General features: G+C 31.7%; 6 protein-coding genes and 1 long non-coding RNA gene across 9 annotated transcripts; 3 read left to right on the top strand and 4 right to left on the bottom strand.

Moving 5' to 3' along the window:
* Positions 1 to 14184: 14184 nt before the first annotated feature.
* Positions 14185 to 29750, bottom strand: LOC111001154 (NADP-dependent malic enzyme-like). The gene is made up of 13 exons (XM_022270881.2): positions 29664 to 29750; positions 29469 to 29598; positions 28763 to 28921; positions 27497 to 27678; positions 26673 to 26853; positions 24623 to 24751; positions 24138 to 24320; positions 22355 to 22577; positions 21394 to 21536; positions 20388 to 20558; positions 19919 to 20042; positions 18920 to 19080; positions 14185 to 14248 (listed from the first exon to the last, which is right to left on the bottom strand). The coding sequence occupies exons 1-13, from the start codon at positions 29684 to 29686 to the stop codon at positions 14228 to 14230; spliced, it is 1830 nt and encodes a 609-aa protein (XP_022126573.1). The 5' UTR covers positions 29687 to 29750; the 3' UTR covers positions 14185 to 14227.
* Positions 29751 to 32030: 2280 nt separating this feature from the next.
* LOC111001171 (NADP-dependent malic enzyme) lies at positions 32031 to 59182 on the bottom strand. The gene is made up of 12 exons (XM_022270921.2): positions 59010 to 59182; positions 56197 to 56374; positions 54935 to 55093; positions 54121 to 54302; positions 53549 to 53729; positions 52214 to 52342; positions 45568 to 45750; positions 45055 to 45277; positions 44638 to 44780; positions 43972 to 44142; positions 36785 to 36908; positions 32031 to 34540 (listed from the first exon to the last, which is right to left on the bottom strand). The coding sequence occupies exons 1-12, from the start codon at positions 59036 to 59038 to the stop codon at positions 34380 to 34382; spliced, it is 1863 nt and encodes a 620-aa protein (XP_022126613.2). The 5' UTR covers positions 59039 to 59182; the 3' UTR covers positions 32031 to 34379.
* A 679-nt stretch (positions 59183 to 59861) lies between these two features.
* On the top strand, positions 59862 to 63577 carry LOC111001149 (solute carrier family 25 member 40). Of its 3 annotated transcripts, XM_022270875.2 has the most exons (10): positions 59862 to 60119; positions 60200 to 60357; positions 60499 to 60661; positions 61085 to 61207; positions 61402 to 61500; positions 61637 to 61743; positions 62208 to 62289; positions 62441 to 62648; positions 62830 to 62909; positions 63145 to 63577. In XM_022270875.2, exons 1-9 carry the CDS (start codon positions 60029 to 60031, stop codon positions 62864 to 62866), a joined length of 1068 nt encoding a protein of 355 aa, XP_022126567.2. In that variant the 5' UTR covers positions 59862 to 60028; the 3' UTR covers positions 62867 to 62909; positions 63145 to 63577. The 3 variants fall into 3 exon arrangements, with proteins under 3 accessions (XP_022126567.2, XP_022126568.2, XP_022126566.2); XM_022270876.2 differs by lacking the exon at positions 62830 to 62909 and having other exon boundaries at positions 62208 to 62268; XM_022270874.2 differs by lacking the exon at positions 62830 to 62909 and having other exon boundaries at positions 59864 to 60119.
* Positions 63578 to 63688: 111 nt separating this feature from the next.
* Positions 63689 to 64655, bottom strand: LOC111001152 (U6 snRNA-associated Sm-like protein LSm8). The gene has a single exon (XM_022270879.2). It carries the CDS (start codon positions 64033 to 64035, stop codon positions 63745 to 63747), a length of 291 nt encoding a protein of 96 aa, XP_022126571.1. The 5' UTR covers positions 64036 to 64655; the 3' UTR covers positions 63689 to 63744.
* Positions 64656 to 64822: 167 nt separating this feature from the next.
* On the top strand, positions 64823 to 65786 carry LOC111001151 (putative peptidyl-tRNA hydrolase PTRHD1). The gene is made up of 3 exons (XM_022270877.2): positions 64823 to 64977; positions 65072 to 65301; positions 65558 to 65786. Exons 2-3 carry the CDS (start codon positions 65113 to 65115, stop codon positions 65741 to 65743), a joined length of 375 nt encoding a protein of 124 aa, XP_022126569.2. The 5' UTR covers positions 64823 to 64977; positions 65072 to 65112; the 3' UTR covers positions 65744 to 65786.
* Positions 65787 to 65935: 149 nt separating this feature from the next.
* On the bottom strand, positions 65936 to 67404 carry LOC123690004. The gene is made up of 2 exons (XR_006750848.1): positions 67048 to 67404; positions 65936 to 66979 (listed from the first exon to the last, which is right to left on the bottom strand). It is a non-coding gene; the product is annotated as an uncharacterized LOC123690004 (long non-coding RNA).
* Positions 67405 to 67669: 265 nt separating this feature from the next.
* On the top strand, positions 67670 to 70547 carry LOC111001147 (vacuolar protein sorting-associated protein 4). Its single transcript, XM_022270872.2, has 2 exons — positions 67670 to 67847; positions 68181 to 70547. Exon 2 carries the CDS (start codon positions 68200 to 68202, stop codon positions 69520 to 69522), a length of 1323 nt encoding a protein of 440 aa, XP_022126564.1. The 5' UTR covers positions 67670 to 67847; positions 68181 to 68199; the 3' UTR covers positions 69523 to 70547.
* Positions 70548 to 72089: the final 1542 nt, after the last annotated feature.

The raw sequence follows: 72089 nt of genomic DNA, 5'->3' as shown, positions 1-72089 counted from the left end.
TAAATTAATTAGTAGTTGTTGATTTTGGAATGTTTTACATTGGATCCGACAGACGGCGCTACCGTCGCACTGTCAAATTTTAAATAATATTCGAATTTTAATTTTAGTCTGTCCCGACAGTTAGCGCTGCGATCAAATTAAAAAAAAGTTTTGTTATCATTGTGTTATTGTAGACCATGTGCTGGATCGTTAGATATTGTCACAACATTTGAATAATAATTTTCATCAAAATGGCCCAGAATGTTTTAGCTTATTAAAAAAAGTTTGAAATTTTCAAATTAAAGACGTATAGACAGGACAACGTCTGTCGGATCCGCTAGTAATATATATATAATGATCTTATTTACATAGTATTTTAATGTTTACTGGTAAAAATTAATGTAGGTCACGGATGTGTGTTTACAAAAATCGAATCGCTTTTATAACTTGTCAGAACTCTCAACGGAGCTGTTCCACATTTGCCAACAGTTTTTCAAAGTTTGTAAAGAATCTTTACAGCATAAAGTGCTAGAGTATCAGGGGGCAACTTGGCCGAACAAAAGAACTAGTACACTCAAAAGTAATTGTATACTTCGCTTCGTAACTTAGTGGTGAGTGTTTAGTCCTTGGATCAGTTTCCGGTGAAACTATATTAATCTCGGTTTTCAATTGAGGCCTTCGTCATCACTAGAGCAGTGTTGGTTTCAAAGTGCATTTCAAATCTGGACTGAGGTTCGAACCTGGCTCTGCACTAATGGTCTTTCTATTTAAGTGCGCATTCAACATGTCTTATACCAAAAAATTCGATGGTATGTATCAGACACCAAGAGGTTGATCATCGACCTGCCTATGAAAAATAATCATGGAACAGATACAGTGAGAGTAAACTTAAACTATCGTACAGTATATATTAGAAATAACCCTTTTAGCTTAAATTATAAAGAGTTGCGGGTTAGAGGCACCAATCTCACTTTTAATCACAATCTACTCAACCAGTCACATAGACCTAACTAGGTCCAATGTTTTATCACCACAATTCTCCACTGAATACTCAATCAGACCCTGCGTTCCCTGAACGGATTGTCCATGTGTCCAGGTGTTGGAGGCAGCATTCAGTAGGCACAACGTCTTTGTTAATGGTGATCTATGCAACAGACTGGTTAAAACCAGGTTATAAACCATGGCCTTCGCCGTCGCACATATCCCCTAGGAAATAAGAAACATAGTTTTTGAAGAACACTTGCGTTGTTCACCACCTTCTATATAACTCAAATTTCCGAGAATATAAGGTAAATAATTTGTATAATATCTAAGTTCTTATATTATATTTTAATACAAAGATATAGTTCATTATATATAGCAGAATACATTTAACGTACCTACGTCATTAATAATTAGTATACTTAAAAGATTCAATAAAATAAAAGGTCTATAATACTCTTGGCACAGTTGATGGATTTTAAAACAATTAACAGAATAATAGAGCAAGAGATTAATGTCTATCTCCTAGCATAATGGCATAACTGTATTGTCAAAGAGCTAAATGCAATAAAATATGACCCCGCTTAGGCCCTCTGTGCCTGGATACACGCCAAGGATGGGTTAGAGGCTACGATTCCGACTTGATGTTCAAAAATAATCTTTATTGAACACTCAGAAATCATGTCTGTAAGCATACAAACAATTGGCGATCATGGTTAATGGAATTTTATGATGAAAAGTATGATTTCTGAGATAATAGAGAGATAATAGTTTTTTAAGAACGGACGGATACCAAAAGAGCCGGCTGTGCCCTCTGGCATTGAGAGTGTCTATTTCTTGACATTATGTAGCCCATATATTATATAAAACATTATAACACACTTCTCTATTTTTTACATATTTTTATCATTACGTCTATTCTTTTTAATTTTCTAAAAGTCCTTATTCAATTACAAAGCAATCTAAAAAACTCATCAAATAGGGGTAAGCAAGAAAAATTAATGCAAAGGTATACAAGACAGGGCTGAGATAAATTATGCGCGGACCAGCTGACCGCATATTGTTCTATAAGCTAATATCTCCGTTAATAAGTAACTTGGACCCTTGTCACAGTTAAATTGTATCAGTACAAACTACATTTTTTAGGAGACAAACAGAAGGAGAGTTCCTCGCCTGTATTATTGTTTTGGATTTTAATTTTTCGCAGACAGCTTTTTTATTATTTTATTGACAATTTTTGATCAAATATAGTTTTTACTATATTATAAACTCAAACTCAAAAACTTGGCGTTCGTTTACGTCAAAAGATCTATTGTGACGTCATCTTGTTTGATTATTTATGAATTAGAACTTTTAAAGTTTATAGATATACTTTATAGAATTTAAAATAACAAATTGTATGGGTGGAGACTAATAGATAGGTGACTAATAGAGTCACTCATAAACAATTTTAAATAATTGTTAAAATTTAATTTAATGAGCCTATTTAAAACTAACATACCATACACTAATATTTCGACGGAATATTTGCCTTATAATCCATATAAAAATTCATTATTTGTACCAATTATTATTATTTTCAATTAAGAATTCAAAAGTAAAAGGCTTTAAATTTCATTTACTACGATAGAAAGAGATAACCAAAAAAAATATATGTAAAAAAGGCTTACTATAAAGTTATTGATTATCTAGTTGATAAAAGGGCCTGGGACTAGTGCTGGGCAGGCTGCCTCTAATTAATTTGATATATTTGTTTTAAATATTGTTTGATGATTTGCTTTTTTAAAAGAGTACCGAGAGTTTTTTACGCCGGCTTTTTCTCTCGGCCTACACCCTCTGTCTTTGCCGATGAGTAGGGATGCCTACAAGTTCGAATTGATTGACGTGGAATAAGTGATACCTAGAAGATCTTATGTTCCAAAATAAACGTATTTTATTTTATTTTATTTTATTTTTATTTCAAAACTAGAAATGTTATATGTAAAATTAAAAGTCAGTTGGATCTTCTACCATCCTTAAATCATTCAAATTTTAATTATTATAATAATATTTTATTAAATGGCAAATTTTTAAATAAAATACTAGACCTACTGTTGTGTTTATGTCTGTTCTTGTACCTAAATTTACATCATGTAACGCCAGTGTCGGCTCTTGTTAGACTTGATGAAATACGTAAACCTTTGAGGCATAGAAATGAAATAATATTCATTTCGGCTTAATCATAGTTTATTCATTTATTTTCATAAATTAATAATCATTTTAGCTTTTAAAACAATAATTAATGTTAATATTTTTAAATCTATATAAGAGTGTACTTACATATATTACAAATCGAATATATAAATTTAAAAAGAATCAAATGACTTCATGTGATTCTTTTTTAATTTGTAATTTGCTTTTAAATTATATTTAAAGTTTTAAAGTACTTATTAAAAATATTAATATAATTTTTATGTTTACTTACTTACTTAGCTTTATGGAGATCGTTTAATGTCATGTTTAATATTAATTTACCTGCATTATACATGTTACATCTAAAAAACATGTTAATTTACTTTATAATAAAATTCAGGATGGATCAATTTCATATTAACACGTCCATCATTTAGCAAGTAATATTAATATATTACCAATTCCCAGCAATGATTCCAGTATACCCTAATCGTAAATTAAATATCATGATTCATGTGCACTTTTTACTTTTTACTTTTTTTATGTATCCTATATCAGTTTAGTTTTTTTTGTTTCTGTTAAGATTGTTTTTTTTTTGTATTGTAAAATTTTGTACTTATTGTATATGTAATATGTATTTTTGCACTTCTTACCTACCTTATGTAATGCAATACATGTTTTTTTTCCTTAACTCACAGTGGCGGCCTGGAAGAAATCAAAAAAGATAAGGCCACCAGTTTCTTTTCATTAAATTATGTTCATTTTTTTTGCTTTTATGTAATGCACCGAAGTGTTAATATATAAATAAATAAAAGATAAGCCATGTAAGATTAAAAATATTTCCGAACCAATTCGACTTAGGGTCCTTCAAGAAAAGAGCGTACAAATTCTTAAAAGGCCGGCAACGCACTCGCAAGCCCTCTAGCATTGTGAGTGTCCATGAGCGGCAGTATCACTTAACATCAGGTGAGCCTCCTGCCCGTTTGCCCCCTGTTCTATAAAAAAAATTACGAATAGTTCTAACCGTAAATTCACTTACCATAAGCATTTTTTATTATAATGGTCACTTTCATGCTGAAACCTCTTATGATAATAGTCGCGTGAGTCTGTTCATTATGTGTGGAAATTTACCTTTTTTCCGGCCTTTTATGAAACACGCCCTTTAAGACATGCGTGAGGTTATTCATCACCTTGATTGTTTCTTTTGTAACACTCACATAAAATTATATATTACGCAAAATAATGATTGCTTCATATAGCTGGTATATTAATTCAGAGTAGTGTTAGCCTTCAAGGAGGCTACTCATAATCTACCGTTTAAATACCGGCTATGCTATATATTTTTCTATATACAATTGGTAGTGAGGCTTTGCATGCAACCAGCATGGCCTAAACCTGCTTCAGGCTCAAAAAGCTGATCGCACTTGTCTCCAACTACTACTGGAACCAGTTGCCCACTGAAGTATTTCCGAACCAATTCGACTGAGGGCTTCAAGAAAAGACCGTACCAATTCTTAAAAAGCCGGCAACGCACTCACAAACCCTCTGGCATTGCGAGTGTCCATCAGGTGAGCCTCCTGCCCGTTTGCCGCCTGTGCGATTAAAAAAAACTCTAAACAGCAAGTTATCAAAAAATCTGAAGTAATTTCAGTTTCTGGAAGAATGTTCTAGTGCTGCCTATGGACACGTCTTATCAGAAGGCTCATAAGAGTGTTGCCGGCTCTTAATCATTGGTACGCTCTTAATCTACCAACTCCAAGGACTAGCTTCGTTATATTGTTACATGTTGTTCTTATTCTTTGCATAACACAAAACTAGCTACTAAAAAAATTAACAATATTTATTTTTATGTACGATTTATGTGCCCTATATTACTATATACTTACTAATAATGTGCCGATTGAACAGCCTTCAAAAGGTCTCATTTACGTATTTTCAGTTAAGTCGATAGCTTCAGTCACTTAAGTTGAGTGCATTGGGTGCTGTGAAGTGTATATAATTGCTAATCGATTGAAGCCGCAAAGCATTCACGAATGAATAGAACCTTAAGGTATTTCTAACACTAACTATAAATACGCCGGAAGGAGAACGTTTGCCTTTCTTGTGAAAGTTCTCCCGCTGAGTGGCCATACTTTAGCTGGTCAAATAAACATTGGAGTGGTTGAAATAATTCTAGATTTTTAGAGCACTTTGTTCCACTAAGATACGGTGAATCGAGAAATTATTAATTTAAAAGTTTGTTAGGTTTTAGTCGTTTATTAACATTTTTAAGGTTTTGAAGTTGTTCATTGTTCTTTTTGTTCCGTCTCAAATAAAATAAAATAAATAAATCAGTGGCACTGCAACCTGTTTAGATCCTGGCCTCAGATTTTTGAATCTGTTTCATGATCATTTTTAAATCTAATAGGCAAGTAGGTGATCAGCCTCCAGTGTCTGACACACGTCGTTGACTTTTTGGGTCTAAGACATGTCGGTTTCCTCACGATTTTTTCCTTCACCGTTAAATGCGCATATAGAGAGAAAGTCCATTGGTGCACAGCCCGGGATCCTACGACCTCGGGTATGAGAGTCGCACGCTGAAGCCATGAGGCCAACACTGCTGTCAAATATAGATAAATCGAAGTCGTGAAAGACGAGTTTTGTTTGTGAAAATCTGAAAAATTAATTCACGAATTTTTATGGGGTTATCTAATGACACCAATGTATTTAATGATTTTTTATAAGTTTTCGAAGTATACGGTATGCCTGACTAATAAGATTTCTTCTAAAAATACTTTCCAAATCGATTAAATAGTTGTCTCGATTGCTTACTTTCTTTAATATTATCATTATAAAAAAACTTAATATATTAACCTTACAACTACTTCCCGCAATTATTATGTTAACAAAATGAAGTATTCAAATTTTAATTTAATGAAATGCGGAAATCCGCTACAGCAATTGGTATATCATTAAAGCAGGAACTTGACATTTCATTTAGTTAGCATTTTCGTAGCCAGTTTCGCTTGATTATGCATTTCAATGGATTTATTTTAGCAATTAAATAATTCACATAATCATTAATTGTTTAACAATTTATTTATTCTAAGTAAAAGTCGTCATCTTTTGAATCAGTAATGTATCAAATCTTCTCCACACTTCCTTTTGGAAGGGGCAATTAGAATCACCTTTATTGAAATAGTTACGACTAATTAAAAAAATGGATTCTGCCAAGAGGATCTCCGTGCATACTCTTTAAAACAAGTATTAAAATTGAGTCAAAAGTTTATACTTTTTTAAATCCATTTTTGGACTGATAAATTAACCCAGAGCCTAGGTCATATGCCACTTCACATAGATTATATAAATACAATAAAAAATAAATCAAAGGCCTCTTTAGGTCTAGGCCTCAGGTTTCTGTATCTGTTTCTTGATCATTTGACAAACTAATAGGCAAGTACGTAGGCAAGGCGATCCTATGGTTGGCACGCCGCCGACTTTTCAAGTCTAAAACATGTCGGTTTTCTCACAATGTTTTCCTTCACCATTCGAGCGAATGTTAAATGTGGACATAGAAAAAAATTCCATTGGTAGACAGCCGAGGATCGAACCAAGAACTTCAGCTACAAGGCTAACACTGCTAGTATAATTATAACGTAACTTATGAATGACTGTTTTTTCTATACAGCTTAATTTTGCACGTAAAACAAGACGCGTCAAATTGGCATATCTTTTGAGCTATAATGGTAGTCTGTACACTTTTACATAAGTTAATGCCGTTAACCAGAGTTCAACAACCACGTCCACAAATAGATTAAAGAATAGATGCAAAATGACTATAGCGAAGATTAAAACCATTAGCTCGCCACAACTGCCGCCTCGAAATGAAACTTGAATAGAACAATGAAGATAATTGGCGAGCCAATCTTTGTACCGCACTATTAGCACTGCAGATAGCAATTATTGTAATAGATGCTTCTTTATAGAATTAAATCTTTGTAATAGGCTTAAATGTTAACTATTTGCTATTGTCTTTGCGGGCTTTTACCAATAGAAATGTTATTTTCTTTAGATTATTATGATTGCTGTATTAGTTAAATAATCCAGGATCTGGCAGTCAATTCGATTAGGTATTGTACGCGGATAACATGAATATAGATATATAGAACATGTTGTATATTTAAAATGTTAAATTTTTTGTGGAATGAAATATATTCCGTTGAAGCAAAAATGACCGATTGGCTAGCTTCGTGTCACCGTGCTCGATGGAAATGGGTTTTAAATTGCACCCTGGCTTAACTTTCGCTCACCTATATCACTTTAGGGCGAGATAAAATATTTTTTATTAGTAAAGCGACTTTTTAAAATTTCAAACATACGTTTTATACTAAGCGGTTTTGTATTTTATATGACTCATGATGGTAATTATTTTTTGTTTCCAATATTTAAGAACTTACGATCGTTCACTATACACTAACTTTAGTATGTATTAAGTAAACATTTATTAAAAGTTACCAGTATAATTGTGTTATTATATGTAATATAGATAGAATAATAGATAAATCTTTTTAGGTCTTGGCCTCAGATTTCGAATATAATAGGCAAGTAGGTGATCAGCCTTCTGTGGCTGACGCTCGCCCTCATTTTTGGGTGTAAGGCAAGTCGGTTTCCTCACGATGTTTTCCTTCACCGTTCGAGCGAATGTTAAATGCGCACATAGAAAGAAAGTCCATTGGTGCACAGCCGGGATCGATCCTACGACCTCAAGGATGAGAGCCGCACGCCATCACTGCTCTCGAATAAATTTACAAAGTTGTCATAATTTGTTTCTTTCTAAAATACATTATAATAAATATTTTAACTTCTTAACACAGAAGGTTTACAGAAACTTAACTCAAGATACTGAAAGGCAACTTTAAGTTGTATTATCCAACTATTTAATTTGTACTGTGCAATGTATTGTACTATGTAATTTGCCATATTCGCCCGCGTCACAATTGGAGCAGGCTTGAAGAATGCAACAAATTCTTATTTACTTTTCATTCAACAGTCACACGATTGAACAAACCCGCAATTATTACAAAAAGTGGCCAGCTCCGATTCCTTGGGGCTGACTACAATGAAATAAAAGAACTTCGCACAAATTATACGGCATCACAATGCGAGTCGCTATGAAAATTTACATGAAATTGTCGGCCGACTCCGAACAAAACTTGTTCCAATTTGCATATCACGTGCAAAATAGCAAATTTGTACTTTGTTAAAAATTCAAAGCCTTTTTGCCGTTAAGAAGTTACTGTATTTATTAAGTCATGTTTACCTTTGTAATTATTAAATAAAATTAATTAACAAATTATTTTAGTAGTGGGATATTAACGGATGATTCAGGGCAGGAAGAGATGAAAGTTTCTGAATAAGGGCGAATACAGCTTAAGTCGCAGAGTGTGTAAGTACATTAATTAAAAAAAAATAATAAACAAGAAATTAATTTACTTTACTAATTTCTTGGAAAATGGCGGCATAACAAATGCATATTTTATTAAACTATGAAATAATATATTATAATAAAGTATTCTGTTCATTTCCTATTAATAATATTGTTTGGAGAATCAATAAACCGCAGAATCTATTAAAGATAACAATAGCTATATTATTTATTATAAAGCTGTTTATAAATTACTAGCGACCCGTTCTGGCTTCGTATGGTAGGACTTTAATATTATAGAACATTATTTTGTAAAGTCCAATAGTTTGTGAATTAAGATATTTTATAGACATAATATGTAGTATGTATCCTATATTCAAAATCCATCCAGTACTTTTTTCAGCTAATTCGTTATAAACATACATACAAATCTTTCCTCTTTATAATATTAGTATAGATAAATTATATTAGATTAACAGTAATTAGTTAAAGTATGACCAAATATAATATAAAATATATTTTTGCAGTTGAATTTCGTCATTGCTAACGTATAATCTTAAAAATACGAATGCCGGTATAAACATTTATAGCGAGATAGAGCTAACAGCGCGCCTAAAAGAAAATAAGATTTCAAAGCTCCTAAATCCTAAATCCTAAATGATGGATGTTTTGCACTACCTCGTGACAAAATATGGGTTATGCAGGTTATATAAGAGCTAGTAAACTTCGTGTGGGGTGGCAAGTTATGAGTGGATTACTTTTTAGAGGATGTTTTATTCTTATTTATTTATTGACGCTTTCCTGCATTAATAAAACAGATCATCAGATAATTAAAATTACTAAATAGCAAAGGTGTAACCTTATCGCTAAAAAAGAATCGCTTCCAGGAAACCCTATGACGACATAAACGAATGGCGACAAAAAAAAAATAAAGGTAATATTCGAAAAGTGCAGTAAATTAAATGAATTATTAAAAACAATGAAAATCATTGATAGAATACGCTTGATTTTCTCGCATCAGCCTGCGATACTATATTCATATCGTGTATTTTAGTGGTATTCTAGGGACTCAGGGTTCGATTCTCGGCGAAATAAAATTGATTGGCTTTATTTTAAAAGTCTTTAAAAATATGAATATAAAAACCACGACGTTGAAAACACGTCTGTTCTATTTTGGGTTAAGGTATGTCTTTATATAGTATATATACTTGTAGTGATGAAACTTGGCATTTTGATATAGTCTTGTTTAAAATCCATTAACGAATCTGCTTTTAGTAATTCAGGTCAACTAAACGCTGTCGTGTTGAGGACAACAATTAAATTTTATAGCGTTTGGTAAAAGGTTTCATATTAAATTTTAAAATTAAGTTGTTAAAGTATTAATTGTATAAAGTACATTGAACAAGAGAAAATATTTATTTCGTAATCTGTAATAAGATAAAAATCTATTGAACAAATTAACTTTCGCTTTATTCTACATTTCTAAAAAAACTAATTTAAGAATACAAAAAAATACTCTCATCTTTTTCCCTAACGCGCCTTAAACAAAAGGTTAAACCATTACAAATAAGAAAAAACATTTACCTATATTTATTCGTCACAAAGATTTACCTATATTGATTTACCATCTCAACGTTTTGCGGGTTTTATTTATGTGATAATTTTTTTTTTACTCACATTATTTACTAGAACAGACATACAAATGTTTCAAAAGCCCAGACATTATGATTTACTATAATACTAATCAAGATTTTTTTTTAAATATCCAACTGCTTCTTTGATGGCGTTTTATGTCTATGTTTTCTGTTAATTATCATACTAGGTTGATAATTGAAGAGTTGAGTTTGTTTTCATCACGATGTTTTTCTTTACTGAGCGAGTGTAACTAGGCAATTAGAAAAAAAAAGTCCATTGGTTCAGAACCTAATTTAGAATCTATGACGCTCAGAGATGACGATCGAACATTGCTCACTGGCCACAAACAGCAGAAATTACTTTCTGAATTCACTGACTACATTCGTAGTTTGGATTAACATATAAATTTCCTTTCACGTTCTGTTTTTCAGTGTTATAATCAGAATGTATAATGAGAATAGTTAATGTATTCTATTCTGTCCTTGCATGAATCAGATGAAATATTAAAAGAGTTTTAAAAGTAATTCAGGCTGTTCGATGTCTATTACGCGAAGTGAAATACAGGTCTGTTAAGAGACTAAGAACTAAAATAATTAGTATATATGTACGGATGATTGTTCTTAATAGAGCCTCAAATCAAGCTTGAAACTTGAAGCACGACACGCAAACCAAAGAAACACGGGCAACGCACAACAGACCAATTGAGCGTCTAAGTACGAAAATTGAGTCCATCCTACAACACGCCTACGCGTATCTACGCATGCTACGAAACATATTTACAATGCTACGAAATATTATTCATAATGCCCCAGCTTATATTTTATTAGTTAAGTCGCGTTTTCGTTTTTAAAAGTATACTGTTTTGTATGGGTCAACAACGTAATTCAATAATCCCACAACAAAGTGACACAAGATACAATTAAATCCTACTTCGTGACAGCACGCGGTACTCAGCGGTCCGTGGTTACTTATGTAACACACTTATCTCCCCAAAAGGCTGTGTTGCTTTGTATTCAGACTGATTGTGAAGGTAGTGAGACAGGTGCAGGCTGATGTATGACTTTTACATGCTCTTTGTACCGGAATCGCGGAAATTCCGGATTCAATTTTCCAACTAGCATTCCTCTTGTGAATTCATAACGCGGAGGTGAATTTTGTTATCCTGCCAATGTAAAGAACACTTACTATGTATTTTTAGGATGGATTTAGGTGAGTCAATAAATTTTTCTCAGAACATTATTTTGTTACTTTAACAACATTGCCTAGCAATATTGACCGAATCCAAATGATTTGTTAACAAAAATAAAATGATTTCTTGTACTGCTTTGTGGTTTTACGCGTATTCATTTGTTTTGACCGCGATGTAAATTATAGCTCAATACCTTCATAATGTTAGGAAGTTGAACACATGTTCTTGTCAATATTTACTCTAATGTAATAAAAATCTCTCAGTCTCATTCACTCACTGATAATATATTATATATTTTGTATTGTATATATTGTAGTCTATTTTATTGTGAGTTTAGCCATGTCTGTAATTAATAATTAAATAAATAAATAAATTTTTATTCTATAGCCGCCTGCACAGTTCAAGGTGTCCTGATTGAATTAATATACGACAAATGAAAATTCCATTGATATTTTATATACAAAAACATTGCTGGCTTTAACGAAAAGTTATTTCAGTGATTTGTTCTGATTTATACTAGCTGCAATTCGTTTATTAAATTAGAATACACAATCACTTAAAAACATTCATTTACAGTCTGATATACTAAGAGATACGAGTATAATAAAAAAAAATTGAAACGATATATTCAACTATTAAATAAATTTGATACGTATAAAGATAACCATTACGCTCAATTAACGAAATAACTCGCTAACAGAGTTTTCGTTTAATGGAAAAAGTTTAACGTCTGACATAAAACTATCCAGACAATTTTGTTTTCATATGTACTAAACAAGCGGTGTACGAATTGCTTTTTGTGGCAACGACTGAGTAAAGGTGACCGCCCATAAAATTTTGACTGGAATAATACATGTTATGCAAAATACGATAAAAAAATAATCCATTCGATACACCACTAGACGAATGTTAACATTTTATTATAAATTATTTTTTGTACTCAAGAGAATCTTTCCGTTAACATTAAATTTATATTAGAAACATTTATGTTACAAGCAATTTGTAATTGTATAGGTAGAAAGTACAAGTACTGTTTTCGGTTCTGCTAGAACAGCCGAAACTGTTTCAGATGTACTACAACTGACTTTAAAGCACCTTTAGCATCCGTTGAGCCGTCGCAATATCTGTAGCATTTCCACATCATATCGAGTATACGTATAAAACTTACAATCATAAAAAAATATATTCTTCTCAACAAAATTAATTTTATGTTGACTTAAAATATATAAAGATTTATTGATGATTATAATGGTTCTGGTAGATAAATGATTATTTGTTTTTAATTTTGATTACGTTACTTACACACTTTTCAGTTTAATTAAGATTCCTTCCAACAGGAAGAAGATAGTATAACATAGATGAGCTGTAAGCTTTATCCGGTATGAAACATCTGTTGTGTAACGTGATAGCGTGATATTGTGCCAACATTCTAGCGATACATCCTGAGACATAAGGTGCAAACTGTAACTTCGAGATTTGAAGATTTGCATAATATTAGTGATATGCTGTCATATTCACTTTTAATAAAGGTAAATTAGTTTTAATATGCCAATGAATACCCAGCTACCTACTTTTAGGTATAATCTATATTAGGGTTAGTAGGTTTGCAATGCATTTTAAAAAGGATAGCTGGAATGTGAACGGTATAGACCAATCATGAGTTTTAGTGACAGGGTACGATCAGTAGTTTTATTTTTGTTAATTAGCTTTATAAGATATTATAAGATTAACGGTAATTTTTCTATTGCATCTATTTGCAACCACACGGAATACGACACAGACAGTAAATGCTTATAGAGTTTTTTTAGGATCATAGTGAAGAAGCTGAACGAATATAATCAGAAAGGGAATTCCATAGCCGGCACACCGAAAGAATTGCCAACAAAGTTTGTATTCTGGGACGGGACTTCAAGTATATGCTACTCCATACTTATAAGGACCTATAAACTTGAATTTTTCAAAGTAAAAAGCAGTTTTGAGCTTGAATTGAATGGTTATTGAAAACCGAGTTGTTTCCACTGAATAGAGAAATTGTATTGCGCTGCGTTGAGAAACAGTACAAGAAGAAGCTGATCCTCGATTTATTCTATATTTGAAGTAAAAATTATGTATGTGTGTATGTATATGTAAAGGTGCATGAGGGTATTTTTTTTACAGATAATAACGCTATAATAATAATATTAGCATCATGAAGATGTGCAGCGTTTTTGTCGAAGAAAAGGAAGACAACAATTGAGACCGATTGATAAAGATAATAAAAAGTAGATTGAGTCACTCCATGTATACATATATTTGTGAATATAGAATATACAGATACAAATCTATTGGGGCTTGTACCTTAGTAATAATTAATTGAAAAAGAAGTTACTGAAGAAATGTGCCCAATAAAAGAAAAAGTACGTACGTACAACACTTTATCAATTTTGATTTATCGGGCCTGTTTCAAAGGCTTCTCAAAAACTGGGTAATATTTATTATCTTCTTTAACAAAATTTAATACTAACACTACATAGTATTCCACTATATAGTACTTCTTATTATTATTTTTTTTATTTTAAGTGTGCGACGTTCATACATAAACTAAAACGCGTGATTTGAGTGTTAGATTATGTATTGTAGTACATTTTTTTTCGCGTTATGTAACTTGTGTTTGCCTCTAAACGTGATCAAAATAAAAATACATATCATTAAACAACTAAACTTTATTGTATAAGTAATAAAACTTAATTCACCATTTAACTACATTTAGATTTAATCTTCTTCAATGGACCTTTTTGGATTTCTTTTTTGAATAAAAAATAAAGATTTTTAAACAAATTGACGGAGAGGCTCTCCCGTTCTGACTGGTTTTTTTCAATGTCTTTCAATTACTTTTTCTTGCCTCCCACCTGCAAAAGTTATTAATTCAACGAACAATCTACCAAATATCCGAGTATGATTTAATTAACATCTAATAACAATTATGCAAGCCTTCTAAATACGATGCCAGATGATAATTCGATTTCGCCAAATGGAAGTGTTAATTAAGATAAGTCTCTGAATCTTTATTTTCTGAATCGAATACGTTTTTGTTACACGGGAGTCATACTTAGGGATCATCCATTAATCACGTAAGCCTCGAAAAGGGAAAAAATCAGGATGATTCATTTTATTAAACGCAAGTTTTCTTAACCGAAATCGACGCCTTTGAATCATCGCGCGTATTCTTAAGCCTCCGACTAGTGGTTGACTACTTAATAACATCGGCAACTAGGGCGACTGTCTGAATGTAAATTTTTAAAGACATAGACTAGACTGTTATAAGGGCACATAATAAGAATTTTTTTAAAGTGAAACTTTTATTACATCGTCTCAAACTTTTTCGTCTATATGTCTATATATCTTACCGTGGTTTCATAAAACCACACAACATTTTTTTAAATTTCAACTTCAATAAAAGTTCAACATTTCTAAGAATAATAATAATAATAATAATAATAATAATAGCCTTTATTTCCAAAAAACTTTAAAATTAGGGGACAATAAAAAGTCATTCACTTAAGTTTTGGTTTGTCCACCGTTGGACATAGGCCTCCTCCTTCCGGTTCCACTCGCGTCTGTCGCGGGCCAGGCGCGGCCAGGTAACCCCGGCGACTGCGATGATGTCATCTGCCCAGCGTCGGCGTGGGCGCCCCTGCGGCCGGCTCGTGCCGCGCGGGTACCAGTGCAGCACTCTCTCGCTCCATCTGTTGTCACTTGTTCTTGCTGTGTGCCCTGCCCAACGCCATTTCAGGCGGCACACCATTTTTGCCGCGTCTATTATTTTTGTTCTTTGTCGTATCGCTGTACTCTTTACCCTGTTTCTGAGACTTAAGCCTAACATACTTCTTTCGGCTGATCGTTGAAATATTTGAATTTTCTTTATTAATTCAACTGTGATAGGCCATGATTGGCAGCCGTACAACAGTGTAGGTGTCACAACTGAGTCCATCACTTTTTTCTTCAGTGATAGACTCATTTGTGACTTAAAAATATGCTTGTGTGACCAATATGAAATCCAGGCTTTTTTAATTCTTCTCTCTACCTCCTCTATATAATGGCTTTTAAACGAAATATTTTGGCCAAGGTAGACATACTGGTCGACGTATTCTATATTTCTATTGTTGACGGTTATACTATATTTTATGCCATTTGTCATTATACATGTTTTTTCAGGGTTCATTTCCAGCCCACACTCTTTACTTATGTCTTCTAGGGTACGCAGCATGTATTGTAAGTCTTCATGCCTTTCAGTTATTAGAACAATATCATCTGCGAATCGAAGATGGCTTAAATTTTCGCCATTGATATTTACTCCTAACCCTGACCAATCCAGCTTTCTGAAGATAAATTCCAGAAGTGCGATGAATAAGTTTGGCGACACGGGATCGCCCTGCCGAACACCCCTTTTCAGTGGAAACATGTTACCTTTCTTCTCCAACTTCACTGTGGCTTTACTTCTTTGGTATATCTTTTCTAATAAGTTAACATATTTATTTTGTATTCCTTGTTCTCGTAAAGCTAACCAGAGTTTGTTATGTAAGATTGTGTCAAAGGCTTTGGAGTAGTCCACATAGGCTATATATACTGTCATTTTGTACTCCATGCATTTTTCAATGACTTGTCTAAGTGTGAATATATGATCTAGAGTTGAGTATTTACTTCTAAAACCAGCTTGCTCTCTTGGTTGTTGGAATTCTAGCTCCATCTTCATTCTGGTAAGGATGATATTTGTAAAAAGTTTGTAAGTGGATTGCAATAAACTTATAGGTCGGTAGTTATTGATGTTCATTGGGTCTCCCTTTTTATATAGTAATGTTATTACAGATGTTTCCCACTGTTTAGGTATTTTTTCTTGTTTTAAAATTTCATTGAGTAGTTCCGTGAGAGGTGATGTTAGAGGTTCTACTATTGCTTTAAGTATATCATTAGTTATGTAATCATCTCCAGGGCTTTTTGCAGATTTAAGTTTCATAATGGCATGCCTGATTTCACTTTCCAGTAGCAAAGGGGTTTCTTCATTTTTATAACTTTCTAATATACCATTATTACTAATATCTAGTGGTTGATTTTGCAAACTGTACAGTTCTTTGTAGAAATTAGTGGCTATATTTAGTATATTATCTCTGTTTGTTATTGTTGCGTTTGTACGACTTTCGTACCCATTGTTTCGTATTATTTATGCGTTTGTTTCCTCGTTTAACAGATAGATTTTTATCTATTTCTTCTTCTAATATTTTGAGTTGATAATATTCTTTATTTCTTTTTATATTTTTTCTAATTTTTCCATACAGATGCTTAAGACGCTTCTTTTCACTTTCTGATTTGGTAGGTTTATTTTTTAGTTCAGTTCTTTCACTTATCATATCTCTTATTTTTTCAGTTATAATATAGTTATTTCTCTTTATCCCTGGTATTGTTGGTAACTTTTCGACACTGGTTTTAATTCGATGTATAATATTATTATATTGTTCTTGTATATTCTTAGATTTTTCAATGTGTTGAACCGAAAAAATATTCTTAAGTGTTTCTTGTTCTAGTGGGTTCAGTCCTGATTGTCTGCCTTTAAATTGTTTTCTACTTTTAATTTTTGCTGAAATTTTCACTGTTGCGCGAACCATACGGTGGTCTGTTGGGTGGGTGGTATTAATTATATCTATATTTTCGACGGTATGATGATAGGGTCTTTTAATAATAAAAAAGTCTATTTCATTTGCGGTTCGAGTATCTGGTGATAACCATGTCCATTTATTTTTGGTGTTTTTCTTGAAATAAGAGTTCACAATAAACAGTTGTTTTTCTAAACAAAAGTCAATAAGTCGTTTGCCTCGCTCGCTTCTCTTACCGTGTCCCCATAAACCCATAACCAACTTTTCATCTGGAGTGGCTCGGCCTATTTGTGCGTTAAAATCTCCAAGCACAATTGTGTATGGCAGAGAATTTACTAGTGCATTATTTAAGCTATCATAAAAAATATCTATGTCTTCTTGGCTTGACTTCGCTGTGGGGGCATAGACTTGAATTATGTTAATCTTATAATTATTAAAGGACATTTCAAGTTTTGCTACTCTGTCTGATAGAACCTCGAAATCTACAATATTTGATTTCAACTCCTTTTTAACCATAAATCCTACACCATTTCTTCCACTTTTCTTTCCGGTGTATAAAAAGATGTAGTCTTCGTATTCAATAATGTGTGTTCCCTCTTTTCTTATATCAGAGAGACCAAGAATATCCCACTTTATGGTTTGCAGAGCATGTTCTAATTCCTCTTTACGGCCGTTGCCTACGAGCGACCTTACATTCATTGTACAAATTCGTGTGCCTTGAATAAGGCGAGAGTGTTTTTCTATTTTTTGGGTGGAGGGTGGTGGTCTACTGCCCCCACGGGGACCAGCCGTATTGGGGGAGATTGTTCTTATCATTTTATTTGTTTTCTGGGTACCAACACATGGTTGCTATGATCTTTTATCAGAGGAAGTAGGTTTAGAAAGAGAGTTCGATCTGGCCCTCATCATGTCAAAAGCATTTGTTCGGTTAGTTTTAGACGAAAGAAGTGCCTGTTGTTTTTTTGGTTGAGCCATATGTTCAGTTTGTGGAGAAGCTGATAGTTCTCTCTTCCTTTTGTCTGTGTTAGAAACATTTTCCTTGACTATAAGTTGGTCGTATTTTAAATATGCAATCTTGCCATTCTTTAGTTCTTCTATTAATTTTAATTTCAATAATTTTCTTTTTTCTAACACTTCTTTGGAAAAGTCTTCAGAAATAAACAATTGCTTGAACTTTCTCTTATTTTTTAAGATTTCCTGTTTCTTCCAACTATTAACGAAGGATATTAAAATGGGCCTTGGTTTTCCTTCCTGTTTTGTCGGTTTTCCGATACGGTATATTTTATTTACCTCTGTTTTTTCGAGTGTTATATTTAAATCCGCCAGACATTGCCTTTGGACATTCTGCAATAACTCGGTACTACTACATTCCTCCTCTTTCAAGTTAAAAATGACTAAATTGTTTTCCTTTTTTTCTCTTCTTAAATATTCGACTTCGTTTTCTAAGGTTGCGACTTTTAATTTTAGGTTTTCATTTTCTGCTAAGATAGGTTTTAATTTCTCATCAATTCTATTTATTATTTTGTTAGTTAACGATTCTTCCAATTTTGTATTTTGTTCCTTCATTTCAATTCTCATTTTCTCAAACAACAATTGAAATTGGTCTTCCATTGTTGTTTAGTGGTAAAAAAATAAAAAAAAATAAAATAAAATAAAAGTATACGTCGTTTCGTAGGTATGAAAGCGGCAGGATTCGATCCGGAAGCCTCAATGTGTTCGATGTTCCCAACGACTCGTCGCAAGTGCCAATCGACTAATTACTTAGCTCGCAAATAAATCGTATATAACACATATGATATTGTGATTTATTTAAAACAGTGCTTAGGATTTTAGATTAAAGAAAGAAAAATTTCTAAGAATAGTTTAGTCTAAAGGCATATCGCACTTCAAATTCATCTATCGTTAGTGAGGTACTTCCATAACAAAACATACATTAGGTACACCGTAAACTTCTTCAACAGACTTCACTTTGATATCTGGTGGCTTTGGGTAGTTAAAGAAGTTGGGTAGACAACTGTGATACGCCAGGTTGTATATGTGCCCATCGAGGAATTTCTTGAAATCCTTTGGCGGCGGATGTACTGTTGCGATACCTAGTTTATAAAAAAATCTCTTAGTACTTGATAGAATGTATATAATTATTATGCATTTCATTTTGATTCTCTAGCAAACAGGAGTTTAAAAATAAATAGTTTTAGATCTGGGCCTCAGAGATTTCTGTATCCGTTTAATGATCATTTGTTACTCTAATAGGCAAGAAGGTGATCAGCCACCTGTGCCTGACGCACGGCGACTTTTTGGGTCTACGGTATGCCGGTGTCCTTACGATATTTTCCTTCACCGTTCGAAGGAATGTTAACTAGGCACATACAATGAAAGTCCATTGGAGCACAGCCGGGAATCGAACCTACGACCTCAGGGATAATAGTCGCACGCTAAAGCCACTAGGCTAACAATGCTGGGAGGATTAAAGAGCTTAAGTATACAAATAATAGTTTATATACACGTCAACATTGATCAGTATTATACATGTGCTCGCCAAAAAGGTGCAATATCCATATCTCAAAAACTGCTAAACCTCTTTTTTGTGAAAATAGTACAGTACAGTAAATATAGAACAGAAATCAAACGGATGATCTTGATATGTTTCAGTTTCAGAGATATTTGCGGAAAAACTTACATACACTTGCGAAACTTCGTTCGTAACTTCTTGGATCAGTAAATAGATAGACTGAGATATAGATCAAACTGACTCCTTTAAAGTCATTTAAAACGCCTACAACACTATAATGCTACACAATATATATACAGCTATACAAATAGCTTATCCCATAATAAAAATTCGCAAAAACCAACTCGAGAATTAAATAATTTTACGGCTTCAATGAAACGCACTAAGTACTAGTAAGTGTTAAATATATTTAATATCACCTTTTTCGTATGCCAGTACTGCCAGATCTGCTGCCATATTGTATGATATTTTTTTAATATCGGAAAGAGGAGGATATATTCTACCTAGATTGAGGTCTTCTTCACTGACGAAGTTGGCTAAGCTCTGAAAATGTTTTATTTAACCTAACTATATATTAACAATTTATTTTACAAATAGACAGAGATATGTATATCAAAATATGGGTTAGAACTTTTTATTTCAGATGTGCACTTTCTATACAATAAACATTTTCATTTTTTTTATATTTATCATGACAACAAAGAAACAAAAAAGTTTAAAATACGTAAATTTAAGTACATATTTATTTGGAAATTTAAAGAAATAATATATTCAAGCGAAATTATGTAGTCAGAATGACTGCAAATCAAGAAAAAGAAATTCGTCAAGTGACGGACAAAACATGTGTGCAGCATATAAGCAGATAATTTTATATAATAAGTAATATACCCTGGCAGCCCTCAAAAACATGATTTCCGGTATGATACGGGCGCGTACTGCAATCACTCCCAACGCTAGCCCGGGAAATATATACGAATTATTCCCCTGTCCCGTATAATATTGTTTATCATTGAACTTCACTGGGGGGAACGGGGAACCAGATGCGAATATACATTTACCCTGTAAATATTTATTGAATTACAAGAAATACATATCTCGTCATTACAGAAGACCCTAAAGCTACAAGTAATGAAATCTACAAAAACAAGAATCAAACATAAAAAAATAATATAAATATACTGTCAAAATAAATTTACAAAAAAAATATTTAAGTGAACGTAGATATAACTGCACTCTTTACTTTAGCAATAAAACTCGTTGATCAATCAAATCAGAAAGACTATAGCAAGACAATATTGTTCACTGATTAAATTAAAATGTTTGTCTTAATATTTTTCAATTAATAATAACCATATATGATAGATCGTAATTGATAATTTAAAAATAATTAGTACCGATGATTACAAAATTCAATAATGGAGCAATTCTCAAGTTTAGGGTATTAAAAAAAAACAAATTAATATTTTTGTACTAAATATCGGCAAATATAGAAATAGTACCACTTTCAATTAGACTTATATAAGCAAATCATGATCTATATTCCACAAAGTGAGATGATAAAGGCATTTTTATAAAAAAAAAATCTGGCTACTTGAAAGGTAGATGTGGTATAGATGCTAGTCTAAATACATCGATTATAATTAAACTTTAGATCATAACGGTAAGAAGTATGTAAAATGCCTACTTATTTTTACGATTAAACGTGACAAACAGTTTTAGATTTTTAAGTGGAAGTGAGGCAAGATATAGTACGCTGCTATGTGAATTAATATTTTTTCATTGCGGGTACGTTGGCGCGCGGGGCCACTAAATCCGCGGGGTCCGTAGCATTTGCAACTCTTGCTACGTGGCGGTACACACACAGATACATACCCAGAATAAAACCTATACCTACAGCAGTATGATCATACGCCTCCTGAGCGGAACACTCCGCTCTACTAGTGGGATTAGAGAGAGCGAAAATAACAGGCCGTTCCGAATTTTGTGCCATTAACTTTAGTATTTTCTCATTGAATGCCCCTTTTACAGTAGAACAACCTGAAATATATAACATTATTCACTAATTATATTCGTAACAAGCGAATGAACTGGTTATTCAATTATCCCGATCTTTGAAATTTAGTCATTGCAATGGGTTGGTTGATTTCACAAAGCAAAATAGTTGCAGTTAAAAATCTATACATTATGAAAAACAAAGAAGCATGTATTATATACTTTAAATTACGCAAGTTTTAATTTCACGCAAATTCATCAAAAGACAATGTGAAAGATTAAGAGTGTAAGAATGTTTATATAGTAAAGTCAACTCAACAATAATTTATTAAGAGACGTTTTTCTACTTCCACGCCATATAAATAAAAAATACTTAATGTATGATACTTCTCCTATTATTACGCATCAAGAGTTCGGTTGCTGTGTGCTGTGTGGGTTGACTAATGACATTGTTTTATATCATACAAACTTTACATACCACAGTTTTTTTTTAATATATCTCAATAACTATAAAATCTCTCCACGCTCGGCTGTGTATTAAGGCAAATAATTGCAACCTCTAGAACTTTGTATTTCTGTCAGATTCTTAAGCTTTGACAGGAATCACACTTTCTACTGGTATTTAGAACACCATTTGTTCAAAGACGTATATAATATTAAAACATATTTTTTGTATGTGTTCTTAGCCCACCTTATAGTAAGATCCAATTTTGTGTTATAAATATCCCATCCCTGTATCAATAAAGATTGATATTACACAATGAATGTGTTCTTGAAATGTGGATCGACAACCTATATAGCTGGAGAGCGGATTTTGATTACTATGAAACCTAAAATACATAGTCTTTGTATATATAACATACCAATAAGACAGTTAGGTTTGTATTTCGCCACGCAGGCTTCGAAGTTCTTTTCAGGCTCCACGTCTTTAGCAAAATGTTTGCAGTGTTCGGGCAACCCGCTCTCTCTTTTCGAACTCAAGAGACCGTTTATATCGAAGAGATAGATACGCTTTTGAGCATCCTTTAGCTGCATTCCTTCTTCGACCATCGCCTCGCATGCCAGGTTTGCTATACCCGTAGCGGCCTTAGAAACATTGTAAATGTAAGAGTAGGTTTCGTCATCGACGCATATAAGAGAAAAAGTTCATACTACTTTGATAATTTTTGGGTCTTAAGGCGCGTCCACACAGAGCGAGCAGCCTCGCGAGGTATTGCCGCGCGAAGGAGCTCGGTTAGTGTCGACGTGCCTCGGCCGAGGCAAGCGCGCGCGCTGCCGCGGGCTGGCGTCCGAGTGCCCGAGCCATCGAGTGTCGGCTTTTTGATTTCTCAAAGGCGCCTCATTCGTTTACCGCGCGCACTCTGGAGGCGAGAGAAACATGGCCTGTGTGGACGCGCCTATAGCTAAGTAGGTGATCAACTTTCTGTCTCACACATGTCTTGGATTAAATTATTTTATTTGATATATCATGCCGGTATCTTTACGAATTTTCCGGTCACAATACCGCGCGCGTATTAAATGCGCACATAGATAGTGCATTGGTAGATATTGAATCCACGACTTCGGTCTGTTGTCTAATGAAAGACGCACGCTGAAGCTACTAGGCCACCATACAATTGAGAATAATATATAAGTGTATTTTGATTGCGTCTTTAGATATTACATACTTATTAAGGGTCTGTAATTAACTAAAACAAAATTGTGTATTACAAAATATGGTACAATATATTATACTTCGTAATCTAATACAATATTTTAAGTAGTGTAGTGTACTCGAATATAGGCTATTTTTATTTATAACATATTAAAACGCCTTATGTTAAAGACAATTATTGTGTATGCAATCAAATAAACTACGATCACAATTGCAAGTCAATCCAGTACTATGCTAATCACAGCAACGTCTATAATTGATGATTATATTCTAATTAACTGTGCGTAATACCTACTTGACACGCCTAAAGCTCTTGAGTAGCTTTGAGTGTTATCCTTATGAATATTGTAGTATATCTTAATTATGTAAAACTTAATGTAGATTAGCTAAAATTAAAACTCAATAAATACTTTATTCTCGTTAAAGTACCTATTTGTTAATGCATTTTTGAATATATATACAAGAATGCAATAACTAGTACTTTAACGAGAATAAAGTAATTATTGAGCATTAATTTTAGCTAATCTAAATTAAAATTTACACGAACGCACATTTCTCCCTAGTATATATTTTTCATATTTTACTTTTTAGTTTTCATTATATTATGAAGACTAGATCATATCATATGATCATAAGTATAATATATGTGATTTTAAATTCGTATTTAATTTATTTCTTGCATTTTAAGCAACACTTTGTCTTCCATATATTCAATCTATTTCTGAATGAGTTTCTGCATATGCTATTATATAAAAATTATAGTTAATAGATGCATGTAAATCGGACAGCAATAGTTGCCGATGCTGGCTGGGCCAAAACCTAATCACTCACAGGAGACGCCCGCTATTAGCTACGATCCCCAAAAACACCCCGAACTGAACTGTAAAGGCCCTTGAGGCCAACAGCGAGATTCCATTAGAAAAAAAAATTCCATTGACCGCAGTCATCATGTAATACCCGGATATGATTATAACAACCAACTGTTTACTCACAGATCCAGCACCCAAGAACATATACGTGTAATCCGTAAGTTTTTTCTTAGTTATCCTGGTGGTGGCTAATAATCCAGCCACTGCCACACTTGCGGTGCCCTGAATGTCATCGTTGAAGGTACAGTAATCGTTTCTGTATTTGTACAGAAGACGTGTTGCATTCTCTAATGCAAAATCTTCAAACTGTGGAGAACATAACCTTGCGAGGATTCTCAAATTGAATAAAACAGTAGAACTATACAATTATAATTTGGTTTTTCGTTACTTAAAACTAATAACTGTAAATGCTGTAAAGCTTATTAGATTTACAGTGATTAGTTATCATTACGGCAAAATTTATATAGATAAGACGAATTTAAAACCATCCCCCTATTTCTGAGTCTAACAAGAATGGTGAAACCCAAAAATTGTGTTACCTACCTAAATCTATATTCTATTCACAAAATATTTTAATTATAATAAATAAACTCTTATAGAACCAATACCTGCAGGAGAATATTCGCACCAAATCTCTTAACGCAGGCCTCCATAAATTCTTGTAAAAAATCATCGTAATCTTTTCCTCGTACCCGTTTTTGACGTAATCCAATGTAAAGTGGGTCTTCCAGAAGGGTCTGGAAAAAACATGTATTACCATAACTTGTTTCATTTCATCCAAATACGCAATTATGAAAACATTAAGCTATTTTTTTCTGTATGATATTTTTGTTGTTATAGCATATTTATTATCACTTTTACTATAACAAGTGCATTTCGCTTACGCACTTGTAATCCATGTATTTGTATTTCTTTTTAGTTAGTAACCAATAAAATGTTAGATTTCTTTTTAATCTCGTTAAAAACCATACGTTGACAACATCAAAGTTGCTTTTGTAAGCCGCAAATTTTTTAATGAAAGCTATTATTATTATACATGCAGATCAGCTAAACCAATGTGGAAAGACAAACTATGGACGCATGGACTCCATTATACTTTGTATACAAACTAGCATTTCTGAGAACTAACCCACTCAAAGGAGCAGCAAGACAAACGTGGGGTCAACTAGAATAACTTTAGAAACTTAGAATACAGTCCAATTATTCTCTTCCGAGTTATTCACCACACGGACAAACATTTCAAGGGAATCGATAGTCATTTGATTTGGGGTTCTAATTTTCTGTAGAGTTTCATCTTATACGTACAAAAAACATATGAGTCGTAGTAGTTGTGTCGTATTAAAATTTATACTGGCTATTTGACAAGATTTTTAAAACAATTTCAAATTAATGATGAGTGACTCAAGACCTTTATAAATAATATTTAATTCAACATTAATAATTTTAGATGGCGTTTCATACTCTAACAAACCATTCTTGTGATCAAATAGACGTTACGTGTTTAGATTTTAGGTTAATTTAATTTTTACTTAAATTCTAGCGGACCCGATAGATATTGTCCTACATATTTCAAGCGAATAGGAAATTAAACAAAGTATGAAAGTAGCAACTGCAGCGCCACCTGCCGGGTTTACACAGACGCATACAAAAAAATTCATTCAAATCGGTCCAACCGGCAAAGAGCAGTGACATAAACACGTGCAGAAGAATTAAAAGATAAAAAGTATTTCGAAGCCTTAAGACATTATAGGACAGCAAGGGAATCAAAACTAGTAATTAATAACGCTAGGGTGGGTATAACAAAACCAACTGAAAACATTAAAAATGGCTGCCATACTCGCTACAATAGTAATGAATCAAATCGCTGTTTGGCAATCCTTGTGATACGCCAAAAAACCTTGAACATCAGCATATTTAAATAAAAAAACCAAAAGGCTTCGTTAGCGCTTGGCCGAAAAGTTAATAAAAACAATAACGGTTAGATAATATTGATACCGCTATTTCGTTTAACATAACGCAGTAAAATGGAATTCGTTCGTCTCCTTTCTGACAATTTAAATGCATGGAAGCGGGCCGAGCTCGCTTCACTGTCTAACTTAATTTGAATTTCGCACATTTAAAATTTTGTGATTATGTACTTGAAATTATTCAACCAATGTAGAAATGTGTTTACGAATGTTTATATTAATCTCTAGATTCTAAGGTTTGGGTGTGAGGAATGAGTGATATAATGAATATCGATGTATGTGCGTGTGTACCATTTCATTATGAATCTATTCGAAATTTTTAGAATACAGATACGTAACTTTTAAAATATATGCATTTCACAGCGTGAATTAACATTTACAGATTCATTGATTGATTACGTCTCATAAGAAATTAACAGCAAAGCATATGCATAAATATATAGACATAGACATTTATTACTAACAAACTACACATAGAAACATATAACAAAACAATAATCAAAGAAAAGAATGACAAATATTTTTTTTTAAAGAACACGGTATGTTTTAAGTTTTAAATGCGTTTGTGCTGTGGTTGTGATTGGCCCTGGCTCAGCATTATGCTTAGGAGCAGAGTGTCTGTCACGTACATTATTAAGGGTACGGACTTCAAAACATTAAAAATCGAATTTTACACATTTAAAAGTTATACCTCATTATCCGTGCCCACATCCAATGTTATAGGCAGACACTGATGAGGCTTGATACCTGCCAATGCCGTATACAACGCCAACTTGCCAACAGGAATGCCCATGCCATAAGCCCCTAAGTCTCCAAGACCAAGAATTCTTTCGCCGTCAGTAAATACTATCGCTCTTACATCTTGTTCTGGCCTGAAAGCATAATAGTCTGTACGTACCTTTGATAGCACCGAATTCAATATCTGGTTAATAATTTGCTGGCATTGACACTTCGAAACAAAGAGACTTGATGACGTCAGCCAACGACAATATCCAAGTTGGATGTAGTTCTTTCAATATCCGTAGCGCTGTTGTCGCAAACTTGGAGCTACATCGTACGAAAACTTAATATTGAGAACGGGATCACTATCGCTCGTGAACTATTCCCTCAACTGTGTACTATGAATATCTGGGACTAGGGAAAATAATTTGTCTTTAGACTTATGCAATAAAGTATATTATTTTATTAAAGTACTTGCAAATTATTAAGGACGGTGGATAGGTAGTTACAGTTTCTTCAAGTAGATTTTTTTTTAGATTTACGTAAATAGATAAACCTAACGATAACGAAATTCTCACGTTAATTTAGAAGGAACTATAAGATATACTACTATAGATACTATAATTTTATGAAAACTAATGTTATATAAGAAACGATACTAATAATTTCGCATTGTGTAATGTCTATTAATGATCGTTATAAAATGTGCACTAATTAAACTGTCATGAAAAAATGTGCGATTGTATAATTATCTTACAAATCGGAAAACTGAATTAGTGTTAAATTATGCTTTACCAATTACGTATGACTCTTAAAATGTTTCCTCGGTCATTAATAGTGATGAATAACCCACGTGGTCGCTTGTAGACAAGGCCAAACTTTTGACATGCTAGCCCCACTGTTGGCGTGTAAACAATTGGCAAAAACATATCAATGTTGTGTGAAATCAAACTAAAGAATAATTTTTCATTTGTATCCTGAAAGTAAAACCAGACGATAGATTATAAAATTTGTATTTATTTATTTTGTAAGCCTTCAACACTGTAAGACTTACTACAACCATAGTCAAAGTGGTTCGATAACAGTAAGATTCAGATATACATTTTATTAGTTAACGGATAATGAGTCTATTTAGATACATTCATCATAGACTCATCATTATAATGTCTTTAACTTGCCTATACTTCTTAGAGTCCCCGCAGACTACAGACTTACTATCGGCCGATAGTTTAGTCGAGTTGGCCTGGTGTTGCGCACACTGTACCAACAAAACAGTTGGGTTGGTCGCGAGTGCACAGACTAGGCAACAAATGGTTTGGCCGATTGATTAATTTACTAAACTTAGTGAAGAGATCAGTCGAAAAAAAATATTATAATTGCCTTATACTTGATACAAAAGAGAAAAAAAATTAAGAAGCGGAATCGAGAGTATTGGGTACATCCCATCTACAATAACAGATTATTGCAAGGGAAGTTTTACACAATTCATTCTAAATTACTAGACTTCCCGGAAAAGTTCAATTCAAAGGAGTCGAACTATCGGCCGACTCGACTCGGTCGGCCGATAGTTCGCCTATGGTTTAATTTGAAGGCAGTCGTGAAGCCCATCTAACTTTTTTATAATCACTGTAATGTGCGCACCTGCATACATATTCATACTGAATAAGAAGCCGACCAAACTATCGGCCGATAAAAAGTTTGTAGTCTGCGGGGACTCTTAAAATGCGTCATCAACTAATCCAGAAGTAAGTTAATGATAATTAGAATTAATAAAGTTGTTAAAATATTATAAATTGTCTCTAATTGTAGATATAAGAAAGGAATGGCCTACTCTAATTACGGCTTTTACACCAAATAAAAATGCTACTTTGTAAATCCCAATTTCTAAATTTAGCCACCAAAATAGTATTTACCAAAATCCCCGTAATTTAACAAACCGGCACAGGTGTGCAGTCTATATACTGCAGTTTCCCCTTTTTTTAGAAATAAAAAAAAATAAGTTTATCTCTTATTTAATAAAGAAAAATTTTTTTTTTGTACATGGATACATGATGAACTTACCAGCAATTCAGCTAAGTACAAATACTTATTTAAATCGTTTTTGTATTGGTCTAATGAAACCCGACAGATGTTCAATTGTTCCTCTTGCGTTTTATAAAGCGGAGCTAATAAACCTTGAATGCCAAGCGCCTGTCTTTCTTCTAATGTAAATGCAAGACACTATAGAAATGAGAATAATAAAGCGAAACACTTTGATTTGATTTTGTCTGTTTAGATGCTTTAACGTTTTTGAGTGATGGGTTGAACCTGCGACTCTCATTAACGCATTTGACTCTCGTAGGTGAAGAAAAACCGGCATGAAATCGACCCAAATGTCGTGTGTCAGGGTAGAAGGCTGACGCATTTGCCTATTCAGAAAAAGCGATCAAATAACAGATAACCAAGACAATGATGCATAATATCAGCTTGGCGAAATTTTTATTTTGGTGTACCTATTTTACCAGATTATGAAAGAACTATTCGTTCACTGCTCATTGTCTCCAGTGAAAGAATTACGTGAGTCAAATCACAACTTAAGAATATAAATACAAAGTACTATTGTCGGCTTAACATGACGTGATCGAAGGGACATCGGGTGCAATGTCGTTAAAACGAAAAAAGTCTAAACTGCAATGTGTGCGGTAATCTAACAATCATTTTATAATTATTCTATAGTATTACTACTAAAAGTACCAGATCATTTCTATAAGTACACACTACATAGTACCTTATTAAGTCTCGGGTCCCGCAAGTGATCCAAACCTCTTATTAAATTCTGCGAAACGCTGAGTACATCGTAGTTACGACATTGTTTAACATCCAGACGAATTTTATTTTGTCTGATTGACGTAAATAAACTAAAATGTATAAAAATATTTATCCGCTGTATAAAGAATAATAAAGTTATAAAAAATTTACTCACAATAAGTTTCTAAAGGTAAACATTTCTTTAAAAAATATATGAACATATCAAACAATGCATCTGATTTTTTTGACATGTATATATTCATGGTACCATGGTAAATTTCTGCTGTCGGTAAAAAAGAAGGAAATTATGACATTTCTATTTTATTATCTGTATTATAATATCCATAACTAATTTCATTGTATTCAGCTGCTTCTTTGATTTTAGGAAGGCATTTAATACAGTTACATCTTGGAAATGTCTTTGAGACTAATGGAAATGGCAGTACCAAATCCTCTCATTAAAAGGTTGTATGAAGACGGTACATACAACAAACACCACTCCTTGTCCAGACAATAGCATTTAATAATAACTTTCCTATATTTGCTATATCGCGCAGAAACTTGGTCGGTCGGTCTCCTATAACCCAAAAGATTGATGTGCTTAATATGTGGTGTTCAAGTCGATTCTAAATATACCGTAATCGGCTTTCGAATCCAACAGTTCCAGCCGCAAAGAAATTCAAATACAGAAGACTCGTCGCTTGCACAGATACGTGTATTAAAGTTCTTTGGGTGTATCTCAAGGAAAAAATCTTTTTAATACAGTTGCTCAAAAAGTGGCATATTGCAGGGAGGTATAGCGTTCGGAAAGAGGGCTTTTACACACTCGTGCTTTTTCTTTGCCATTCCCGCACTCGTGCGTTTTCTTTGCCAACTGTCAAAACAATGTCTATTAAAAAGATAAAATCAACCACGAAGGTTTTAATTTAAAAAAATCAAGAAGTTTTTATGATATATTATTTCTAAATATTATAATAATTGGATTCAATAAGTTCGGTTACGTTTCTTTTTATTTCATATCAATAAAAAAATATTAAAAAGAATTTTACGATATATGCAAATACGTATTTCTAAAAAGTTTACTAATAATTGGATTCAATAAGTTAGGTTAGGATTCTTATATTTCATATCAATAAAAAAATATTAAAAAGAAAAAACCAACCACGAAGTTTTTACTAAAAAAAATCACAGAAGTTTTTATGATTCATGCAAATATTTTAAAAAAAAGCTACTAATTTGTTTTAATATCAGATTTAATGATTGGATTCAATGAGTTAGGTTTGGTTTCATTTCAATAAAAATAATCTACTGAAAACTTGCCTGTATGGGCGTAGTTTCCTTTGCCTACCCAAAATGGGTGAAGAAAAGAAAAAAAAAGCTTTGCTCTATATTCTTTGACGGTTGGCGCCATTTTCTAAAAATGTTCTTTCGAGTTGAGTTATTTGTTGCACAAAATGAGTAATTTCGACGATATTTTATTTGAATGAATACCACCCGAACTTAGTATAATTGCACAAAATGATTCGGAGAACAATTTACCGGAAACATATAACATATCTACGTGCAATGAATTTATTCCGTAGAGAGAAGAGAAAAAAAGTAAATAGTTTAATTAAATTGCTTAATTTTTTCGCAACTGTATTAAAAATAGTCGTTCAGTACACGTGCGGTACCGTCATTGCAACTTGTCCCGACTGTCAACCCTCACCTTCGGCTGCGCCTCGGCTCGGGTAGACATTCGTCGGAACTCGTTGCAATGACAGGCTTTCCGCACTTGTAATGAAATATACTATTGGCATGTAATCTCTTGTGAAGACGTGCACGTGGCCGATTTCCAGAACGTTGGAATTATTTAATTAGTGCAACAAAGTAATCCCCTCTGCTACAGTGTTGTCGAATGTAGATCGATTGTGATGCAAGCAACGATTCCGAGACGAAGCAACGATGTGGACCAGAAACCGATAACGAACAGTGAAGAGTGTACGATTAATAGAATATAAAATCTATAGATTATTAGCTGCCCCCGCGAACTACATTTCTCTTGAATGCCTAGCCTACCTTTTTAGTACATACCAACACGGAACATTTGCTATGCTACCACAGGCCCCAGAGATTGTTCGGTGTTCCGGATTGAAAACTTTTTAGGTTCTGTTAAATTTCCTCTATATGAACTTTAGAATTCATGTCATAAGTTTTTAATTAACAAATAAAAATAGGGGTTAACTGTAGAGGGGTGAGAATGGTTCTATGTATTTCTGTATGTTGTATCATAAAATAATAAAAACAAAATTTTGTCTAAAACATTAAGAATATTTTTGGGCTGAAAAAAATAGATGCCGATTCTCAGACCTACTGAATATATTAAATTTAATAAGCATAGGTCGAAACCTAAACAAATGTTTAAATGCAGTTCCGTTGTATTTTATCTATGTGCTCGCAATAAATATCACCTCACTGAAAAATAAAACGCCGTAGATTGCACTGCAATTAGCCAAGCTTAGCTCAAGGAAAATAATCCGTCGAACAAACAAAACAAACGATATTGGTTTAGAACATTTTAATAACATCCATTCGTATTTAACAATTATAACTAAGAACATACAACTTTCATTCCAGACAGGACAACAATGAGAATGAACATAATATAATTGACCTAATGTACTTAAAAGTAAACCCTGGTAACGAAACAAATACAGGAAAGCGACATTATATTAGAAATTAAAACATTCAAATAAAATATTTTTTATGTTAGTTCAAAACCGTATTATCTATCGTCACAGCAACATAATCACTTTGTATCTATAGATACAAGTTAACATAACAAACCTTGATTAACACTGAACAACTGAAACTCAATTACGTAACGTCGTATAAATTTCATTCATGTGAAAATATTGGCAGTACTGTAGTTAAGTTATATAATGTAGTAATAAAAATTATCAGAAACTTTGATAACTTATATATAAGATCAAAGTTTAGAATTATGTTATGAAATAATGACAAACGAATCCAAAGATCGTTTCTCTTAACTATCATTGGTCAATAATCGTTGACCAATTAGAACCAAGCGATGCAAGCTAAGTCAATAGTTGAAAACTGACTGTACCAAGAGCTTGAAAATTTAATTTTCCTAATAATATTATATATATTAATTCTAGTCACCAGGTGTATCATTGTTTACAGCTGTTCAGCATGAAACATAGTCAACTACCGCCCAGCGATATATCGTAAAATACTGAACACAATTAAATACTATTTCAAGTCGAAATATATAATATTCGCAATCATGTTTCCCATTATAAATAAGAGGTAGAATTTAAACAACTCTTGGAGTTTTGAGAATCAAAATTTCACTATAATTTTGTTATCCATATACAGGTATAAATTAATATAATGCTGCAGTGACTAGACATTGATTTAATACATTTTTGTATGATAATAAATAATACTTCAAACATTTATACTTAAAATAAAACAGATAAAAAGAAAAATAATACTTGCAAGTATTGTAAATGAATAACAAACAATAAAATACAGTTAGAAAAGCGTCAACGTTAGGTTACAACCTTTGTTTTCCGGAAACACACTAAACAGAAAGATAATGAAGATCGCGAATAAGCTAAAACAAGGCCACGATTTAATACTAACATCGATTTGAACGTCGTTATGAAGCTAAAACACGTGACAACTAATACTACATATGTTTTTGTGAATACATTTTAAGTCAATTCTCAAACAGCTATTCAAATTAGTAAAACTATGCCATGAAAACCCGGCTATGAGAAATGCTAGCGAACTATCGCATTCAGACTTGAAGACTGTCCAAGTATTCATTTTACTTTTCATTACGATTATTGCGAGCATCAATTTTATAAGTTGTCTGTATTTACCCATTATTACATTAAATGCGATAGGTAATAAAAAGCTTGCATATTTAAAATAGAGTTAAGACATTACTAAATCTTTAACTAGAATGACGAACAAAAATAACGAATAAAATAGTACAGGTTCTGAAGTTAAATAAATATTTGAACAGACAAAAAAAATGTTGTAAATGCATTATAATAAATTATTGAATTTTATATGATACGGCTAGTTTTTTCTAAACTTGAATATTTGAGGGGTAACACACTTTCAGGAAACTTAAAGAACTTATAAAAATCACTGGGAACATGTCATTTCTCTTGACTGTATTCTAGCGTGTCTATGGTCTTATCTCTCTTTTCATCGTTAATACAAGCCGAATTATAAACTTAAGTTGGGGTACTAAAATGTTAATAATCTACAGTAGATTTATCATATTGAGGTTAGAGAATATTATTAGTATTAATTGTTTTTTTAATTTTTCAAGTGTGATACCGCTCAAAGCTGTCGAGTAAATTTAAAAAGATTACAGTATTTTCTACGTTAGAGGTATATAATACTTTGTGTATACTGTTAAAAATGGACACAAAAAACCCCATTAAGAGGCACGGAACATCAATGTCTTTAAATTTTTTATGTCATAGTAAATCTGTGTCAGAACTAGGGATTTTAATTAATTATTGGGGCATATAATTTCCTAATTTCTAGTTGATTTTCATACTTAAGATAAAAACCTTCAATTTAAGCGTTTACTTATTAATATTTTAATAGTTTATATTTAGACAAATTTACGATTTTTAACAATATTTCATGGCTAATAAAAATTCTGCGCGCAAATCTTTCTAAATACTGAAAATTTCAATATGATTTTTACTATAATCACTTTCACGATTTTTCTATATTATTATAGATTTCAGATTAAATAAATCATTCTCTGTAAAAGTTTCTTTTTTGTCATACATGCAAAAATTAATAATTTTTTAACAAAATCCCATAGTCCTGACACAGATTTGTTAATAGAGTCGCATTAAATATTTTTGGGCACAGGTTGAACGGGTCTTACGTTGAATTTCTCTTCGGGCTTCCAATCCCAGACTACGGGCATGGAGCTTTCGTAGTGGAAGCTGTACATCTGACTCGAGACATGTTTTGAAAGGTCCTTCGGTTCGGGGTAGACGGAGGCGAGTCCTGAAAAAAAAAGTTATAAGCCTTAGTTTGTTTAGCTGTGGCGTAATAGATTTACGAGTCCATTTGCATTGTTTTACACGAATATGTGCGTAGCATAATGGACTTTATGTCAACCGCATAAAGTAGAAACTAAATGAGCCAGACGGGTCATTAATTTCAATATTCGGTATAAACTTTATTATGGTTGTAACTTGTAATATTTATATTTCGAATACGTGAATATTTTATTTAATATTGAATGCTGTGGCATAAACTATAGATTGATTTCTACAATTATTCTACATCCTCCCCAACAATCAGATAAAAATAATACAAAACAAACCTATCAAAAATATAACATGAATTTGCTTTTTAAAAACGTTATTTCAATGTAGATGTCGCAGCCAACTAGCTTAAATAGCCGTTCAATTAACAGCCTAGCCGTTTAACTAACGGCCTGAAAGATATTCAGCCAGTTGATTAAACAGCTAGGCAAATGACTTGGATCAATGACGTTTCATTACTTGCATTTTAATTCCAATTTCTGCCACTCTCAAACTAGAAACGGAACTCTTCAAACTGTCAATATGGCGTCGGCAAACCACAACTTTGTTGGTGTTTTCCAAAATAACAAGTACAATGGAAGAGTGTAGTGAAAATAATAATGTGAATTTGACTCAAAAAATTTAATTTAAAAGAAATATTTTGCATGTCATATGTCAAATCTTGAATGTTGGTACAAACGCTACGGATAAATATCTTTCAGGCCTTTCCTTTCAGGTTAGTTAAACAGCTAAGTAAGCTAGTTGGCTAGGACATAGACATTTCTCTAAATATTTATTAAGTTATGCCACAAATAAAAACTACAAGAGCAGATACATAGATTATTTCTATACTTCTAAATACGAATCATTTAATACTTCTAGCATCACTAACTATTAATCTTAGTACGCATTTAGAAACCTTTTCTAGCGACTAAAATGTTAGTGGCTCGGAAATTGTCTGCCTTCGCATTCGGAATAGTCTGGTTTGGAATATTCTGGCCATTTGTAAATGTCCGGTACCTGGGGCTCGTAATGGCAGTTGTATTGACGTATTTGTATATGATGTTTGAAATCGACGGGTTTTGGGTAGGCGCATCCACACTCTGAGTACATATAAGGAGATAAATCTAAAGCTTTTTCATTATTCTAAACCATTTTTTTTCATATAAATACTTAATATTGGTCGTACGGTCGCTACACTTTAGCGGAATTAACTTGGAGTGATATGTACATAGGCAATAATACATCGCGTTATCTCGTCGGCAAAATCGTTATATTTACACACCGCAAAAAGCACAGAACCTATAGTTCTTAAAGGTTTATATTGATTAGGTATACCAAAACCTTGCTAAAATGCAGTTTACCAGGGTATCTAGTATTGGTCACATTATTTTTCATCAAACTGATTCATATTTTATATTTCTAGCAATTACCGTTTCGATGAACAAGATTATAATGAGTAATATGATTCTTCGTATACATTGTACGACATCATAATAAATAATTGTTTTGTTTGGCTCTATATGTTAATAAAATACGTCACGGATTAATTAATAAAAAATAAAATCAAATATAAATATAATAGTGTTATTATAAAGCAGCCCTCAATTAAGATAAACAAATAAATAATTTGCTCGAATTTGGAATACGTATATTATTTAACACTACTTTCGATTTTGCGCCATGTTCACAATCAAATTACAATATGGAATGGGGTGTATCGAATTCGTCTCTCGAAGACCAGAAAAATATAAAGCTAGAATTTGTCGAAACCCCATTAGGAAATTAAAAAAATTATCGGGAGAAATGTTTTTTTTTCATTTTCATTTGTAACACACTGGCTGAACTAGGTTATTAATTATTCCAAAAACATATTGGATTTTGATAAAATCAAAATTGGTTTATACAGTTAAGATGCGTCTTAGGGCATGCTTATGAATGTCAAAAACGTTTACAAAATTCGCGAAAGAGCTAAAACTACGCCATCCGTTCGCAAAACTACCAGGAGGCCTTGTTCTGAGAAGAACAGGTTATACAAGAGATGGCGCTCCTTTTACACTGCCTGTTTTTTTAATATATAAACATAATTTAAACACGTAAAGTACACCACAAATAAACCTGTACCGTAAAGAAAAGTAATCTACATTTTCATGTTTTAATTAATTATTAAAAATTGTATGTCAAAAGATATTGATATCTTAACAGAATAATAGTAACATACCTTCATCATACGCCATCTTAGCGACTTCAATTGCAATAGCGAGAGAAACCTCCTTGACTTCCGAGAGAGAGGGATAGATGCGTCCAATCGCCAAGTCCGACTCGCTCACGTAATTTGCAAGAGTCTGTAATGCACATATTTCAAAACATTAAACCAAGACAATTTATGGAAATTATCTTTTTTTTTAATACAATTTATAAAAAAATAACGGATGTACTGTCTACTAAAAAGGAAAAAAATGCGTCGTACCCATCTCTTATACGGCTTCACCGATTTTTAGGAAACTTGCCACCGTTTACTTAGTTGCAAATAAACATTATTTAAAGGGTAAAATGATCACTTAATTTGCGAAAAAATTGTGGACAGTTCAAAGAGGTTGGAGAGGTTATCTTAACCATTTTTGAAGTCGGTTAAAAATCCTGTGTCGATCCTAGTTTAACAACCTTTACCCAAAACTAATGAAAATACACAGAAAAAAGTGTTCGTGGCACAAATTTTTATAGTTAGTATAAAAAAATCAAATAAATTTTTGATCGAAGATAACTTATAAAACAACGAAAAAAATATTGATAATATTCAAAACCAAATACAGTGTATTGTATAATTTCAACTAAATCTAAAAATAACTTGTTATCAATGATAAGATAAATGACATTAAGATTTCCATTATCATACGAGATTGACTGATAAGAATGTATTCCATAACTGATATTATGCAAACTAAATAGTTAATATAGTCAATAACAGTATGATTTATTGCTACTACATGACATTATCTCAAATAAAATTAATTGCAGCTCCCTTCTAGAAAAGTTTCCCTTCCTTGTTCCTGCCTACAAGACTCGTAATCGTATTTTGTTTCATGTTCCTCACATCAACACTAACTATGCAAAAAACTCAGTTTTGTATCGCGCAGCCCGAATATACAATGACCACTATTTAAAGCCTTGACTTGTTTAGGCTATTGCGGAATGTGGTGTGTATGAAAAATATCCATAGCGTAAAATCACCTACATCATGAGCACACCCCACATACACACCATCACGTACATACATACCCACACTTCTACACTATCATACAACACAACCAAATTAAGCTTAGTTAAATAAATTGTATCGCAATTAGTTAAATGTATTGAATAGTTTTTGTTTGTTTGTTCCCTTTTGTAAATCTTTTTGTAGTAAAATGTAACATAAAATATTAGCTTAAACGAGTGTAAGATATAAAAACTCTACTTTAAGCTACTGATTTTTATTTATATTAACTTAATGATAAAAAGGGATTTAGAAAGTCTCTGGGGATTTATTAAAAGTATTAGAAATGGCGAACTACAATTTTAATTTTCCTAACATTTTACAGTCAAAATCTTTTATAACGACATCAAAAGCACTACTTATATTTGGTCGTAAAAACCAATAGTCGTAACAGCCGATGACGTTGTTATAAAGACACAATTAATACAATAGAATTCAACTGGGAACTTCGATTTTGGTCAACCAGTGTGTTCTAAACGACGTCATAAAGGTTTTGACTGTAGATATATTCGACTAACTCGAAATCTGTTACTTAAAACTACGCCGTTTTGACTAACATATTATCTACAAAGTGTTATTGTTTACTAGCTATTAATTTGGGGTTCGAATATTTTATTAACATAATAATATGTCAATATATATCTTTTCTTTAAAGAAAAACACTTTTTTAACGGATTGAAGTTATGTATTATTATAATTATGTAATAAAGTTATTATATAACACTCCTTCTCGAAATAAAAACTCAGTTGGGTTTCTGCAATAAAAACAGATTCATTTATTAATCTTCCGTTCACAAGATAAAATTACAAAAGACAGCTAGGAATAGTCTCACCTGCAATAAAAACAGAAAACAACATTAAAAGTTTTTACTCCAGGTGATTTACTTATTATTTTCTATTAAAATCAATAACCTTCAAACCAATAATTCAAAACTTCAATCTTCGATACTTTTAGGTTAGAATCCCGACCAACGAGTATTCATGTTGTTATGTCATATAATATGTCATGTCCATCGATAACCCGAGTCTGTGCGAAACGCGGCAAATTCAAACATAAAGATGACCACGTCTCACACAAATGGGAGTCGTTATTTTCTTTATATCTCCCCCCCCCCGAAGGAGAACAAACACATAACACATATGTGATTGTTCGTCAAGTCGTATCGTCAGCCACCGGAATTATTTTTGTTATATGAAAAAGGTTTGATTCTGTTTTCTTGTGTCCGGTATCAACCTCATAGATTGAATTTGAGATTCTCTTTAGTATTTTGTATGGTCCGATTCTTATTTCGTCCAGCTTTTTCCTATTGAGGCGGTTTCCATTTTCCACATATACCAAGTCCCCAGCATTCAATGTAATTTCTTTCCTGTGTTTGTTGTATCGTTCTGCATTTTGATTGTGGGACTTTTTGGTGTTTTCATATGCCAATTGTCGATCTCTTCCTAGATCTTCCTTCGTACAATTTGTCTTCAATTCGTGGGGCAAAATATTGACACTTTCACCTTCCATTAAGTATTTCGGCGCAAATCCAGTAACCGTGTGTTCCGTTTCATTGTATCTTCTAACACATTCTTGAGCTATTGATGACCATGTATTTTTATTCTCGTTTTCATTTATTTTGCATCTTATTTTATTTACCAGAGTTTGATTTAATCTTTCATTAAGCCCATTTGAAAATGGGGCGTCTACGGCAGTAAAAATCATTTTTATGTTCTTCTGCTTTAAAAATTTTTTATACTCCTTTGAATTTATGCCAGGGTATTGATCTGTTAGTATTGTTCCTATATCGTTACTTTCTGTCACTTTCATTGTTAATTTTATAAAGTCATTTGCGTTTTGGTTTTTCGACGTTAAAATATAAGCGTATCTAGTAAAGTGATCAACCAAAAGGTGTAAATATTTTTTTGTTGATCGTGAACCCCCAAATCCACCAATGGTATCGATGGACATAATTTCGAATGGGTAGGTAGCTGGGCCTAAATGTGATAGGAACCCATATTTTGATTTTTTTCTTGATTTGTTCTTTTGACATATAGAACAATTATCACAAATTTTTTTTATATTCATTATCATGTTGGTTGCTGAATAAAATGGAGTTATCTTATTGATCATTTGTGATCTTCCTAAATGACAGTAAGTGTCGTGTATTTCTTTTATCAATATTTTACTGAGGTTTTCAGACAATAGTATTTTGTCTTTTCCTTTTAACATTTTGTAATAAATGCCATTTTTTAATACAATGTCTTTCTTTTTTTCTTTAAAGGACATGTTCTCATTTTGGTCCTTTTTTATGTCTTCGAGACTTATAAGATTTACGACTTCCAGGATGTCGTCTGTGTTATCATTTGGTTCTAAAACAGGATTCCTGCTTAGGCAGTCTGCTTCTTGATTTGATTTTCCAGGATTGTATTTTATCGTAAAATCATATTGAGATAAATAATATGTTAAGTCTCCTAACTCTTCATCTGTCCTAGATTTTATGTTCAAGTTTTCTAGAGGTTTGTGATCCGTGTATACCGTGAATTGTTTCCCAAGCAGCCAGTGTTGCCAATATTTCACTGCTTCTTTTATGGCTATACATTCTAGGTATATCGCTTTCTTTTTCTTTTGTGCCTCATTCAATTTTTTCGAAAAATATGCTACAGGTTTATAATTTTTATTTTCATCTTCTTGCTTCAACACAGCTCCAACTCCTTTGATACTTGCATCAGTATAAATTTTAATTGGTGAATTTGGATCAAAAATTTTTAGAACCGGTTCCGAACAAAGCAATGTTTTAATTTTCTCAAATGAATCTTGACATTCCTTCGACCAAACAAATCTTACATTTTTCCTCAGAAGATTATGTAATGGATCTGAGATTTGTGCCATGCGTGGGATGAATTTATGGTGGTAATTTATTTTCCCAAGGAATTGTCTTACATTTGTTCTTGTTTCTGGGACTGGGAAGTTCCTCACTGCAATTAAGTAATCTTCCTGTGGTTTAACTGAGTTCTTTTCAATAATATGACCTAAGTATTTTGCATGATTCTTCGCAAATGAGCATTTTGAAAATTTTAATCTAAATCCCTCTTTGTGAATTGCTTCCAATAGTCTTGAAAGATGCTGTATATGCTGTGTAAAATTTTGTGAGAAGATTAATATATCGTCGATGAAAGACACTGCAAAATCTGTAAGTTTGTATTTTCTTATTATATTATTTAATATCCTTTGAAAAATTGCAGGTGCTGTTTTCAATCCAAAAGGAAGGCAGGTCCACTGATAGTGTCCTTCCTGTGTTACAAATGCGGTTTTAGGTTTGTCTTGAATCCTTAGGGGAATTGACCAAAATGCAGAATTTATATCCAAGGTTGTAAAATATTCGCAGTTCACACTTTTTACTATCAAATCTTCAATCAGTGGAAATGGGTGTGCTTGAGGAGTTATAATTTTATTTAAATCTCTGAAGTCTATACACATTCTTGATTTTTTATTTTCTTCTTTTTTAAATGCTAGAGTAACTGGAGCAGCAAAAGGGCTGTATGACTCCTCAATAAGGCCTTTTTCCAATAACTTAGCTACTTGACTTTCTATCTCTTTCCTATCTTCGAATGTGCACCTGTAAGGTCGTTTAAAACAGTATTTTTCTTCCATTAGGTCAATATGGGCCTCATAGTCCTTAACACTACCAATATCATATTTATCTTTGGCGAATACAGATTTATATTTATTTAACAACTTGTCGATTTCCAACTGTTCATACATATCCAAATGATTCACAATTATCTCAAATTCATCAGTATTTAGATGATTGTTGAAGTTTATTTCATATTTTGTTGGATTGTATGTTTTTTCTTTTATGTCAACTGTCAAAGCCGGAATATTGACATTTGTGTGATTCTCAGCTTCTTTATTTAAGTAAATTTCATTTTCTTGTTTTTGAAAGTCTTTGTTCTGAATAATCCTTAGATCTTCAGTCTGGGTTAATTTAAAATTTTCAATACTGTCTAAACCAACCAAAAAATCATAACTGAAATTCTCACTGTCCACAATAAACACATTTATCATTTTTTCAATATTGTAAATTTTCACTTTTAGGGTTATCATACCTTTTGTTTTTCCTGCACCGTTAATAGTTTTCAAGCTTATTTTTCTTGAATTTTCCATATTTTCTTCTTTAATTTTTAATAATTTTGCATTTATCAATGATACATTTGAACCTGAGTCATAAATACCAGAAATTTGTAATGTATCATTTAGTAATAGCTTGATTTTTATTAACGGTGGAACTTTCAGTTTTTTGGATCTTCTGTATTTAATTCCACCTCCAGTTCTGAATTGTTAACTGATTTAAATGATCCTATTTTTTTGTTTTTATCTTCTTTTTCTCTAAACCAGCAAATTGATTCAGAATGAAAACGCTTCCCTTTGTTTGCCTTTTCACATATTTCACATGGATTTTTGTCTTCGTTTTTCTTTTGTTTGTTATCCCAGAAAGGTTTTCCTTTTTTTTCATGCATATTTTTCTTCACAAGGTGTTCTAATTTAGATATTTCATTATAAAGATCTTGAGTTTCTTGAAGTGTTCCTCTGTCAATCTTGTCGGATACATAATTTGGTAAACCGATAGCAATAAGATCAATCAATGTTTCAGTATCCATGGATTTCCTGATTTGAAGTAGTAACTTCTCTTTTTTCAGGCCATATTCAAGCAAGGAACCTGATTGATATTTGAAGTTAAAAGCATATCTAATAGGAGACCAACCTTTGTTCCCAAAAGTTTCAATAAAAATTTTTTTCCAGTTGTTCCATTCTGATTCTATAGAGTATTTTAAAATCATGCATGTGTACCAGTCAGCACTACCTTTTTCAAGAAAAAACTTCAAAATCTCAATTTTTTTCCTATCTTCTGCCACTACACAGCGAACACATTCTTTTTCAAATTGTTCAATCCATTGGCTGGCATTGGACGTTTTTTCATCAAATTTTTCAATCATGAAATCTTTAGCAATTTTGTTTAAGTTTTTAACTTCAGAAGTTTGTTCTTTGGATTCTAGAACTTTTTCTAGCAACTTCTTTATTGTGTCCTCTGACGTGCTTGTGGTAGATATTTCAGCTATCTTGTCTGGAATCTCCTCTAAATAAAAATTTTCAAATAATAAGTTACCTTCCTCATCTAAGTAAGCTTTTTTCATATTTTCAGTTAAAGTTATCCAAACTTTCCTGAATTGGTTTCTTTTTCCCAACGTGTTTTTCACTCTGCCATACACTTGAGACGTTATTAATTCTTTGTGTAAACTTGTTGGCTGGTATTCATCCGGTACTGTAAAAGAACGACCATCCGGCGTGCCGATTGAGGTTAGGCACAATATTGTAGTTTTCCCATCTGACGCTCCTCGCATTTTAAAGTCGAACCTCAGTTTCTCCATTTTCACGAAGTATTCACAATAATGTTGTTTTGTAATAAAGTTATTATATAACACTCCTTCTCGAAATAAAAACTCAGTTGGGTTTCTGCAATAAAAACAGATTCATTTATTAATCTTCCGTTCACAAGATAAAATTACAAAAGACAGCTAGGAATAGTCTCACCTGCAATAAAAACAGAAAACAACATTAAAAGTTTTTACTCCAGGTGATTTACTTATTATTTTCTATTAAAATCAATAACCTTCAAACCAATAATTCAAAACTTCAATCTTCGATACTTTTAGGTTAGAATCCCGACCAACGAGTATTCATGTTGTTATGTCATATAATATGTCATGTCCATCGATAACCCGAGTCTGTGCGAAACGCGGCAAATTCAAACATAAAGATGACCACGTCTCACACAAATGGGAGTCGTTATTTTCTTTATAATTATTTAAACATAATTTTAAATTTAACGTGCTTTACAGCATACGTGGTCACCGTCCTTGCTTTTCTTTAAAGGTGTAAAAGTTATGTTAATAAAAGACAATAATATCTTCTATTTCTTTTAGACTCAGAGTTTTTTACACATACAATAAAATTACAATAATCGCATATAATATTTAGTTCCGGCGACGGTAATGCTGTGGTTACAGCACCTCGCAATATATATAATCGTGCACAAGTACAAAGTAGGTATTTTTTTTGTTTTTTTTTATTAGTCGCAATTAAATTTTTGGCTAAAAAATCTCCAACTTACCCTCGCAGCAGTAAGGAACATAGTCTCGGGTATGTGATGAGTAGCAGTCGCGATCACGCCTAACGCGATACCCGGGAAAATGTACGAGTTATTTCCTTGACCTGTGTGGAACTCTTTACCGTCGTATTGTACGGGGGGGAAGGGAGATCCGGAAGCGAAGATACAACGACCCTGGAAATATCGGTTATCTACGATTTCTATGGCAGTATCATGACAAAACTGTCATCGAACAAAACAAACTTTGCAAGAGATTGTCCCTTATTCTCAATAAATATTTATAAAAATAAAACCCTTATATACATATTATGTCCTATTGAACAAATACTGACTTATTTATTTATGTACAGTAAAAGTACTATAAAAATTGTTTTTTTAATATAATTAAGAAAATTTTATACATATAGCAGAAAACTTCTTTCTAAAGTTAACTTAAGTCATGACATATCTGTACTAAGTAAGGAAGTCATCGAACAAAACAAACTTTGCAAGAGATTGTCCCTTATTCTCAATAAATATTTATAAAAATTATATACATATGTCCTATTGAACAAATACTGACTTATTTATTCATGTACAGTAAAAGTACTATAAAATTGTTTTTTTTTTAAATATAATTAAGAAAATTTTATACATATAGCAGAAAACTTCTTTCTAAACTTAACTTACGTCAGTAAAGTTGTATGCATCCTGTGCGGTACATTCCGCTTTACTGGTGGGGTTGGATAGCGCAAAGATAACTGGGCGCTCAATGTTCTGAGCCATCTGCCTCAACACATTTTCATTAAAAGCGCCACCTACCGTCGAACAACCTGAAAAAATTACACTGGGTTACACCCAAAATTCGGAAACTCAATGTTTCTTTATATATTTATATAACTACCCAATCAGGTAAATAATGAATCTTAATAGATCTGGTGTTTTTATTTCGGGCGTTAAATAGCTTATAGAAAGTTGTGAAGTTTGTAATATTAGTCGTTATGATATTTTTTAATAGTAGCATTATGACTATAAGTTGTTCGGTGTGAACAACAATAAAACACATAACATAAGTGTTATTTAAAAATATACCAAAATAAGACTAACCAATAAGACAGCTAGGCTTGATCTTCGCTATACAAGCCTCAAAGCTCTTCTCGGGCGCAATGTTCTTTCCAAATGCCTTGGCGTGTTCAGGTACGCCTCCTTCTCTTCTTGTCGATAGCAGACCGTCGACGTCAAACATATAAACTCTGTCCTGGGCTTGTTCTTTTGTAAGACCTTCGGCGACCATTGCAGCAACTGTCAAATTTGCAATACCATTGGCAGCCTGAAATTAGGAAAGAGTTTTCTCACATACCTGCAACTACAGTAAAATATTTTCACAAATAGTTAAATAAGGGTCTTTATTCAGGACTTTTCTTTTACTTAGACTAAATATGTATTTTTTTTTACTTTTTAACATTATGGTACTTACACACAAAATAATCGGAAATCGAAACCATTATCATACCAATCATATATTTATGCGTATCACTATTTAAAGGCAAAAAAAGTAATACCTTGTTTTTGTATACCTAACTAAACCGGTACTTAAGATTACTTTGCAAAATTACTCACAGATCCGGCACCAAGGAAGAAATAGATATTTTCACTGAGTTTCCGCTTTGTCACCCTAATGGCGGCCATCAAACCGGCAACTGCCACACTGGCCGTGCCCTGGATGTCATCATTGAAGGTGCAGTACTTGTTGCGGTACTTCGCTAGCAAACGACCGGCGTTGCCTAGCGCAAAGTCCTCGAACTGTAAAAGTTATAACATGAAAGATATAGGTAGACGAAGTAAAGCTAATTTATGTATTGCTAACCAATTGTCATTCAATAGCATTCAGCTTTGTGTTCAGCAAAAAGCAACTTAAAATCAAGTGCGGTACCAGAGCAAAGTACTTCGGAGCATTGTCAATGACGGTGAATTGTTTGTATGCATAAGGATCTTAATACAGTCCTAAATACGCTAACGCCAAACCCCAATAACTTATCTCAGTCCATTTTTGACCATCTGACATCTTAGTCCAAGTATTGATAAAAGTGTACCCATAACTAATCGCCGGATTGTAATAGCCATATGCCGATACAAGCTATCCATGGATAGATCTTTGTATGAAAATGACAGTTCATCTGTGCCAATATCCTATCTTAAGATTTTAAATTACACCAGGTTTTACAAAAGCTGTTTGATATGTTTTAAACCTAGACATGTATATTTTATATGTATTATATGTACGGTTTTATTTACTATATTTGGTTTTTATGAATGTAAAGAACGAAGAGATTGCATTCTATCCGTCGCCAAAAATGTATCGTCTTCGTAGGGTTTGGGTATTGGGATGCAAATGGGAGATCGATCGACTGTCTCGGTCTGATCTCAGATTGTTTACAATTTGTAGATTAATTATTGGGTTCGGACGTAAAACGATTTGTCTAAGCTCACTTAAATAGGCGACTTAGCCATGTGAATACGGAGACAATCCAACTTCTTGATACGTCAGTAATAAGAAGCCAAAAGAGAACTAAACCATTCAGAGTGCGGTATCTCCACACACGAACATCAAAATATTATAGAACACTAAGACTGTTAATTAGTTAAATTAGTTTAAGCTATTTACTAGCTTTGTAGAAAATTAAGTCGTACATAATATTACTTATTAGCAATAATTATTGTATTTGTTAGATTGTAATTCATGTGAAGCACTCTCTTATTCGATAAGAAAAATATCATTATTATTCATGATAATATAACTGCAAATATTATAGAGACAATAAAGAACTGTGCCATGATATTTTAATTTGGGATTCATTGCAACTATATAAGTAATGTCTAACAGACAAAACATGTCTCAAGTAGATAAAGAAGTATAATATTACCAAAATAAAACTCAAAAAGTGATGTGAACGTGAATAACGTCATGGTTCTTACATAATCAAATCCTTGACCGTGACGCATAGCTACTTGTATCTGGTTCACACTGATTTCGCCTTACTGTATTCGGACAATTACGTTCAATTTGGCTTAACTACTTAAATTATATGAGTTGGCTGGAATTATCAACCAAATGGAACCATATTCTTAGAATCCATCATAACCGTCCGGGACCAATCAATTATTAAAATTAAAATTATCAATAACCTATACTCATTTCTTTAGTGTGCTAATAGAAATAGTTTTTATCAATAAGAGTTATAGATTCTGAGAAAAATGGTTTTATTAAAATTTATAAATCTTGAAGACGTAATAATGTGTTATGTTTTTTCTCAGGCAAATAATTTTAAGTTACTGTTTTTTCAGCCCTTATTTGACAAACATTGCAACTGTTCTAAGCATATATTAATCACGCATAAAATATTTCTAACAAGAAGTCTCGCTTTATTATTGAAAGGAAATTGAACCTTTTAAATATAATTTAAAATCTTATTTCTGATACAGTATAAATAATAATCTTAACCTACATAGTAATAATTAAAAATTTATAAAAAGATAATTAAAATAAATTTATAAAGTTTTGTCCCTAGCCTAGACCACTATTTTTTATCAGTATTGAACGTGAATATTATCTAAATCCCTAAACGATGGCGCAGATCGATAACGGTTCAATGTCAAAAGGTAGAAGTAAATTACGAATCTTGAATAATAAGCAGGAAATTTAAATGAATCGTAAATGAGGCAAGCAATGAAACATTAGCAAGATATAGGCAATTTAATACATAGTATGTAAAAAAGACCACGTTGAAATTTGCATATCATAAACGCTTAAAAGTATATATTATATGATAACATTACAAAGATTTGCGAAGAAAAATTTACTCCATAATAAATTTTAATCGAGAAAACCCGGTAGACCCAGGTTGCGTTGGTGGGATGGAGTTACCAAGGACATCGAAGCAATAGGTGTTCGAAGTTGGACGCAAAAAGTACGATATCGATTTCGAAAGATAGTTCAAGATGATGGAGTTGAAATTTTACAGTATGATTTTCTCAGAAAATGTTGTTATACAACACAAATGAATGGCTTAAAACGAACACGCGACCTACCACAATACGTACTCGGCTAGTGACATCTATTTTAAGATATGCAACTATATTAATTGCATTCCATAGCAGGGCGTGAGACTAGGCATGTATATCTAAAACAACCCTTATCTAATTCTATAAAATAGCTTATATATTATTTTGTGACCATAACATTCTAAATGTGGCTTTAAACACCCTGCGTTTTTTCTTTTTCGATTTATGAACAAGCTTACTTTCATATTGATTTAAATACCTCTGTACAATGAAAAAGGTTTTTAGTTTGGATTGTCTTTTACTCTGCAATATTAAAACGATTGATGCAATAAAATATAGATACACATAGCATGAAAGACGTCAATAATGTTAATGCATATAACGAAACACACGCTGACGAAAAGAATTTGTATCAAAGTATGCAATCAAAATTTTGTAGTGTTAACAACGAAATCCTGTCGTCCTTGGTTCCAGTTTCATGGTCATTGTATAAATATCTCTCCCTCGCTTTAGTTGGGGTCCTTAATGGGATCAAGTATCATAAATCATACGTAAATGCAGGTGTATGCAGTTATCCACAGCACTGCTGTTGATATAATTCAAGTGAAATAAATGTGACATCTCCCGTGTTGACCCCAATATTGTGTATTGGGTCTCTCATATGATTCAGTTATATTCTAAACAGACTTCACTCATTCCTTAATCATATTGTAGTGCAAGTGATTATTACGATATTATTATCCTTCATATCCCAAATTCCTGTGTACCATAAGACAATATGGTAAGGTATATTAATATGGTAGCTTTTACGCGATGGGGGTACAAATCCATGTGTTTAAATTTAGACATATGAGCAACCTCTTTCAAAGGTATTATCTGAATAAACATTAGTTTTTACGACTATATCCAAAACAAAATCGAGTGGAATTAATCCCAGAATTTTCCAAAAGGGGCAGGATTATTTCATTATTTAAACGGTTTTCACATTTATGAAGTTATTACTAACCAATATTATTACTTTTTATAGAAATATAGGTAAACAATGTCAATTAAATTGGTTTAAAAATATTTGTAGTAGGTACGAAATTGAAAAAAATCATAAAATAATTTTTACATTTAATACGTAATACTACTACGTCTAATAGAGTACGATGTCCGTGACTAGTTATTTTAAACTAAAGGTGAAATGTAATTGTAATATTAAATGCAAGGTTAGACTCATTTACGATAATAGACATGTCACATTGTACATTTAAATAGAGAAGAAACCGGATATAGCTTCTTATTTTGAATAATCACAAGGTAAAAGAAGCATTCATGCTTTATTAACTTCCTTATATTCGGTCTTACAAATATTAGGATAATTAAATAAAAATTAAAGATAAAAGATGTATTATATATAAAGAGATTACAATTTTGAGCTAAAAAGTTAGGATGTCTTCTTTTATTCACAATAAAATAGTGTAATTTATTTTAATTTTTAAAATTCCCATGATAATATGAATTTAGAATATCAACGATACTAGCGTTAACCACGAAATATTAGGAACTGAACAGGTTAGGTTACTAAACAGGAAAACAAACTTAACAAGGTTTTTAATTAAAGTCGAAAGCATCGTTTCGTATTTATAACTCCATCAAATATTTGTGTAATCTTATAATTTGTCATAAACTTTATGAGGCATTATCCTTACGAAGAGTTTATTGCCAGTTCTTCTCTTCCGTTCTACGCCCTTGATTTGAGAACTAGCAGTAAATGTAAAATTAGATTCATTTAATGTATATTTCTTTTTTTTTGACGTTCATAAGTGTACATTATGTTACCTATATGAATAAATGATTTTTGACTTTTGAATAAAATAAAGCGATTAAACAATCTAAATATTGTAACGCGAATTCTTTTTCTTATTGCCTTTATCCTTCATAAGTCGATGATGATCATTTAAATCTCGATGAAGAAAAAATTGGTAACGGAAAATCACAAACATTAGAAATTCCTGATAATTTCGATTTATGACTATCGTATCAAAACTGATATGCCAAGAATCGATATCAAATTACAAAACATTATCAATATTACGTAAATAAACGCATTCTCACCTTACCATGCAATTAGCGAGACCATTATTGCAAGCCCATTATGAGAGGTCTATGTGTCTCTAATATCAATATATGCAGACAATACATATTGGAGTTGTTACCACGTACAATACACAATATCGAATTGTACAGAAACTTTGTTTTTGATAACCTGATACATTGAAGTTTCATAGTAGTGAACAATACTGATGCCTATCGAAGCATTGCCGCACCAATACATCTAGAATAGTTTAACTCCCAAACCTAATAACCTATCTCAATCCAATTTCGACCATCTGACATAGACAATTTAATCCAAATATTGATAAAAGTGTGACATGTATATTTTAATATTATTTGTACGGTTTTATTTACTTTATTTGGTTTATATTGATTATCAATTATGAGTGTAAACAGAGAAGAGATAGCATCCGTTGCCAAATATGGATTGTCTGTATGGGGTTTGGTTATTGGGATGCAGATAGGAGATCGATCGACTGTCACAGTCTTATTCTTTCTGTGGATTAATTATTGAGTTCGGGCCGTAAGAGAGGAACGTACCAAAGGAAAGCATTATTGATTTACTTCAGTAACTCTACCATTAAAAAAGTTTTATACGTAAAGTCGTACCTCAAATATTTATTTAAACATCTTATTTTTGAGAACCTCCAGAAGCAATGAAATTTCTCTTAAAACTTGTATGAAATAAAACCATTTCATTTCGTATTCATAAAATCTTACTCTGATATATTTAGATAGAATCGCTTTACATCTACTTATACAACCCTTCTTAGGCGCCTTGCATGGCTATTGGCATTGCAATAAACGAGATTACACCCACTACGCAATTTAATTTTGCATGTTTCTTACAATGTGGAACATAGTTAATTCATATACGTTATCAAATTGAAACTCAGACAATAGTGACTGACCAGCCAGAAAAAAAAGATATACGTATACAAACATTGAGAAATATCTTATTAAAGTGCTTCACCTACTGGAAAATAATAATATCCGAATTTTATTATAAAAAAAGTTTCGTTTCATAAGTGGACTTTCAGCTGGCACATCACAAATCATATCTGTATCATTATTGTTATTATGTATTGTATACAAATTAAACTGTTCATGTCATTAAACTCGGGCCATTTCAATATACGAGCAGTAAAATATTAAGTCTGACTCAAAAAGCTCACGTCTACTGTCTGGACGAAGCTATAAAACTGGATTCAATGTACCGTTTAATATTTGGACTACACACGAAATAGCGAGGTATTATGATAGATACAGTATAAAAACGAGCACAGAAACAAAGTACAAAAGTAACATAATACTTTGTGATGTTCAAAGTAACTTGTTAAGTAAAAATATTTCTTTTTTTTTTAATTTTACCATCAACAATCAGCCTCTTGGCTTTTATTTCGTTCATGACTAAACAATACTTTGCTACTTACAGATACTTTATTTACTTTAATACTTTACAGTATTCTGCTTCTGTTTAACTTTATTAAATTTCAACCGAGCGTAAATTGATGATTGCATTGTTTTGTCCGTATGACTTAAATACGTATACGAATTAATTTTTTTACATTCGTACCGAGACTCAAATAAATACCTAGAAGATATTTACAATGGATCAATGCATCGTACAACATATCAACTTTATAATTTACGTGCTTCTCGTTAATTCAAAATAAAGTAATAGTAAACCTGTATTTTGTGTAAACATTTTAAAATATTAAGTACCTTCTATGGAGATAGATTTATGTTGTGGCTGAATTTACAAGAGTTCAGTTTTATTATTATATAGCTATATTTTTAATTAATTATAGAATTATCCAGGTATAGGGATTGCGCAGTTTATCTCGTTTATTTTTATAAATAGTATTAATAACTGTAAATTTAAGATAATAAATCTTTTTACCTGCGTTTGATATTTGTGTTTGAATGTGTAATCGTTTTTTCTATTAAATAGCTGTAATATATAACAAACTGTAAAAATACTAGATACCAAAACTGTAATGCGATAACCAATGTCGTAAGCAAAGTCATTTCTTTAAAAATTACACTAAAAGGTTTTAGTTGTCTAAATAATCTTCACACATAAAACTCATATAAAACTGACCTGGAGTAAAGTGTTCTGTCCATATCTCTGTACGCACGCCTCCATGAACTCGTCAATGAATTCATCGTACTCCTTGCCTCGCACGCGCCTTTGACGAAGCCCGATGTATAGCGGGTCTTCTAATAGATCCTGTGATATATATTTACCAGTTATAGAGGATAAATAGAGAGGAAATAAATCCAGCTATACTGATTTTTAATTCCGTAAAATTCTGACAGCTATCATTTTAATGTAAAATTTTAGAGTAAATAATAAACCTATTCTTGATTCTTATGAGTCGAACTATATCGTAACAGTATCGACATAAAAAAGTCAGGATAAAATTCGACGATCTTATTTTTCTAATAATGGAGCAATTCTTCCTACAAAACCGTAAACAATTTTCCGCGATAACTTAATTCTTTGAAATTATTTTAAAAATAATTTTTTTCATTTTTTTTCAATAGTTTTTCACTTGTTCAGCGCTGAAAATGAATCTGTGTGTTATTTCGGTGAAGGGCCTTGAAATCAGGTGATACAACATTTCTGAAGGGATCACAATCAATATCGCTATTGAAAGAGTAACAGTACGCACGCGTAAATTAATACGCGTTATCAATATGTTATCTATCAAAATACTTTCAATAACTTGTAATGGCATACACTGCTATCTATAAATAATTCATAAATACAATATTGAAAAGATATAATTTTGAACTACGATATAAGCAGCCTTTATAGCTTTGAGTTCATGCTAAATAACAAACTCGATCGATATTGGATAGCTTGCATTTGCAAACATTGTAAATTTATAGGTGGGCAAGCCCTAAGATTAATACCATTAAAAGTTGATACATAGTCGGCATATACAACTTCTAAAAACAAAACAAAAATATATTGTATTATCAAAGTTCTCTCTATATTATCTGTATTTTATGAATGATTATAATTTCTTTCGAATTAAACATTTAACAAATAACTCTGAAAATTTACAAGCCCTATTCATATTAAAGGATGCAAATGATGCACGCAAAACATTTCCATTAAAGATATTATGAAAGTGATCGTATAAAATTTGCATATTATATATTTATAAAAAGAGTACCGAGAGTTTTTTACGCCGGCTTTTTCTCTCGGCCAACACCCTCTCTCTTCTTTGCCGATGAGTAGGGGATGCCAACAGGTTCGAATTTAATGACGTGGAATAAGTGATACAATGATGATCTTATGTTCCAAAATAAACGTATTTTATTTTATTTTTATTTTATATTAGTACAAGAGGAGGAATTACCTAATAGCTAAAGACATTAAAACGAATATTAAAATCAATTTTTAAAATTGATATATTTCAATTACCTGGTTATCGGTTCCCACATCCAATGTGATGGGAAGGCACTGGTGAGGCTTAATTCCAGCTAAGGCGGTGTACAAGGACAACTTTCCCACGGGAATGCCCATACCATACGCGCCCAGGTCACCAAGACCCAATATACGCTCGCCATCCGTAAATACGATGGCCCTTACATCTGGCTCTGGCCTAATAGAAATTATATAAAAAATATTAGTGTCATTAGTTAAGCAATAAAATGATAGTCATGTGTTTAAGTATTAAATTGTTGTATAAAAAAATATAGTATTTAAAGACAGACAGACTAACAAAATTTTTAATTCATCCGACTTTTCGCGCGCTTTACAGCGTGCGTGGTCACGGTGACTTTGATTAATATATTAAACACAAAAGGTGTTGAATTTCAATTTATTTTTAGGTTAAATAATTATAAGTTTACAATAATACATAGCTTCAATCCGGTAAAAAAGTGTTTTCTTTAAAAGATAATAATACTTTTAGTACAAATACAAAAGAAACAAGTTTAACCTAATCGCTGTCACTAGCCGGTAGCGGTACCATATAAAAAAGGGGCACTTACCAGTTTTTAAGTATATTGAATACGTGACCCTTATCGTTTATGGTAATAAAGAGGCCTCTAGGTCTTCTATAGATGAGACCGAATCGTTGGCAAGCGAGTCCGACAGTTGGAGTGTACACAATTGGAAGATACTTCTCCACATTCTCCGACAAAAGACGGAAAAACAATTTCTCATTTCGATCCTGTAATAATTAAAAAACATATTATCGAATATTTTACAACTTAAATATAACACAATTTGTAATAATGCTTTTTAAGAACTTAATAAAAAAATAACGCAAAATAACATGCATAGTATCCCCGTATGAAACCGTTCTAGTCGATTACTTAAGCATATAAATCGCACCGTTTCGCAGATACAGTATGTACATACATTTTGGTGGAGCAGTAACCTATGTAAATCCGAACTATAGAAATATATATCTATCGTACAACAGAATAGTAATAAATATATATATAACTTTACTATAGTTTGGACACCCAAAAGTGTTTAATTGTGTGGAAGATACGAAAAACGTCTTTCGTTACTAAACGATAACAATTCTTAGCTTTTTTTGGTTACGTTACTTTCATTAATGTGTTATAGCAGAAAAAAAGAAATTTTATTTAAGCAGTAATTATTCTTAGCTAATAATATGACAGTGCATAGAAGAGATGATGCTCTTTACGCACCGTTCTACAACATAAGACATTTAGCGAAAAGACTGGGCGTATATGTCAAATGTTTAGAAGAATCATTAATTTAACGTTAAATGCTTAAGTAATCGGCCAATGTAAATAATTAATAACTGGTACCTTCACGACGTCTAATCACCTGTAACTCAACAAGGTAGAGATATTTGTTGAGATTGTCTTCGTATCGGTCAATAGATATTCTGCAAATATCCAGCTGTTCCTCTTGCGTTTTGAACTTGGCTGCTAAAAGACCGTGGATTCCGAGGGCTTGACGCTCCTCCAGAGTAAATGCAAGACCCTAAAAGATATTCCAATGAAGTCTAGCTCAGAAATCTTAAAAATCAAGACGACATATGAATTCGTCGTGTAAACTATCTGTGAATCATGAATCGAAAAATCGTCATGCAAAAATGCGAGTTATAGATATTTGGTTATCTTATTACTACACGAAAATTTTAAATTGTATCATAAATCCTTTACTTTGGTCATATCCCATCTGAATAATAAGTAGAAAGAAGAAGGAAGTATTATTATATATAAGAAAATTGTACAAAGCCGCAAGTATAAAATGACTGGAACAGTTATACAGACCTAACACTTCTACATTTCAGTGAAGCAGAAAGTTTATGAACATAAAGCTGTTAACGAAATAACTAATTGAAACTTTGCCAACCTCGTATAAAAATTAATTGGCTCGGTAAACGTTGAAATAACCAAATTCCAAACGTAATAGGCCTTAATCAGGGTAATGTCTCTCTTTTCAATTCTTGTGAAGCTGTTCCCGGTGTAAAAAAATTCAAAATAACTTTTAATACATCACATAAAACTGATTAAAATCACTATCAGGAACTAGGATAATGTAGAAAGATTTCAGTCGAAAGGTATACATATCAAAATGAGTCCTAACCCACCCGCATACATAAAAATGTTCCCTTCTCCACGCCCTGACGTTTCTATTATCTCTGCCTTTGACCGGCTCTTTCATCTCTCCCTTTTATTAAATTTAATAAATGTATAAAAGAAAAACTGTGTAACTTAAAGCTTACTATAAAGTTAGTGATTATCTAGTTGATAAAAGGGCCTGGGACTAGTGCTAGGCAGGCTACTTCTAATTAATTTGCTATATTTGTTTTAAATATTGTAGAATTGTTTAATGATTTGCTTTTTTTTTTAAAAGAGTACCGAGAGTTTTTTACTTCAGCTTTTTCTCTCGGCCAACACCCTCTCTCTTCTTTGCCAATGAGAAGGGATGCCAACAGGCTCGAATTTAATGACTTGGAATAAGTGATACCATGATGATCTTATGTTCCAAAATAAACGAATTTTCCTTTCTTTTCCACCCACCTAATAATTTCCAGAGTTGATAAGGTCTTTTAAAGAGTATATCTTATTGAGCCTTACCTTATTGAGCCGAGGGTCTCTTAGGTGGTCGATGCCTCGAACCATGTTCGGACAGATAATGTCCCCAGTTACTTCGTGGTAGTTCCGGCATTGCGATACAGTTGGTTCTAGGAACACTGGACACTTGGTCAGTGCGTACGCAAGAGCCCGATTCGGGCCTATAGCGTTTGTGCTGCATCTAAAACAATCGAGGATTAAATCTTCTGCCAGATTAAAAAATATATCAAGTAAGGTTCAGTTATGTGTATTAAATTTTATGGTAACTGTTAATTAACATTTACGGTAGTATTTTTTTAAATTTAATTACATATATTCGTTTTAAGAATGATTTATAATTTCCTAATAATAGATTATTCATTTCAAATAAAATAAATAATCACAAAAATTAAGTTACAAAAACCTGATTTTAAAAAGCTAGTATAATTTTAATACATATTAAAACACAAGGAACAACCTAATTTCGTCAACTATATTTTAATGGGCATGTGACCTATCCACGCTAATCACTAGTTTCCGGGTGTTATTTAGAAATAAAACTGAACATTTATCCATTGGAATATTTTTAATTATCCCGCGCTCTGAGTTTGAAATTGAAAATGAAAATTTCAATTTATCTTGTCTCTTATCACACGTCTAGTGATCCTCGCTCAAATACAGAGGAAACCACTATTTAACGTGAATGTAACTACTAACTAAATTTAATTAGTAACAATTCAATATGATTGTAAAAATAATATTATTTGATTAAAACTTGTTTCGGTTACCCATATAAAGACATATGACCACTTTTCCCATACAACTCGCAGCCTAAAACTAATAAATTGACGCCATATTAATATTCTGTTTTTCCTCTTCGAAAACAAAATCTTTGCCTCATAAAGTCAGTACAATTTTTTTACATTTTACTTATTTGAATAGCTTTCGGTTTTGTTTGCATTAAAACCGGTTCATCTCATTTGTAACTGTATTACTCGGATTAGAAATTATAAAAAAATGTTAAATGTCTCGCGCTTATAGCTACATGACATTGAGTTTAGGACAGTTATTATTATCCAGATTTAAGTATAATTGATAACAAATTGAATTTATCATAATTTTATAAGGAGTCAACCAATTCATCACGCTTGCTATCACTACTAGAATGTATCGTCGAAAACCTGCTGGGTTATAACTAGCTTATCCCTTTGTTTCCTTTTGATGTCTTTGTTTATTTTATCTCCCATGTAGTTTCCCTGCCTTTTACTTGAAACTGACATAAAATTAAAATTATTGCCATAAAAAAACCCTGCTGAACCCCCAGCACAAACTTTTTCAAACTCAAACCAGAAACATACATTTTTAGAGCAGCATTTGCTTCGCGCAGGTTTATTAATTAGTTGTACAATACCATCAATATAAATTTTTTTTTTGGTCCAGTACGTACATTACAATTTCGTCATCACTAGTAAACACGTCATCAATAAACATGTAAATTATTTGTTGAATCGTGACTCATATACCTGTACAACAAAGTATCCATTATACATAATCAATGACTTTTTGGAAGATAATAAATAGGTTTGGGCCTTCCCATTAAATATCTCCTAATAATCATTATAAAATAATTACCTACCCTCTATTTATGTATAGGAAATAAAATTTTTGATAACATCTTTATCCAAAACTTAAGATCTAAAAGCCTATCTCTCTCTATATATATTTAATATTCTCGTGTCACAATACCTTTCCCAAATGGCTCGACTGATTCTTATGAACATTATTGTGCATATTCAGTAGGTCTAAGAATCAGCTACTATCTATATAAACAAAAATATAAGAAATCACCCGTTACAAAATTGTATATAAACTGTTATAATTTTACATGCTATGTTGTAGTTTATAATTAAATATAAAATTTATAATAACACCAGCACTAGGTAAATTACTTATGATTGGCAAAAACTACATAGAGACTTTTGCATTGTGTAAATAGTAATATTAGTAAACAAAGAAAAACATATTCTATTTCTGTAACTACAAATATTATATATTTTGAGTTACATGTCCACTGCTGTTGCCAAGAATGACTAAATAGCACTAGCCAAAAATAAGAAGATTAGCTTACAAAATCGTATATTAGGATAAATACTCCTCTACAAATCTAAAGAACACAACAATATTATATATGTATTAGCAATAACAACATCCAGTCAATTTTACAGTTGTTTTGATGTAATCATAATTCCAACATTGAGACATATAAACTATGTTAATATTAATTAAAAATTAAAATCCATTTTTATTTAAGAAAATGAATAATCACTGAACATATCATTAAATTTAAAAATTCACAATATATTTGTACACTTACACAACACACACACGATTCCAATTATTTATAAATAAATATAAATTGAGGTTTAGAAGCCTGAAGAACAATAATTTCAAACCTAAGGTTTAATTTAAAAAAAAAACTTTTTAAATTGAGGACAATATGGTTTACGCGCATTCGCTTACTAATTATTTATTTATTAATAAAAGAATTATTTATTTATAAACACTTCGTTACATTAAAATTAAAAAATTGAAAATTATATGTTATAAAGACATGTATTTTTTTATAAAATTTATTTATTTTATCTAGTTTAAAGATTCTAATCCAATGTCTAATGAATGTGTTATTTGAACAATTTATAAAATAAAAATCCAAAGTATATTATTCTAGAAAGCCAATCCATGGCAACCTGGAGTTCATAAAAATCTAATTACAAATTGGGCAAAATAAAGGTGTCACGTTATGTAAACTCCAAAAATAAACGAGAAGCTATACTCACAGCAAGGATTTGGAAATATTAGAAAACATTTTCAGAGATTCTTTTTCATTTATAATTTAACAAAACCACAGAAATATCGCTCACTGTTTTACAATTTTTATTTTAAAATATTTTAACGTCCTCCATGTGTAGCACGGTAGGAAGTTCGGCTTCCCAATTCCCATAGATTATAAAATTATTGTAAACCTCAAAATTCTATAGAGAATAGAGTAAAGTCTGCCTCAAAAAAAGATCTGCAAATCCAAAGATTCACGTCGTTCACAGATTAGAATTTTGAATAAGACCTAGCATAATAAAAACCGTCTTTTTAGACGGCTTTTATTATGCTAGGTCTTATTCAAAATTCTAGCTAAAAATAGCAAACGAAGAAATATCGTAACTGGATCTCGAATTTGTTAAAATAATGATGTCGTGTATTTATTTACATAGGTTCATTACGTTGTATTTTTCGCGAACCTTTTTATTAATTAATATAATTATTATTGAAATTGGAAACACCTTACTAAGAAACCTACTTTAATAACAATAATTTATATAATAATACTCGCATTTTAAAATATTTAGTAGTTATTTTTGTCAATAAAATGTGTTTGCCTAAAAAGTTCAAAATAAGCGCGAAAGAAAACTACTGATTACTTATGTATAACATGACAAAATTTTATGGAAATGAAATTTAATTCTTAATCATAGGGCAGGGCGTTACATTTTAAAACAATATAGTTTTTGCTTTGTTACCCATTTTTACCTAGTTTTAATGGTTTAGTTCCTGTTGTAGTTGCTCTTAATGATATTAATTTATCCCTCATGGGAAAGGCAAAAGACTTTTGTAGTTGGTCTTGACTTTGCTTGACAATAACTGTCAATTTTGGTTTTAGTCAAAAAGTTGTCAATCATAAAAACAATATTGGGTGATATTCAACAGCAATAGAATGGAAATTTCTTACTATTTCGAATTAATTATAGCAGAGGGTTTAGATTAGTTTTTTTATGGGGGTAACAGCTTTTTTATATAAAAAAAAATGATTCGTGAAGACGATCCCCAATTTCGAATAACACCTGTCCAACAAATGGCATCGGCATGTTCCGGTGCTCTGATAACCTCGCTCTTTAGTGAGTAATTCTTTTATTTACCCAAAAAATCTAACGACACAAATTTAAGTTAACAACATATACTTAATTTACAATTTCAGTGACACCGTTAGATGTAGTCAAAATAAGATTACAAGCTCAACAGAAAGCACTGCTTTCTAACAAATGTTATTTATATTGTAATGGACTTATGGAACATTTATGTCCTTGTGGTGAAGCAGCATGGATACCACGGCGTGTTCATTTCCACGGAACAATGGTATTTTTTATTGTGACGTTGATACCAATATCTTAATTTATACTTCAAAGATATCATATACAAATGGAAACTTTTTGCATAATCTCAATTACAAAAAAAACCTATTTTCAGTTACATAAAATAATTTATATTGCTTTCTAGGATGCTTTCTACAAAATATCAAAAATAGAAGGTGTTACTGCATTATGGTCTGGCTTGAGTCCTACTCTAGCTTTAGCTCTTCCCTGTACCGTTATCTATTTTGTGTCATATGAACAGCTTAGATACAAAATGAAAACAACATACAATACAATAACTGGAAACAGTAAGTTCTTTTTAAAATCAAGAAATATTTCTATAAAAATACTTCTGTTAATGTAACTAATATATACTTATTCTTTCTAAGACTGTATGAAGATTTGGGAAAGATCTGCATGGAATCAAGAAAAAGACCTTTCTTAAAAAGATCTTATCTATACATGTCTAAGAATTCCTAGATTACTGTTTGGTAGGAATTTAATGAAATTACAGCATATAGTTGTGTTCAATATATATATGATACTAACAGCTACATTTATTTTTAAGTATGGTTAAAAATGGTATGTTACAACAATAATTTTTTCTTGACTTATTAAATTCTTCTTACTTAATTGCTAACTTACTCATTTGAAAGTCTGAAAATCTTACTAGGTTAATTATTAAATAAAAATTAATGAGATAATGATAAATATAACACATTAACTTTCAGTGGGCCAACCAATGTGGATACCACTAATTGCTGGTGCAACTGCTAGAATGACTGCTGTAACACTTGTTAGCCCAGTAGAACTTATTAGGACCAAAATGCAGTCACAGAAATTGACTTATTCAGGTACATATATATAAACTAGGTTTCTTCTGATATTAAAAATTTCAATCCGATTTCAATTTAAGTTTAATTTTTTATATGTTATTACACAGTTTAATTGAAGGTGAATAAGCGGTGCAAGCTACAAGTTATAAGCATACAGATACTAAATAAATTAAACTATGTGTAAAGTATAATAATTCAATTATTTTTTTTAGAAATATCTATAGCTTTACAACAAGTTTTAAAATATGAAGGATTTAAAGGCCTGTTTCGAGGACTTAGCTCAACACTCTTGAGAGATGTGCCATTTTCAGGTATTTGGTTTCAATGTCTATTATGATAATTGTAGTTGTTACCTATTTTAAGCTTATCAAGCTGAGCTGGTGAGTAGTATATACTTCCTAAGAATCGATAAATATTTTTTAAAGCATTAAAAATATTTCATTTTAGGCATTTATTGGACAACATATGAAAAAACTAAGAGAATTTTCGATAAACCTGACTCAGAAAAAAATACATTTCTATTTAATTTTTTCTGTGGTTCAGTTGCTGGAAGTGTAAGTATAATAAGCCTTATAAAATTATAAGAATATTTAAGCCATTAAACACAGAAATATTTAATTTTACTGGCAATTTTAAAAGAATTTTAACAGAAAAATTCCAAATGTTTTGTAATGTAGCTATAATCCCTATACATATATAATTCTATAAAAGAATTCCTCAAGTCATAATAATAGAATCTTGGACCTAACCAAAAGTATTCTGAATATCATGTCCATTTCTATATCTAATCAACTGGTAAACAACAAACTCCCAAGGGAAATTAGAGAATTATCACTAAATAAATTCATAGCCCTCTTTAAAAGTAAAAAAATTATAAAGCTTTTAATAAATGTGACGAATACTTAAACAATCCTAATCCTTGGGATTGATTTTCTCTAGTTCAAACAATTTGTATTAAAAACTTGGCGATTGAAAAGAGACTATTCTTATGTTAACAATAAAACCTTTTCTTTTTTAGATGGCAGCTTTTGTGACTCTACCATTTGATGTAATAAAAACACACCAGCAAATTGAATTAGGTGAAAAAGAAATCTATACCGGTTAGTTAATGGTTAGATTAGCAGTTTAGTGACCAGGATGTTAACATTAAAAATCTTCTAATTCATTGATTTACAGAGTTACTACTTACCTTTTACTGGACTAATATCTCCTTACAAAATTACTATTGCCATTCCTATTTTTTGCTTTTAGATGGAAAAACACGACAACGAGCATCAAACATGAAAGATATAGCCAAGACTATTTATAGGAATCATGGTATCAAAGGTTTATTTACTGGTTTCCTACCTCGTATATTCAAAGTAGCACCAGCATGTGCTATTATGATTGCAACATTTGAATATGGAAAACAATTCTTCCAGAAGTACAACTCCCAGCAATATAAGGAAATGATGCAACGGTAATTACAATCTTTAATATATTAAAAGAATTTGTTGTTAATCTATGTCATAATATATCCATGACTTCATTTAAATTCAGCTTGCAACATGTTTTTTTTTTAATTAATAATTTTTCAGCCACTTCCTAGTTTAATTTTCCTTAATCCATTACAATTTTCCTTAATCCCATTTTTATTTCAGACAAGGTGTAGATCTTACAATTATTAAAAGTGAATAGTCTTCAAAACATGAGTTAAGCTTAGCGCTTATATGGTATTTAGGTATAATTATTTTTATTTTTCATATAGTGTAGCATTTTACAAATATGACTTAGAGGTGTAGTCATGTTTAACATATTTATCCCTGCATTTAAAAAGTACTGCCTTATAGTATGTAGCCAATAGCAGTATTTTTTTAAACCTTAAATTGGTTGATTATGGTACTATTGTACATTGACTTTTTTAAGTCATACATCTGTCAATTTTATATTACCAATATATAAACATGTTATTACAGACATCACAAGGATATAATAATAGTGAGTCAAAGTTCAGGTGGAAAGGAATACTCTTAGCAAATGGACATCAAAAACTTGTAATAACTCATGGCTGTAAAATATTGTTTAAAAATAATATAAAACAAAATATATATGTTTACTATAAGTAGGTGTACAGGAACAAATGTTATGTAGTGATTATGTAATTACATAGATATTGTAATTTGAAAAATAATTTATTGTATTAAAAGTTTTAGTTGCTTTTACAAAAGAATGTAATTTGTATAAGGTTTTAATATATTATATTGTATATTCCAAGCTAAAAATTGCATTAAATTTGTTTCTTTATTGTCTCTGACAGACTATTGGCAGTGTTATTATCATATGTACTAATTATTAAAGATGTACATAGACACTCTTAGTTAAAAATATACCTTAGAAAGTTAAAAAAATAGTTTTATTTTTAGCTCATTGGCAAATGGCAATAACTTGGGAGTTAGTATACATATGTTATTCTTTTTAAACATTGGTGTGTTTAGATTTTGTGACAATGCAAAATACAGATAAAATTTATAACAAAATTTATTATTATTCTTATTAATAACACGTATAATAGCTTTCTAATGTACAATAGGGCCTAAGGGTTCTGCTTTAATATTACCTAGATCTAATCTACTATCTATAGATTCGTCGATTTGGCCCACTATAGCAATATTGTCTCCTCGTATTATATGTAATCCAAGAACAACTTGTGCGATACCAGAAGATGAGGAAAATACTCTTTCATGAGATTCATCCAGAATAACATTTATAGTCTGGTCAAAACCTTTGAGCGTGCCGATAAAATTTCGTCCATCGGCGGTGATTACTGACACTGTTTGGTTTATATAATTTTCAAGTCCTGAAGCCATAATAATAAAGTACGTTTACGTTTTATATTCAAACAATTAATAATCAAATGTTACATCGACTAAGATTTATCGAGATAAGCATTCGGCATAACGCACAGACTAAATTTAGACAAACAGGAACAGCCTACAACAAGACGTGACAGTTGATAATAATGCTATATCAATGTTTGAACGTTTGTCTTTATACGATGACCCATTTCCATCTCTATACATAATATATAGTTACACACTCATATGAAAATGAGCCTCTTATCCTGAATTGCTTTCTTTGCATGGTGGTGTCTGTTTTATTTATGAAATGTCTCTTAATTCAGTGTGCCTCTTGGCAAAGGCCTCCTCCAACAATTTCCACTGTAATCTGTCACTAGCAACCCTTCTCCATTTCGGGCCCGCCGCCAGTTTCAATTCGTCTTCCCATTTCCTGCTTTGTCTCCCTCTGTTCCTTCTCCCATCTCTCTAGGGTACCAGTTTGATATTATGTTGCACCACTTCTTTTGTGTACTGAGCAGCATGTGCCCACTGCCCAGTCCATCTCCACTTCAAACTATCTATTCTAGTAAGTACTTACATGACTATTGTCTTACTTCTTATGACGGTGTTTCTTAACTTGTTTTTTTATACCTATCATACTTCGTTCCATAGCTCTTTGGCATCCAGCATGTTTCTATGATGTTTCGTAAGAGCCCAGCCACACACTCATATAATATGCATAGTAATAATATATAGATATCTGTGGTCGTTGATTCGGACTTCACCTTCGCTAGAAGTAATAGTGTTCTGTGCTTCAGTCTGCACTGCTGACTGCACAATTAATTTTTACGAATATTTGTTGTCCAGAAACAAATTGTTTATTTACAAATTTTTAGTTCTGACCACTTCTTATATCATTCATTGTATGCGACAGCTATATCTGGAGAATACTGGTTTTCTCTAAGATTTAAGGTAATGAAATAGGGAGGAAAGTATGTCAAAGTTACAAGTGTATACATTTAAAACAGTACTACTAATAATGTAAAATTTTAAAAAAATATTTCAGATACCAGAAACAGAAAAAGGTATATACGCCTATTAGTAGCAATGTCAAATCCTATAGTCCAATACATCTTAGTACGTACCGACTTATTACGGGACATGGCATGGTCAGTAGGCTCCGTTGTAGCACAAGCATGTCATGCATCAACAGCTGCTTTGCATCTTTTTAAAGATGATGAGTACACTAAAAAATACTTATCAGATTTAGATAACATGCACAAAGTAGTTCTGGAAGTAAGTTCCATATAACATATTTCTCTTCAATGCTATTATGTTAAAATAAAAATTTTGAACTATTATGTGGGCAACATTGAATAGATGTTATTAGATTACTGTCATATTTGTATTATTTAACTTTAATATACTATTCTAACTTATCTTGGTAATTTCTTGATACTTTTCATAAGAAAAATTTATTATATACTATCTACATCTTAGTATTTACAGATTATGAATTTATTTGCCTTCAATAACCAGATTGTTTATTCAGGTCCCTAATGGAGAAGCACTTAATCAGAAAGCAGAAGAGCTCAGTGAAAATTCAATTGACCATAAACTGTGGATTGAACATCCAGAAAACATACCCACTTGTTTAGCTTTGAAACCATATCCCAAAGAAGAAGTAAAAAAATATGTTGGAAAATTAAAATTGTACAGAACCACTGTAATATGCTAAGGCTTTATTGTTAATAATATAACCTAAACAAGTAGATTTTTTACTGCTGGATTATTTTCTTTTATATGTTTTAAACACTAACATTAGAAGTTTAGTTATTTAATATGATGCTTGATTGTTACTATAGAGTTGGTAGGATCTATGTAGGACAAAACATTACTTATATAATAATGTAAACTTGAAACAAATGAAGTTGTGTCTTCTTTTATTTTGTGGATCATTTTAATACCTACCATTTATCAAATTATATACTGTAATACCATTTGTCATATTGTACTATCACTTCATTAGTATTGGGCAGCTTGTTATTGAATACCTCATAGTAAGTACGCCATCTAAGAACCCTTGGGCCAGTTCATTGTTGCTTGTTATTTTATTCCAATGGTAATTATAGGAAACTATTAGTTCTCACCCAACTCGTAAATATACATATTTAAAAAACTAAATTTATGAAAATATTATCTAAAATTGATGTTAATAATGCCTTTTGTATACTAGTATTTCCTGATCACAAAGAAATGAATTATGTGATTCTTTTAAATACAAACAGTGTGCAATAAAGTTAATTAGTCAATATAATTCACAAGTAAATTTGTATGTTCTAGCTTACCGCTTACTGCACCTAGTGTGATTATTTAGCACTTGCAGATATATCCAAGTTATGTAAGGGCATTAAAAAAATATACTACAATAGCAAGGTCCCTAACTCCCTAGATTGTTGTAGATAGTATATATTATGACAGTAAGTTATGAAGCTGTCTTATGAGTGTATAAGTACAATGTTTCAATCATTATTATCAAATATATACAAACTTATTGTTTTAGGAAAAATAGTAATTCTTGGAAAATTTAATTGTTTTTATACTGAATGAAGCTGAAAACCAGTGGCGGATTAACACATTTGCAGCCAGTAGGCTATTCAAATTTTACCGCCTCTTCTGACCTCTGCATTTTGATAACCTACACGGACAAAAAACGGCGAAAATATTTACTAAAAAGGATTCTTTGTTTTAAAAAAATCATATCTGATAAAATTAGGTACTGATTACAGTCATTCTAAATCTGTCCAGTATATTATCTAAACTAATAACATTTATTCTAAACTAGTTTAGTAAATTTTCGGAGCTTCTAAATAATATAATGTATGAAATCAATAAATACTAACATACAGCAGCATACAAACCTCTAGTAAGCCATATTAAACATCATAGGATTCCAAAAATAACGGCACAGTTTCTAAACAATAATTGTTATACTCATTACCATTATTAAACCATATAACAAAATATACTAAGTATACTTACTAAATTTTGATAAATGGTTGACAAAACAAGATGAATCATTTGTAAATTTACTAAGCCAGTTTGTATTTTTTTGAGTTATATAAGTTAAGTGACATTTGTTGAGGTAAGTAAAGTGAAGTTGCTGTTTTAAGAAAATACATACAATATGTATCTGTTGAGGATGTTTTTTCGAATAAGCATAGAATTTTTTCCATTTACATAATACATTACCTCAACTTAAGGCATTCAGTTATTTTTCAGATAAGTATGACATATGGCATAATATTTTAACTAAAACCTTTTAAGAAAAACGGATCATAAGCACTGTTATAAGACTTAATTGGGTAAGTTACATCGATAAACACTGAATATTGAAAATTTAACAAATTACAAACAAACATAGATGAGAGAATGCTACAGATCAGACACAAATAATAATTAAGAATTGCCAGATTAATAAAAAAGATTATGATCGTACTTTGATTGCCTACTCTATTAAATTAACATAACATTGTGTCTAAACCACAATATTTGTATATTAATTCTACATTTAAAGAGTTTAACCAACCACTTTAATCGCTCCACGATTCGAACCTATCCGCAAACTGACTTAGTCGGATTAAATGACATCCCTGTTTAATAATGCCAAAGTCCCAAATCAGTTTTGACAGGCAACTAGTAAAAATTAATTCTGTAATTCTAAATTTCTCTGCAACTATAAGATATATTATGTTTTAATGTTTTAGTCCGTTCAAGGTAGATAATTTGGAGTTTAGACGTAATCTAATGTGTAGTCTTAGTTTATTGCCCAGTTGAAGTAGGTAAGTTGTATATCTATAAATTCAACTAAGCCATCATATTCCCGTCTTGTCATGGCTATTTTTTGCCAGTCTACTAAGTTTATGAAATGAAAACATAACATTCTTTAACAGTTCGAATATAAATAATGCTGTCTTAACAATTTACGATCAAAGAATTTTGTCCGTATCTAAAGTTTTGCCTGTGACCTGGGTAGTAATGTTTTTAATCATGAAAAAGGCGTTTTATTCATACATGACTCATTCTTAGGAGGTACAGTGGAAGAGCTTGCTTTTTTATTTGTGTCTGTTTTGAAAAATTCAGCATAATAATTTGACTTTTGTTATAAATTACAGTTAATCAATAACGCTAAAAATGGCCTCATCAAATACTTTGCAAAAGGCCATTGATCTTGTCACCAAAGCTACAGAAGAAGATAAAAACAAAAACTATGAAGAGGCATTAAGGCTTTATGAACATGGTGTGGAATATTTCCTCCATGCTGTTAAATATGAAGCTCAAGGTGAAAGGGCTAAAGAGAGCATAAGAGCAAAATGTTTACAATATCTAGACAGAGCTGAAAAACTAAAAGAGTATCTTAAAAAAGACAAGAAGAAAAAGCCTATGAAGGCTGGAGAGTCTAACTCTAAAAGTGATGAGAAAAAAAGTGACAGTGAAAGTGATTCTGATGATCCAGAAAAGAAAAAATTACAAGGAAAATTAGAAGGTGCCATTGTGGTTGAAAAGCCACATGTCAAGTGGAGTGATGTGGCTGGCCTTGAGGGAGCCAAAGAAGCCCTTAAAGAGGCTGTAATCTTACCTATCAAGTTTCCGCACCTATTTACAGGGAAAAGAATACCATGGAAGGGTATTCTTTTGTTTGGTCCTCCTGGAACTGGTAAATCATATCTTGCTAAAGCAGTGGCTACTGAAGCTAATAATTCAACATTTTTTTCAGTCTCTTCATCTGATCTTGTATCTAAATGGCTTGGTGAGTCTGAGAAACTTGTTAAAAATCTCTTTGAACTGGCCAGGCAACATAAACCAAGTATCATCTTTATTGATGAAGTTGATTCATTATGTTCATCAAGATCTGATAATGAATCAGAATCAGCCCGCAGAATCAAAACAGAGTTCCTTGTGCAAATGCAAGGTGTTGGTAATGACATGGATGGCATACTTGTACTTGGTGCTACAAATATACCTTGGGTTCTTGATGCAGCTATAAGGAGGCGATTTGAGAAGCGAATATACATTACATTGCCTGAAGAACATGCCAGACTTGATATGTTCAAACTTCATTTAGGAAACACCCGACACATGCTAACGGAACAAGACATGAAAGTGTTAGCATCTAAAACAGATGGATATTCAGGAGCTGATATAAGTATTGTAGTTAGAGATGCTTTAATGCAACCCGTACGTAAGGTGCAGTCTGCGACACACTTCAAAAAAGTGACTGGACCTAGCCCTACAGATCCCAATATTATTGCTAATGATTTATTAACACCATGTTCCCCTGGCGACCCTGGGGCTATGGAAATGACTTGGATGGATGTGCCAGGTGACAAATTAGCTGAGCCACCAGTTTCTATGTCTGATATGTTACGTTCCTTAGCAACATCCAAACCAACTGTAAATGATGAAGATATGATCAAGTTGAAGAAATTCATGGAAGACTTTGGTCAGGAAGGTTAATATTAATTGTAATAAATCTTATGAAGCACCGAGCTTATATTTTCGTAGCATGCAACTTGCTTTCATAAGTTTCTTTGCAATGCTAATTACTTGGGATAAATGGCCTAACCATAGGATTGCTTAATTAAATACATCTTTAGAGATTTTTATATAGCCTGTTATTCTATACTGCAAAAAATGAAAGCAGGAGAATTACTCATACAAATAGAGTTTGCATTAGAAATAAATTTATATATTAATATTATAATTTGAGGTATTCATTTTATTGGAAATTATAAGACATATTTTTGTAAATTAAATCTAAAACCATTATGCTTAATTAGAATTCACTAAAGTTTTTAATTTATATAAAAAAACTGGTGCAAATTTTCTTCAAGTTGTATATTTTTTATGGATTATACATTTCATAAGCAATCTTTTACAAAGGAGTAATTACCTTTGCTAGCTTGGTATTTATGTAAACGACAATTGATTCTATAAAGAAATTTGCTTCAAAGTTATGACTTTGAAGTTATGCTGCATAATATTTCAAGATTGTACTAAGCTTAAGGCTTAGTACAATCTTAAAATACAAGTAGATCCATCATTAGTTAGTAAGTTTCAAGAAAAAAACAATTTAAAATGTAGGATGTATGTACTAATTTATATATTAAAGGAATTCTACTATTATGTTCAAGTATGTAGTTGTATCAACAATATATAATTAAAATTGTGATTTTATTAAGGATGATCTTATGTTTCAATTGGGAGACCAATGGAATTATGAGAGATTTCATGGAGGATAATTTTATTTTTATAAGTGAGTAATAATAAAATAAGAGCATCTTATAGGTGTGTATCAGTTATTAAATTTAATAAAGTTATATTCAATGATAACACAATAGTACATTTGTTATAAAGGTATCTTGATTAAAATCAAAATGATGAGGTTAATATTATGCTGTAATTGTATATAATTTAATGTATTTCTTAATTTTTTCTCAAGTGTATCTTAACATAGAGGTAATTTCCTTTTTTTTTATGAAAATATGATAATAAATATTTGATTTTAAAGGTTTTAATGGAGTTTAAATCTCATAATAAGGGTCAATAATTCAGCAATTACAACAATGATTGTGTGTGTTTTATCTCTATATCCTCTTGATTATTTTTAATGAAAAAAATAATGCTCCCTTGTGTCAATACTTGGATAGGAAGTAAAACTTTGGGAAAATACGAATTATTTATGAAAGTTTATATCATGCTAAAGGTTCTGTGAAATTGAATCGATTTCTCCTAGATCAGCTTCCTCTATTATTCCTCTTCCTCTATTATTCCTCTTCCTCTAGATTCGCCCTTGATTTGAGAACTGGCAGTAAATGATAAATTAGAATCATTTAATTTAATGTATATTTCTTTTTTTTTTGACGCTCATAAGTGTACATTATGTTACCTATATGAATAAATGATTTTTGTTTGTTTGTCTACGCTTTGCTGAATACGCGTGATCGACCATGGTGGCGGCGATGCTATCCGCGTTGGGAAGTGCGAGTTAGCGACCGATATAGATAACCGTTGCACTTATGACGTCCGACAAATAAACTATAAAGGGTTTTCAATATATTAACCAATTCCAATCCAATTCATTTTTATTTTCTATGTTTACAGAAAATAGAAATGAATTTGATAATATATTTACAGAATATCAAAAGTATCTTGTAATTTAGCAGGGTTTTCTTGTTATAGTCCGCGCCACGACTCATTGCCGACGGGAACCCTGGAACTAAATTAGACATCTCCGCCCAGTGTTGCCAACTTAGTGGATATTCCACTAGATCTGGTGGTTTAGTTTGTTTCATTCAGTGATAGTGAAATTCAAGACACATCTGATAGCGATCCTGATATTATGGAACTAAATCACGATCACCATACTTATTATAAAAAAATCTGGTAATGAATTAAACATTGATGAAAAGTCCATAATTTTTTTTTATAAATCTTAATTTTTATCTATGCCTTATTTATGTTATGTTGGGGTAAAATTCGTCTAGCACTAGTAACATCTTAGTACACCACACTAGCGCCGCGTCCATCGGCAATGAGTGGTGGCGCGGACTCTATTTAAATATAAGCTGAGTTTGGCATATTAATGACACACAAATGTTCTTGGTAGGTTATAAAAATAAAATTCATAATACAAACTTTAGTAGATTTTCTTACAAAAAATTTATTTACAATTTTCATATAAGTATTTTACTTATCATGATATACTTTGATATAAAAATACATAACTGATGATGATAACTATTGGACTAAAGCTCGTTTCTATGTAGCGATTCGATGAATTGGTTTCTGTAATAAAAATAATAAAATGTTAATATTTTAGAATTTAGTGTTAGAGCAATGGTGGCCTTGTATCTAACTTCACAATGCTTGGATAGAACAAAGAAATAATTGACCATGTGAATAGCCTACAAAGCGTCATTTTTAGACACTAAAATCGACGATGTTAAGTATGGCATACCAATCATTTTTTCTTACCTTTTTAGCATAATGAATTTATAGAATTAGTATATAGATTTTAACAT

This window comes from Pieris rapae, chromosome 19, assembly GCF_905147795.1.
Source record: "Pieris rapae chromosome 19, ilPieRapa1.1, whole genome shotgun sequence".
Lineage (NCBI taxonomy): Eukaryota > Metazoa > Arthropoda > Insecta > Lepidoptera > Pieridae > Pieris > Pieris rapae.
The sequence above is the reverse complement of the archived record's forward strand: the minus strand, read 5'-3'. Positions and strand labels throughout refer to the sequence as shown.

Coding starts and splice junctions, on each gene's coding strand:
- LOC111001152 (XM_022270879.2), bottom strand. CDS start 64,035: ATGGCTTCAGGACTTGAAAATTATATAAACCAAACAGTGTCAGTAATC.
- LOC111001147 (XM_022270872.2), top strand. CDS start 68,200: ATGGCCTCATCAAATACTTTGCAAAAGGCCATTGATCTTGTCACCAAA.
- LOC111001154 (XM_022270881.2), bottom strand. CDS start 29,686: ATGTTTACCTTTAGAAACTTATT. Junction 24,752..26,672: donor ATGTGGGCACGGATAATGAG/GTATAACTTTTA, acceptor TGTTTTTTCCAG/ACCCTTCTGGAAGACCCACT. Junction 22,578..24,137: donor TGTTCTTGGGTGCTGGATCT/GTGAGTAAACAG, acceptor AATGTTTCTAAG/GCCGCTACGGGTATAGCAAA.
- LOC111001149 (XM_022270874.2), top strand. CDS start 60,029: ATGATTCGTGAAGACGATCCCCAATTTCGAATAACACCTGTCCAACAA. Junction 60,358..60,498: donor TTCATTTCCACGGAACAATG/GTATTTTTTATT, acceptor ATTGCTTTCTAG/GATGCTTTCTACAAAATATC. Junction 60,662..61,084: donor CAATACAATAACTGGAAACA/GTAAGTTCTTTT, acceptor ATTAACTTTCAG/TGGGCCAACCAATGTGGATA.
- LOC111001151 (XM_022270877.2), top strand. CDS start 65,113: ATGTCAAATCCTATAGTCCAATACATCTTAGTACGTACCGACTTATTA. Junction 65,302..65,557: donor TGCACAAAGTAGTTCTGGAA/GTAAGTTCCATA, acceptor TTGTTTATTCAG/GTCCCTAATGGAGAAGCACT.
- LOC111001171 (XM_022270921.2), bottom strand. CDS start 59,038: ATGTTTTCTAATATTTCCAAATCCTTGCT. Junction 45,751..52,213: donor GACAGAACACTTTACTCCAG/GTCAGTTTTATA, acceptor TAACTTTTACAG/TTCGAGGACTTTGCGCTAGG. Junction 34,541..36,784: donor TAAGATGGCGTATGATGAAG/GTATGTTACTAT, acceptor TTTTTTTTTCAG/GACTCGCCTCCGTCTACCCC.